Genomic DNA, 72,089 nt, shown 5'->3' on the forward strand with positions numbered 1-72,089 from the left:
GACATCTTGGTAAAAGTAGATCGGTTCATCTTTTCGGCTGATTTTGTGATTCTAGATTGTGAGATCGATGCTGAAATCTCCATTATTTTGGGAAGACCATTCTTAGCAACTGAGAGGGCATTGGTGAATGTCGAAAGTGGGAAATTAAAGTTTCGGGTAAACAATGATGAGGTAACCTTCAATATTTGCAAATCCATGAAATAGCCAAGCGATATCCATGTGGTGTCAAATGAAGATGCTATAGATGAAGCGGTGGAAAGTGTGAGCCATTTGATACGAATAAATGAGCCCCTTGAATCTGTGCTTGCTAATTATGATGAATTTGAAGTTCAGGGCGATGATGAAGTGGTAGTTGCTTTATCGGGATTAGGAGTATATTCAAGGAACCCAATCAAGTTGGATATCGACCTGAAAAACAAAGAAAGTCCTCCTGAAAAGCCATCAACCGATGAACCGCCAAATCTAGAGTTAAAAGCACTATCCTCTCATCTCAAATATGTCTTCTTGGGAACCAATAATAAATTACCCGTGATTATTGCAGCTGAAGTTGCTCATTGAAGTACTGTAGAAACATATAAAAGCTATAGGATGGACCATAGCTGATATAGTGGGCATTCCTCCTGGTATCTGTACGCACAAGATTCGGCTTGATAATGAATGTAAACCTATTGTCGAACATCAGCGGAGATTGAACCCACCAATGCAAGAGGTAGTGAAAAATGAGATTATCAAGTGGTTAGATGCGGGAGTAATCTACTCGATTGCAGATAGTAAATGGGTAAGCCCAGTATAATGTGTACCAAAAAAGGAGGTATCACTGTAGTCCCAAATGCAAATGGTGAACTCGTGCCGACTAGACCAGTGAATGGGTGGAGAGTATGCATGGATTATCGAAAGCTTAACTCATGGACCGAAAAGGACCACTTCCCAATGCCTTTTATGGACCAGATGCTTGATCGATTATCGAAAAGGGGGTGGTATTGTTTTTTAGATGGATACTCCGGCTACAATCAAATCTCTATTGCGCTTGAAGACCAAGAGAAAAGCACTTTTACTTTCCCTTATGGAACATTTGCATTCAAAAGGATGTCATTCGGGTTATGTAATACCCCAGCGACATTTCAGCGTTGCATATTGTCTATTTTCGTGGATATGGTCGAAGACTCTATGGAGGTATTCATAGATGACTTCTCAGTCACAAGGTATACGTTTGAAGAATTCTTGACACACTTAGTGCAAGTGCTCCAAAGATGCATGGAAATGAATCTGGTTCTGAATTGGGAGAACTGTCACTTTATGGTGAATGAAGGGATTGTTCTCGGTCACAAGGTTAACGCAAAAGGGGCTGGAAGTTGACAAGGCAAAAATTGAGGTTATTGAAAAACTACCTCCGCTGATTTTAGTGAAGGGTGTTCACAGTTTCTTGGGGCATCAGGGTTCTACCGAAGGTTCATTAAAGACTTCTCAAAGGTTGCACACCCACTATGCAAACTCTTGGAGAAGGAAGCGGAGTTCTATTTGATAACGCTTGTATGGCTATATTTCAGTGTCTGAAAGAGAAATTAGTATCCACCCCTATTATCATCAGCCCCAATTGGTTCGAATCTTTTGAAGTAATGTGTGATTCTAGTGGTATGGCATTGGGGGTAGTGTTGGGGAAAAAGCGCAACAAATTATTTCACCCAATTTATTACACAAGCAAGACTCTAAATAGTGCCCAACAAAATTTTATGGTCACTGAACAGAGTTTCTTGCGGTAGTCTATGCATTTGAAACTTTCTGAGCATACTTGCTAGTCACTAAAGTAATCGTACATACTGATCATGCTGCACTCTATTACTTTATGGCAAAGAAAGATGCAAAACCAAGATTTGATAAGGTGGGTGCTACTATTACAAGAATTTGATTTTGAGGTAAAAGATCGAAAAGGCTGCGAAAATCAAGTGGTTGATCACTTATCGAGGTTGGAAGGAAAAGAAGATGTTGAGCATGAGGTTGACATAGACGACTCCTTCCCCAATGAACAGGTGTTTGCAATATCTCTCAAACATACACCATGGTATGCAGATTTGGCAAATTACATTGTGAGTGGACTGATGTCGGATAAGTTGACCTTTTACCAACAAAAGAGGTTCATGTTCGATGTAAAAAAATACTTTTGGGATGAACCATACCTATTTCGAGAGTGTGCTGACCATGTCATTAGAAGGTGTGTTCCTACAGAAGAAGTGGTAGAAATTCTATATGCTTATCATACATCTCTAGTGGGAGGTCACCATAGTGGTATTCGCATCGCTGCTAAAGTTCTCCAAATTGGATATTACTGCCCGTCCCTCTACAAGGATGCACATGAATTTGCGAAGAAATTCTCCCAATTTCAACAACAAGGCGGAGTGTCTAGAAGACACGAACTACCTCTCACTCCTATTTTTGAGGTTGAGCTATTCGATGTATGGGGGATCGATTTCAAGGGCCCATTTGTGAGTTCATTTGGAAATAAATATATCTTGGTGGCTGTAGATTATGTTTCCAAATGGGTGGAAGCCATTGCTCTCCCAAACAACGAAGGAAGAAGCGATGTTCAATTCTTGAAACGTTACATCATTGCAAGATTTGGCACTCCTAGGGCAACTATTAGTGATGGGGGATCCCACTTTTGCAATAAGTGGTTTTCAATGGAACTAAGCAAATATGGGGTGAAACACAAGGTAGCAACCCCATATCATCCCTAAACAAGTGGCCAGGTCGAGGTATGAAATCGGGAGATCAAAAGCATCTTGGCAAAGACAGTGAATGCCAACAGAACTGACTGGTCTAGGAAGCTCGATGATGCACTATGGGCATATCGGACTGCTTACAAAACACCTATTGGTTTGTCCCCATATCAATTGGTTTTTGGTAAGGCTTGTCATTTGCCCGTCGAGTTGGAACACAAAGCATTGTGGGAACTGAAAGCTCTAAATTTGAAACTTCAAGGGGAAGGGTAGAGCAGTTGAATGAACTGGATGAATTTTGACTCAGATCTTACGAAAGTTCTGCCATTTACAAAGAGAAGATGAAGAAATGGCATGATGCTCGAATACTCCAGCGGGACTTCAAGGTGGGATTTTGGGTGTTGCTATACAAGTCTCGACTTAGATTCTTTCCCAGAAAACTCAAATCCAAATTGTCTGGACCTTTTATAGTAACACGAGTGTTCACCAATGGTGCCATATAAATTGAAGATCAAGAAGGACTCCCATTTAAAGTGAACGGTCAACGTTTGAAATTTTATTTTGGGGAATGTCAAGAGATTTCTTTGGTTGAAGTGGTGTATCTGGAGGATGCTTGAAGGAACTTCCATGTCATGCCACAACGTTAAATAAGGCGCTTCTTGGGAGGCAACCCAAGTACTAGAATTTTTTAAATAAAATGTTTGTGATTTTTGTAGGAGGAAGAACTGTTGAAAATCGCCAAACCTGCTTGGCGTGTTTGATGTGATTTGCCATGGGGAAATTAAAACTGAAGATAAGGCTTTGTAACATTTAGCAAGATGCATGTGTTAGTCGGCGGATCGCTAATACAATTCGGCGACACGACCTATCTCGCCCATTAGTGAAGATTCCTCATCACTTCCTCCACCTGTTCACACTTTACATATTTTTCTTGAATGTTTTTATGTTTTAATTTATTTATTTTATGTCAATGTCTTTTTGCGGTTTTGCTGGCTCATTAAGGGTAATGTCAAGTCTTTTGGTGGGGAGTGGAAATTGGGTAGCACTGATATAACTTCCCCCTCTTCTTACCATTTCCCTATATGCTAAGTATGATTGCCTTCTTGTAAATTAAAGTTTTGGTTAAATCAATACTGAAGACTTGAATAGTGCTCTCAATCGAATGAACATGAATGCGCGGCTACGATGAGGCCAAATGAAGTTGCATCTCGTTATGACTAGCCTAGTATCGAATTGAGTTTCTTGTGATGATCATTGCACACTAGCGAAAGTGTGGAGTCTTGTTTGACTTATAATGTCAATGCCTAGTGTGATGAGCTTACCTGTGAACTATGCATGATGGATCCTATAATTTGCCATGTTGGTCTGGTCGACTAAGTGATGCTATCTCTTGATATGATATTAGGCAACTTCTAAGAGTGTGAGCCAATTTGACATATACCTCTTTTGTGGCCTACCTTATGAGTGTGTGAACCTCTTTTGAACATCCCTTGAGCCTTACCTTTCTTTGGAAGAGACTTGATGAAAACAATGACCTTTCTTTATCCATTACCCATAATCCTCATGAAGTTGTGATTTGTTTGAATAGCCAACTTAGGCCAAAAGCCTAAGTTGGGGGTGTGGTGAAAAGAAAATGGAAAGTCAAGAAATGCAAGGAAAGTCTCTTTTAACCCATGGTGTTAAGAAATATGTGTAAATTAAAAATAAAGTTGTGGAATAAAGTACAAAAGAAATGGGGTTTCCAAACAATTCATGGAAAGTGAATAATAGGATGACTTATGAGCACTAAAGAAAATGATGAAGGAAGAGGAAATGAGAGTACCATATTTCATGAGGATAAAACTCACTGAGCCTAAATGATGACACATATGCACTCAGCCCCATTACATGCCTTGAAAAGACCTTCTTGATCTTGAGTGAGCTGAAGCAAATGTTGATTGGAAAATACGGGCAAAGCTATGGGTGAAATTATGCATTGTGTTCTTCTTTGTGAGTGTGAGGTTACATATGATTTTGAAACCTTAAAGTGTGAACCATTATGTGAATATGGAATCATTCCTTGTGTGAGGGAAATTGAACACTTTGGTTGAGCTTGAACTTGCATTTGAAGCATATATTCTGAGCATGAGATTCTTTGGTATTGGTGAATCACAACTTGAATCTTTAAGTCACCATTTGATCTATGCATAAGTAAATTGAGTCTTGTGTAGCACTGTTCTAGATACCCTTTTTGAAGGGCTGGACTTGAGTTTGCTTGAGGACAAGCACAAGTTTAAGTTGAGGTGTTGATGAGTCCACAAATTGGACTCATTTAAGGCTATATTTTGATAGAATTAGTGTCCTCAAATGCATATTTTATCTCAGTATCTCATGAAAACACTTAAGTTTCAGGTATTTGGAGTTTGAGGGAAAGTATGGACACTACTTAGCCAACAAGGAACTAGCAGCTGAAAGAGCGAGGAAAAGATAACCTGATACTCACCTAACCTGTTTGGTGATACGCCAATGTGACCATCGGCTTGCCTAGATGTTCCAAAAGTGCCAATACAAAAGAGTAAGGAGAATGAAAATCTGAAGATCGCCGAAATCATTCAGCGACACGCTGAATAGGCTACCAAACCGCCGAAAGCTACCAAGCCACAACTCTCACTGTGAGAGTGTCAATGGATTCTTATAGAGGAGTCAGTGCAACTAGGATAGCACTCTCGATCATCCATGGTACCGCAACCTCCAATCGAGTAGCCCTCACATCAACAGAATGGGCTAAGTGTCCTATCTTCAGGAGCATGGTCTGACTGATCTTGGTCGGCTGGGGAGCAGTAGAAATACTAGGATATGGGAGGAAGTGAAAGTACCTGAAGGCACGGAGGCCAGAGAAGGCAAAGGTGCCTCTGCAGGTATAAAGTAAATGTCCACCTCTGGGGATGCATCTACTGGGGCTGCTCTCCTCCTGTCAGCCTCCTCCCAAGTGTAATCGGCTTCTATACGCCAGATATCTATGGAGGATGTGGGAGTGAACTCAATATCTCTCGTCTCATCAAGAGGGACTCCAGCACGCCGGCACAGCTCTATAATCAACACCGGGAATGGAAGGGATGTCTGACTCTGCTTGGCCCTCATGGTCATCTCCTCCTCTCTATAAGGAGTCCCATGTTGATGCTCCTCCTATATATGATCGACCAAAGCCAGGCCGCCTTGGGATGCCGAAGGATGGACTCATTCTAGGAGTGCAAGATGGAGCAGTTGATGAATCTGAACCACTACCAACCAACAACGTTCAGGTCCTTCTTCTGGGGGCTCTTGCCTCGATCCACCTCGGGTGGTATCAGAAATAAAAGGTGCAAGCCAACCCTTTAAATGATCTAGGGACTGAGTAATAGGCAAGCCCTCATATGCAAATGTAGCACCTAGAGCCCTGTTGAGTACAGTATTAATGTACTCACTGCTACACCCTACTTCCTTTCCTCGAACCATGATAGACTTCACTAGTCTCAAAGCACTGGCTTTTTTCTTTCCCTTGGGTACCAAGTCACTATATGTTGTGTAGAACTCCCAGACCCGTGAAGGAATATATGGGCCTCGGGGACTGGTGAACAGCTCGAATCGGTGGAACTGGAGAGTGTCCCTCACCGCGGAGTATCTACCCACTAAACCCTCTGTGGATAGCAGTTTTTCATCTAAAATAGTCCTCAAACCGTCGGCTTTCAATCTGTTGAGTAGCCGGGGAGGCGGAACCACTGGTGGCCTTGGGATCATAGGCGGTGCCGGAGCTGGCACTGTGTCTGTTGTAGGAGAAGTAGTTGTTGGAGCCCTCGATGAGTCTGAGTGAGGTCTAGCATGAATCTCTGCCCACCGGGACTGATAGCATCCAAGGAAAGCTCTACTCCATTGAAGGACAAGGATGAAGCTTTAGAAACTCCAAAGAGGCCCATAACAAGATCTCAAACCAAGGAGTTCAATGATAAGCTCAATAGGCTTCAATCGATGATCCAAAGGTGTCTTATTGGGGAAGAAGAGCTCAAGCCCAAGGGAGAGGAATTGTCCAAATGCTACAATTATTTGGTGGCCCAAATTCAAGCCCAAGATGAGGAATTTTAAGGGCAATTTTCGTGCAAATAAGGTCAAGAAGAGTCCAAGAATCAGCCACAACAAGAGTTGCTTTCTGCCCAAGTTTTGAGAGAAGACTAGTCAAACTTTCCAAGATTGTCAAGATTCTTTTCCTAGTTGGGATTTACCTTATTTATTTATTTATAGGTTATTAATATTTTCCTTAGTCTATTTATGGTCTCCTAAGTACCATTTAATGCTTTCCTAGAAGTACTAAATTTGTTCCTAGTTAGGTTACTTTATTTCCTTTCTAGAGTAGGATTCCTTGCAATTGTCTTTCTAGGGTCCTTGGACGTTTTTTTCCCCTTCTCCTATATATAGGAGTCCTTTTCATTCATTAAAGACAATTTACATTGATATTAATAATATTTGAGAGAGTTCTTTGAACCTTTGTGACTTGTTCTTTGAGAATTTATCTTTAAACCTTTACTATTCATAGTTTAAGGTATAAAGTAACTTCTTCTTGTCATAAAGCGGTCAAGATCCGAATCTATCGTTTTGATTCGTTTTCTCAAGTAAAGGCGTTAGATTTCTTCCATAAATCTATACGTTGTTACTTGGATCTTTTCAAGGCCTTAGAACATCTAATCCTTGGAAATTCGTGGATCTTTCCTTTGAATTTCTCATATCTTTAGTTAGTTTTTTTGTTTCTTTTCTTTATGCTTCCGCATTCTAATATTCAATTCTCTATTTGTGATCTCCCTTAACCTTGCTGTTATCGGGGACTGTAGTGGCTGGTCATTCTCCGGCTCAGATAATGCAGCCTGGCAGTCAGCAGACTCTCTCTTTCCCTGTCGGAGTTGTGCTCTAGGGTCTCAGATACAGGCCTTTCTCCTTTGCCCTTGCCTCCCTTTAGATGTTCTGTCCTTCCCTTCTTAGGAGGATTGGCTCCCCCTTCATTTATCACTATACCCTGTGCTCTTTTACGGGGTGGCATGTCGAGATTGGTTCTAGCTATATCTGCAATATCATCAAAATAAGTTAGATTCATTCCATGAAAAGTTGTAGAAAAACAGTTTCAGACAGACTCGTCGAACTGATCGGCGAGTCACCGAATCGCTTTGGCGAGCCGGATCAGGCTCGGTAAAAGGATTGGCTAAAAGTTTCACAGAAAAATTGGCATGTCGGCGATGGGAAGGGCCTTTCGACGAATTGATGAAAGCAATCAGTGAGCAAGGACAATCCCGCCGAAAGTTACAGTGCATTTTAAGGGTTAGGGGCGTAGAAAAAGCGATCAAGAAGGACTTTCGACGAGTCGTCAAGTGCACTCGGCGAACTCAGACATCTCACCGAAAGTTACAGAATGCAAACTCAATTTAAGCATGAAATTAAAGGTGATATACGGGGATTCGGTGAACCATTGAGAGGTTCGGTGATGAGTCCATAAATTGGACTCATTTAGGGTTATATTTTGATAGAATTAGTGTCCTCAAATGCATATTTAATCTCAATATCTGATGAAAACCCTTAAGTTTCAGGTATTTGGAGTTTGAGGGAAAGCATGGATACTACTTAGCAAACATGGAACTAGCAGCTGAAAGAGTGAGGAAAAGATAACCTGATACTCGCCTAACCTATTTGGTGATACGCCAATGTGACCATCGGCTCGCCAAGATGTTCCAAAAGTGTCAATACAAAAGAGTAAGGAGAATAAAAATCTGAAGATAGCCGAAATCATTCGGTGACACGCTGAATAGGCTACCAAACCGCCGAAAGTTACAGAAAGTTGGAGCGAAAAATGATAAAAATGACAGCGAGTAGCAATCTCGTTCGGCATGTCACCGCTTCAATCGGCATCAGATGACCTAGTCGCCGAAGGTGCTAATAAAGGTTGTAAGCCAGTGCTGATGGGCGAAGCAACAAGGAAGAGGGCTATTCGCGGAATCAATCGGCGACCCACGATCAAGCTCGCCGGAAGTTACAGTGATTTAAATCAAGAACTGATGACGAATAGAAGGCGAGATAAAGAAACATCGGCAGATCACCGAATTGATCGGCGATCTCGACTAGCGACGCCGAATGATCCGCTGTAGCACAGATTTTTTAAAATTATAAATACTCGTTGAGAGTTTACCTTATTTATCAGATTTTGTATATCAGATATTTTAATATAGAATTTCTAGTTCTAAGTTTGGAGAGGGCTTTGAAGAACTTGAAGATTCAAAGGGTTTCAACTCCAAGAATTTGGACTTGGGTCTTGTGGATTCTTCATTCTTTGCTTGTTTTGAGACTTAAATCTTCGTACCCATTTGAATGCAAATTCATTTTGGTATAAATTTGTATCTCTTATACATGTCTAGCTAATACCCCAATTCTTGGAGTGTGATTTTGTGAATATGGGTTAAATTAGTTGTTGGGTCTTACTTGCTGATAGTTTAATCGTAGTTTAAATGTGATTTTGTTTAGTAGTTGTGGATGAACTTAATGAAATTGTAGTTGCGAATACGATTTCATATAAGTGTTTTCGGCTTGCGAGAGAGAGAGGTCGTAAAATTAAGACTACTAAATTGATGGTAGGTGGGATTGGGTTGACACGAGGTTCAGCTCGAGAGAGTGAATCCTAGTCTCATTCCCACACACTCAGCTTGAGAGAGTGAGTGAGCTAAGGCGGAGGCAGTTCTCGATGCGGCAAGTGGGTGTTCAAGAGAAACCCATTTGAAACGGGGTAAGTTGCTCGAGAGAGAGCTTATCCCCATTAAAGTCTATCCTAGTCACAAATATTCTATGAATTCTCTATCAAAAGCTTATACCCAATAATCTCGTTTATCCCATATTCCTATCACATCCCAAGAATCCCATCTCCTTGATTAGTACCCTTTGCATTTTTGTTGTTTTTGCTTACTTGTGACAAACCCCCATTGATAATTGATGTCGTCAGCCCTTAGATTTAACATGTTTATATTCGATAATGTTTTTAGATATGACTAATTAGAACTAAATTTTATTTTTCTATTAATTCTCAAAACCACTCCCTTGGGACACGATCCCAACCCTTAGTTGGGTTACTTTAGTATTGTACGATCGTAGACACTTCCATTGGAAGTTGTGTCTTGATTACGCAAACATCATTCGGCGAGCTCGACCCAGCCGCCAAATTGCCCAACGTGCCTACTTTCAAACCCATCTTCCAAATTCAACCCTGCAGCCCCCGAAAACAAAATCAAAACATACACTATTTTTAATTTGGCTTAGACCTATTACACCCATTCCCCCGGGATACTCAAATTTCTCCCGGTTTGGCCAAATTTGGCCATTTGACGACTTAAGCCCTTAAGAATGTCGTCAATCGCTCCATCATTGGGCAAAGCATGTCATTTAGCACAAATGTGGGTTACTTAGACTTCACCCGACTAGACCCAACAACAACAAAACACAACCCAACAATTTTGATCAATTTTAAGCATGAAATTTCGGGAAATCAACCATATAGGCAATATAGGTATGATATTCAAATTAAAACAGGCATACAAATAAACAATTACGATTCAGAGAGGCCCAGCACACATCACTAAGATAAGAACAATTGCAAATGAGTAAAACTTGCTAAGTATGAGTTCGGGGTTCGAAAACCCAACCCTTTATGCCAAATAAATAAGTTGAAATGCTAGGCGGAAAATATATCCAACTCCAAACACACAATTGATGACAAGAAAGTGGAAATAATGCAAAAATATGGAAAATTATAGTGCGGGTGTGAGTTTGGGAAGTTAAAAAGTGAGGGAATGTGAAAGAGTTTGAAAGTTTAAACCTTTGGCCTTTAAAACCGTCCAGTTCTCGCCCATTCGGCAACATTAGTTTTGCTCGCAAAACCACTCGGAGACACACCGAGTGGGCACTTACCTCGCCGAGTTTTACAGGACCTCCACTTAATGTAGGGGTCCAAACGACGGACAAAGTCGTGATCGCTGACCTATTCGACGACACGCCGATTTTCTTCTGAGCTCGCCGAGTTTTACGGACTCCAACCTAAGAATTTCTTGAGTCCAACGGTGGTCTAAGTCAGACTCGCCGACTGGAAATTTAGCTCACCAATTTGCACTTTTCAAACACATTCCACACTTTAACCTGCACAATCAACACACCATTATTTCAAAATAAAAAATAAAGCAAATAAAACATGGGTTGCTTCTCAAGCAGCGCCTTAGTTAACGTCGTGGCACGACGCAAGTCCTCACTCAAACTTCATTCTTGGGGTTGGCCATAGTTTCACTAGGCAACCCCCCCCCCCCCTTGTTGTCTCGGGTTTAAATGAGACAAAATATGACCCATTTGGGTCTCCAACTGTTTGATAGAGACGTAATGAGAGGTAACCGTCTGGCTAAGGGTCGACACATCTTCTTTCATCTCTTTCAAAATCTTGTCTGACCCCTCAACCTTGTTGAGAATACAGACAGCATATCCTTAGACCGGCCACCCTCGGAATCCTTTTGCTTTTGACGCTCGTGGGGAGGAATGTACTTGTCCTTATCCCCATCCCTTTCCTTCCAAGTAGGGTTACGATCCCTCCACTCTCTATCACGATCTCTCCCACCTTCATCCTTGTTCCAACCTTGGTTCCCACCCTGCCTTGGGTAGTTTGCACGATAACCACCTCCTTGGTTGGCTAGGAAATTCACCTCCTCGTTGTACAATGCTTCAAACTTGGCCTCTTCAGGGTTTACACACCCGACACACAGCATTGACACTTTTAGCACCAACTCCCATGACATTTTTGGACAAAATGTCAAGTTGTGTCATGATCTTTGCCATGTTCTGGTCCTTCTCCTGATCTTTCTCAAGCTGATGCTTGGTCAATTTAAATGTGAGAGGGGAGTCCTGATCTTAGTGGGTGTACCATGCCCGATTAATTGTGGTCATACCATCCAAAAGTCAGGCTGCTATAATGTAAGGTTGTTACATCAAACCTCCCGGAGAAAGTTGGTTAGCTACACCCTTGTTCACCGAATCAAGGCTTCGGTAAAAATATTGCAGCAAAACGTTGTGGGGTAAACCATGAGTTGGGCATTGCAGCACCAACTTCTTGAATTGTAGCCAAGTCTCATGAATTGGCTCACCCTTCAAACGCTTGAAGATTTGGATGTTGTCCCGAAGGGTCATCATCTTTGAAGGAGGGAAAAATTGCACTTGAAATGCGGTGATAATCTCTTCCCACGAAGTGATTGATTCTCTTGGCAATTCAGCCAACCATTTACATACTTCTCCCATTAAAGAGAATGGGAACAACCTCAACCGGACCGACTCTTGGGATATGTTCTTGAAGGAGAATGGCCCCTAAACATCAACAAAGTTTCTTATGTGCTCATGGGGATCCTATGAGCCAGCCCACCAAACAACCCTTTCAATTGCAAGAGCTGCAACATGGTACTTGTAATATGGAACACAACGTTCCCTTCCGCCGGAGGCAAGCGAATTGCACCAATTCCACCCATTAGATAAGGGTCATTAACATTAGGCTCATTGACATCGTTGAGGTTTCTGATGTCATCTTGGTGGCCCACTTGACCAATGGGTAATTGCAACTGTTAGAAAATAGCTGTAAATTATTGACTAAGCTAGACTATAGAGGAGGTAAATTTTCTCTCGAACAATTTACCCCGAATCAAGTTGATTTCTCTCAAACATCAACAAGCATGCAAAATAAGAACATCCTACGCTTTAGTCCATTCACTCTCTCGAGCTGAATGTGTAGGTTTAGGATTCACTCTCTCGAGCTGAACCCATGACAACCCAATACCCATAGACCATCATTCAATAATCTTAGTTTTAAAACCTCTCTCTCAAGCAAGCAAAAAATACGAAGGTAGAACTGCATTTGCAACTACAATTCTTTAAATTAAACCACAATTAATGATTAAAATCACTTCTAAACAGTATTTATGTAACGACCTGAGAGCACCCCCTAGCTGTTACATGGGTATTCGACCTCTCGGAGGTTTCATACAAGCCTTAGCATTCATTCATCGCATAGATCATAAAAATCACTAAGAATTTAAAAACTTTCCTTACAAAGAAGACATTTCATTAAAAATAGCAAGCGAAAGACTTTCTAGACTTTATACATGATGTCTCAAAACCATCTAATACTTGAATACAATAATGGGACTAAGCCCATACAAGACTTAAACACAATACTAGAAATACATCAAAAGGAACATGTAGGGTATTGTCCTCGAATCTATGAGGACTCACCAAGTCTTCATCGTCAACACTTAGAAACCTATCAAGTAGCCATGACATGTCACCATCTCCCAATCCCTACACTTTAGTCAAAAAGGGAAAGAAAGGGGTTAGCACAATTAAGTACTAAGTATGGAGACCATGCAAAAACATGCTTCAATAGACATTTACCGGGAATATATGCTTTCATATCATTTTTTGATAAAACCTTCACTTCACAAGTATAAGAGATATAATACAAGTCAACATTCGCATATAAGACCATAGCCAACCATACACATACTCAACATATCCATATCCAACCCATGCTTAACTTTAGAAGAACACATGCCATTTCATTACCATAGGACCTCTACCTAATATAACCTTAAGACACGTTTGAGTGAGACAAGAAGTGACCGCCCATACAACCTCTTCAACCACACTTAAGTGTTCCTCAAGATTACCTTAGATAAAGGCATTTCCTTTACAACATAACATCAATAGACCAACATTCTTTAAGAAACCACTTAGGAGACCTTCAAGCACATAAGGGGACTTTCACATAATAGTCGTTAGACTTCGGGAACTCACTTTAGTATCGTCAAAGCCTACTCGTGCCATGTGTAGATAGCATCCCATACTACTACCTACACGTTGTAGAAACTATCCAATAACTATAGTGCACATCCCATATGATGGGAATAGGCACAACCGACATAGACCATACTAGCTAGGCATGGAATCCGGAGTCTATCCTACTCCGTGGAGGTTGTTCTACTTGCCAAGGGTAGAACTAGTAAGCAACCCATGTAGGCACATGGTTTGGGGGATGTCCAAGGAAGTTCATTGTGCCTAATCTCATACTCAACTAGGCCACCTTCCTAACCACATCCACTCGGTGCTAGCCTTGTTTCCCATAGAATATTCAATCACATATGTACTAGAGAGGGTTCCTTTTCTAGTTCAACCAACTCATAGTACCTCTTCCCAAGAAAGGCCCCATTTCTTAGTCATATCCAATCAAGGTTCATAAGGACAGCTCATTTAACTTTCTTAGATAAGGATTCTCATGCCTTTCCGGCTCCATCCATCTCTAAGTCTATCATTTCATTCAAGAAGGGAACATCGCCCTAAGGCCCATCCTTCAAGGTTATACATTTACTTAGGAAAGCTAGACTTATAAAAGGGCACCATTTCTTAGTTCTGTCGATTCAAGTCTTGGCCTAGAGTTTCTCTTTTAGAATTTATAGAAAGGGAACATTTCTTAGTTCTAGCCCACTTCACACATTCATGCATTCAATACTTTAAGTAACAAGAAGAGACAATTTATTCTACTAATCAAGTCACAACATTATCATTTGAGGACACTTCATAATCCAACATCATCACATATATACATCATGAGAAATCATATTTTAAATCACAATGCTCACAAGATCACATAAACTCATTCACATCATATCTTCACATATAGATTCACATGAAACTTTACATATAGCTTCATATAGAACTTTACCTATTAGCTTCATATAGAACTTTACATATAGCTTCATTTATAAATGAACACAACAATATAACAATACTCATATAATGCCCTTCATGGCCACAATCATAATTCAAAAGCAACAAACAACACTTCCACCAAAGGTGGATCCAACCTAAGAAGCAATTATAGCAATATTAAGAGATCAAGTCATCTTACCACCTTTCAAATGCCATAAGGCACAATACTCAATTCCATGCCACTTATACAATATTCATCAAGTTAGGTCAACTTACCCTCTTTCCATGGCTATCTTCATCATCCTCATATTCCAACAATTAACAATACAATTATAATGATGATAACAACTTTCAACTATACAAGTTAAGCTAAACAATATCCAATAACTAACATAAAGGCTAAGTCCCAATTTATGACCATTCAAGGCTACTACCTCACATTATACAATTCAATAACAATTTCCAACAATTCAACATAGCTAAGATCATATAAGAAAGGCCCACATCAAACCACTCAAAAATCCTTCATCAATTACTCAAAATCAATAGACCCACTTTAGACCAAATTTAGAGAATTTGAAAAGACATGGGTTCATGAAGATTTCTTTCTTAAAACCATCAATAATCATTAATAACAACATAAAACATCATATAAAAGGTTTCCATGCAAGAACCCATGCTAGAATTGAAATTAGGGTATTTGGGAGAACTTTGAAAACACTTTGATTTGGCTCCTTGAATGGAAGAGGAATCAAGGATAAAGGGTCCCCATACCTTAACCTTCATGAATCCCAAAAAATTTGAGAAGAAAACACTTGAAACCTTCAACCCTAGCTTTAACTTGACCTAGCCTACAATAGAGTTCTAGAGAGAACTTTTGGGGAGTGAAGGGATTTGATTTGGAAGAATGAATTCTAAAATACAACATACAAGTTTAACTACCTTTAAAATACTTTAAAAAACACTTAAAACAATAACCCACATATTACCCAAACTACCTCTCACTTAGTTGGACCTTTTTAAACAAGTCTAACTTGAGTTTTATTTTCGCAGATTTCGTCGGAAAACAAGTCCGCGACGCGGAGGTGTTCCCACAAGTTTCTGAAAATTAAATTTCGAGACAGAAGAATCTGCAACACGTCTGCGACACGGACCAAACATTTGGCCCTTGGTGGAGCTAGTCCGCGATGCGGACATGCTCCCTCCAAGCACAACTTCAAGCTGCCTTGGCAGCTTGCTTGGCCAAGGTTGGGCTCCTCCTCGGGGACCCTTAGGGTGGCCCCCGAGTCATCGTATCCGAGCGTTTTGACCCTAAAAATATTTATTGAGAGACTAGGGTCACCTCCACTGATTTTAGACTCCAAACAACACATAAAAACATGAACAACATACTAGAACACACCAACACGTAAAAGACTAGTTTTCGAACGTCTTGGTCGTCCCTTGACGTTTGACTTCCAAACTCTTTAAACTGACTAAAAAGCCTATTCTTCATTATTTTAACAAGTTATTAATGCATAAAACCCATGGAGGCTCTACTTTATCCTACTTCATTTTGAGGGGTGTAACAATTTAAACTAACAATTAGCAATACCCATAAGCTAAATCAGCCCATAATCACATAATCACACCCCAAGAATTGGAGTTTTAGCTAGAGATCATAAAAAGATAAAAATCATTACCAAATTGTGTTTCCATCAACTAGGTAAGATTAATTTTGTCTTTACAAAGGTCCAAATTGAAGAATCTCAAAAACCCACTTCTAATTTTTCAAAAGTGAAAAACTTCAATTCTTAAAAGCTAAGGAAAAAGTTGCCTCAATACTCAGAATTTGAAATATTCAAAAATATGATACTTGATAATGATAAAAGCTCTACACTAAATGTTCAAAAACGTATTTTTAGTCCCTAAAAATATGTTGCGAAGAGCCATTCGGTGCAGTACGTCGGGCTCGCTGATCCACTCGGCAATGCGCCCTTTAGCCAATTCCATCGCCTTTCTGTCTTGGCCTTCAGCATCCTCCAGGTCTGTAACTTTGGGTGAACTAACACTATATCGCGAAACCTACTCGGTGATCCACCGACTGCTCCTTTCTCTCACCGACTTGATTTTCCCTTTCAAAGCTCGGCACACTGGAACTTTAGGCGGTCAAGAAACCCTTCGGCGACTCGCCAAGTAGACTTGGCAATTAACAGGCTTCTTTTTCTTCCTTCTTTCAGCTCGCTTCGTTCCTTTTTGCAAATTAGTGTCCTTGCTTTGTTCGTCAATCCAAATACCTGGAAATCAAGGACTTTACATCAGTTATTGGCACAAAATAAGAATTTGAGGACACTAAATCTATACAAAAAAAGCCCTAAATGAGTCCAAATCTTGGTCTCATCAACACCCTGGGTAATTTCTCCTAAGCTATTATATAATCAGAATTTAGTGCATGTTATGTCTGGGTATGAAGCCAATAATGTTAGATTTGTTGATGTTTGCGAAGAGTTCACAAAGAATTTAGGGTTCACTAAAGTAAATCAACTTTTAGTAACTAGACCTTCTAGAAGGTATTATTTGGTGACAAACGATGATGGTATGAGAACTTTGCAATACTTATTCAGTAAGAAATTTAGTGTGATAAATTTATTTGCTGTAAATTCTTTCGATTTGAGTATTTTTTCTCAGAACATCACATATCGTACTGAGACATATACCGTGGATGATGATGTATCTGACCAAGAAAGTAGTTCTAGTGAATTCGACGAATCAGATTCTAATGATTATAATGAGGAAGAACTTGAGGTCTTTAGCCAAGAAAAAAGAAGGGATGTGACGGATACTTTGGAGAATTATAAAGTTTTGGAGAAAGGGCAAAGATTTAAGGATATCCTGGAAGCTAAAAAGATAATAAGCTTATGTGCAATGGCCAATCGTTATGGACTAAGGGTGAAGAAAATTGATACAACTAGGGTCAGGTATAAATGTGTTGAAGGCTGCCCCTTCACAGTTTTAGTATTAAAGGATAAGAAAAGTAGTACTTGTTCAAGTAAAACGTTGAATTCAGTACATACATGTGATTACTTATAAAAATTTGAGGGCTAATGCTAACACACTAGCATATTTATTCAAGAGAAAAGTTCAGTATAATCCTCAATTGAAGGTAAAAGACATGCGTTAAGAGTTAGATACTATTTTTAACATGAATGTGTCTACATCTAAGGTTAAAAGGGCTAAGAGGCTGGCTCTTGAAAAGCTAGAAGGGAGTTTTCTTAATGACTATAACAAACTTGAAGCATATGGACAAGAACTTAGAACTTCTAATCCGAGAAGTGATGTTTTTATTAATATATCAAAAGAAGCTCTTATACAAGGAAAGAGGAAGTTCTTAAGGATGTACATTTGTTTCAAAGCATTGAAAGATGGATGGAAAAGTGGTTTGAGATCACTTATTGGGCTGGATGGTACTTTTTTGAAGGGAAGATATAAGGGGTAACTATTACTTGCTATGGGTCAAGATTGTATGAACCATTTTTATCCTATTGCATAGGAAGTGGTAGATAAGGAGACAGGCAGGACATGGGAATGGTTTTTGGAGCTTTTGAAGTGTTCTTTGAATCTTAAAGATGGACATGGAGTGACATTCATCTCAAATATGCAAAAGGTAAAACTTGCGCTTTTCCTTATGCTTTTTTCCTTTCATTTCTTTGAAATGAATTATTTATAGCATTTGATTTATACATGATAAAGTTGAAGTTAAACCGCTTTAAGTGATTGATAACTAAAATAATACCTAAGAACACATTTCCTTTCAAGTTTTTAATTCTTTTTTTAGTTTTTCAGTTTGCAAGTTCTTTTTTTTTTTTGTAGTTAAGTATATTAATTGATATTTAAAATTGTCATCCTTGAGCTAAACAAATATACTGTTGTTTGCTTTCAATTTTAAAACTAATAATGATGTTGACTGTTTTTTTATTTCATAGGGGTTAATTGATGCTAAGAAGAGTATGTTTCCTGAAGCTAAGTACATATATCGTGTAAGGCATAGTGAGGCTAATTGGTGTAAAAAGAGGAGGAGTGGACAAGCCAAGAAACTTATGTGGTGGTGTGCATAGGCCACATATGTTGAGGACTTTGAAGATCAATTGAGAAAATTAGGAGGCATAGATGAAGAAGTTGCTAAAGACCTCGTGAAATATAAACCTCAAACTTGGTGTCGGGCGTACTTTGATACTCAATGTAAAAATATCATGGTTTACAATAATTTCACAGAGTCATTTAATGCATGGATTTTGGAAGCAAGGCATATGTCTATGCTCCATTTGTGCATCCGGTGTTTTATGTCTATGCTATGGAAGTATGTGCCGGATAAGTTTCATATGCTTTCACTCGATTTCGTGGTGTAGGGTCCAGACTTATCATTCGAGGAGGAGCCTATAGCTATATTTGATAGGTATGCTGAAAGCTTAGGCCCAAGGAGATTGTTTTAGTAAAGGTGCAAAGAAAGCACCATTCTATGGGGGAGGCGACTTGGGAGACGGAGTCCAACATGTGTACTAGATATCCTAAGATTTTTGAAGTTTTAGGTACTTTCTTTCACCATATGTTCGAGGACGAACAAGAATTTTAGTGGTGGATAATGTAATAACTCTGAAGGTCATTTTTGAAATTTTTTTGTAGAAATTCCCGTATTACCCCTCCTGATAGTAGCCCCAAGTCATGTTCGATCAGTCCGTGAAGTTGATTTGGAAATTTTAAACTATTCGATGACTATGATTATTTAATTAATGGGTATTAATGAAATAATTAATTAATTAAATTAATGGTTGATGGACTAAATTATTATTTTATTTAATACCCTATATCTTTTGGCTCATATATATTAAAATAAGTGGTGGGGAATGTCACTATTTATACTGAATTATTATATTATGATTCAAGTTTGATAAATTGGGATGTGTAATTAATTATTTGGCGCATTGTATTATATGAATACCATTAAATTATGATTTTGAAAGAATTAAGACTCAACTCTAGGCATGAAATTTAGAAAATTTGAGGGTTGACTTGTTAATTGGTACCAAGATTAGGAACTTGATTATAGGTTTGAGTGAGTTTTTGAGTCTAGGCTAGACATATAGTAATGTGGGAGTTGTTAGTTTCAAAATCTTATTATGATTATTTATGTGAATAGATTGAATTGATTTGGAAGCCCAAGGAAAGGGGAAGACTCAAGTTCCGAAGTAATTGTTCTATTGTTTGAGGCAAATGGATATCTTGACCCCTTGTTAAGTGTATTTTATCGTGCATATTTTTGTTTTATGTGTTGGAAATAATGGGATTTGGTGATGAGTTGACTTGTTCATATTGGATAATCCTAATGAGGAAAAGGGGGTACTAAAATGCAACTTGATTATACATTGATGTGTCATGTGTTGAGAATGATTGGAAAGATTTATTGATTCATTATTGATGTTGTACTACGATTGTGTTGTTGTGAATTATGCATTGATATATAAATGGTCATCTCCTCATTAGTTGTGTGAACATGTCATTTGCATTGGTTTTGAGGCATGGTTGTATCAAGTGTTATGTGAATTGAGGAAGAATAACAAATTAAAGAAGATGGGCCATTTTGATGGACGTGTCACGCGTCGCGAAAGATATTATAATCAAGGGATGTGTCATACGCCGTGACAGATTCTATTATCAACATTGTATCGCACGCTGTGATGGATCATGGACTGATAAGTTCCCTATGGGTCCCAGATTAAGAGACAATGGGTGTGTATCATTAGGTCAGACATGCATCACTATACTTGACATTACATTTCGTTACATTGCATATCTTTATCATTTGTGAACTTGCATGTACTTTTCTATGGAACTTGTGAGTAATTGTTGAAGTGATATTGTTGAACTATGTGCTATGTAAACAGTAAATTGTTTAATATTAAGTTGGACTGGTTTTTATGCAGGTTGTAGTTGTGGAGGTTCGGTTGGCGTGTAAGGAGTACCTATATTCTATTAACTTTGTGTTTAGGAGTTTGCTTGTTGAGTATCGTGTGGTTTGGTACACACCCCTTGATACTCTCTCTTCTCTTCTTTTTCCGAGGCTTTTTGTGGAGATTTGTGAGGTAGTTGCTTGTCATCTTAACGGACCCTCTTAGTCCTATTTATGATTTTGTTCTACTTCAGAGAAATCATTTGAGACTTACTATACTTTCTTTCAATTCTATTGTAATACATTAGAGACTTGTACACGTGACAACCATGTTTTGGAGATTTAGTTAAGTTGACTTGTTATTCGCATTATTAATTGTTATTAAACTTTTATTTTTATTTTATTTCCACACTTTATCGTTACGGTTGAGTTTTAGGCCGACTTGTCTTGGTGGGATAAGACGAGTATCATCACCTCTATTTTTGGGGTCGTGACAGGAGGCTCTGAACCGTGAATGAGGAGCAGAAGCTACTAGTTGGAGGAGGTTAACGCGAAAACCACTTGGAGGTGGCTAGAAGGTGGAAGCCACTGGCTTATGCAGAAGCCGACGACTCGAGCGGAAGTCATTTCGTGGCTCGCTTTTCATGAGTCATTTTTGTTACATTGGTAGGAACAAATTTATTCCAAGCTCTGATATCAAATAATACAATATAAAAATATGGAAAACGACACTCTAACACTAAAAACAAGAAATAAGATAAAGAATAGGAGATTAACATAAGTAAAGGAATCAATTGACAATAATAGTTATATCAAAGCTTAAACCTCCAATTAAGAAACCAAACAAGCACCAAATCTATAACCACATAAGATAAATGAGTTCGAGCCTATTCATTACTATTGGGAGGCCCAAAACACTAATTTTCAGGAAAAAAAAACACCTTTTAAAGAAAATTAAGGTGTTTGACTAATTAGCAAAATTGCTTTTAAATGAAAGTAGAAACATTTTTTTCCTGCAGTTTGAAGCAACTAAAAATTCTTGCTTCTTGAAAAAGACAAAAGCAGAAACAAAAGCAAAAGCAAGAAGTTATTTATTTCAACACTAACATATTTTTGTCATATATACATATTTACCAATATATTTCTTATATTTATTTATCTTTGTGGTGAATTTTTCGTATCTAGTGCTTTAATTTGTAGAATAATTTTCAAATTTACTATGCTTGTAATTATATTTAAATTATCATGTTAATATTATATCAATATTTAATTTATTTTTTTATTCATCTATTTATAATATTGATTGAAAATTTAAATTTGTACGTTTTAATTTAATAAAAATAAAAGTTAATTAATTTTCTTATAATAAATATTTAAAATGATTTATCTCTATAAAATAATCTTAATATAAAAAGTGCAGTATACTTATCCTCTTTCATAATTTGACTCTCAAAAGTATTTTTTTTAAAAAGATTAACTAAACACAATTTGCTTATCCAAACACTTTTTCATATGAATAGTACATGGAGATGCGAACACGAAATACTTTCATGCACAAATGAAGCTGAAAAGTAGCAAAAATACCATTACTTCAATTCATGATGCAAATTGAAACAGGCTCCAAGACCCTAACTTGATGGAGAAGGAGTTTATATCTTTTCTTACTAAGCTTATGGGAACAACAACAGAACAACTGCCATGCCCATATATAGAGCTTATTAGAAAAGTCCCATGTTTAACCTATGACCAGAAATGCAGTCTAATTGCTCCAATGACTGAGCAAGAAATAGGTGATGCACTAAGGGGAATGACTAAGGATAAAACACCCAGAATAGATGGGTATCCAATGGAGTTTTTTGTGAAGCATTGGGAGATTGTCAAAGAGGATGTAGCAGGTGATGTGATGGAGTTCATTAACACTAGCAAGTTGCATAAGGAAGTTAGTAGTACAACTATTACTTTAGTCCCTAAAGTAACTACACCTAACAAGATAAATGATTATAGACTTATTGCATGTTGTTTGACCATCTATAAACTCATTACAAAGGTTCTCACCAACAGGATAAAACTAGTGATTGGCACACTAGTAAACCCTGCTTAGTCTGCCTTTATAGAAGGAAGGAGTATTATTGATAATATTTTGTTTAGTCATGAACTTTTGAAGTGGTACAATAGGAAAGGTTTATCTAAATGCACCATGAAAGTAGACTTAAGAAAGGCTTATGATTCCATTGGGTAGGAATTTTTAAGAAAGTTGTTTACAGGCCTGGGCTTCCCTTTCAAGTTTGTGAATTGGGTAATGGAGTGCATATCCACAGTTTCATACTCATTAATCATTAATGAAGGGTTAACACCATTGTTCCAAGGAAAAAGGGAAATCAGGAAAGGAGATCCAATGTTACCCTACTTATTTTCCTAGAAATGGAGTATCTTCAAAGAGATTTGAGTATGCTGAAGGAGATACCTCATTTAAAGTTCCATCCTAGGTGTAAGCAGTTTGGAGAAATGCATATTTGCTTTGTAGATGATCTCTTGAAGTTTTGCAAGACTGATATTGATTCTATACGATTGATGCAAAATGTTTTTCATAGATTTTTTGTAGGTTTTGGATTACATGCAAATACTGAGAAAAGCTCCATATATGTTGGTGGAGCGAAACCTGATATGAAGAAAACAATTTTAGCTACTTTGGGCTATGTTGAAGGTGAGATGTCGTTAAAATATCTAGGGGTGCCTATATCCTCTAAGAGATTCACTATAGCTCAATGTATGCCTTTGGTGGAGAAGATAACTGAAAGAATAAGATGCTGGACAACTAGATTACTCTCTTATGTACGAAGGATCCAGATATTGAAGTCACTAGTGCTTGGGATGTAAACTTATTGGGCACAAATCTTCATATTACCAAAAAACATATTGAAATTGATTGGAGGGGTTTGCAAAGATTGTCTATGGACAAGTTCAACTTTGAGTTCTAGGGAAGCACTGGTTTCATGGGAGAAACTTTGCCTCCCAAAGTCAACTGGGGGTCAAAATATAATCAACCTTAGAGTTTGGAATAATGTTGCCATCTTGAAGTTGTTTTGGGCAGTGCATGAGAAAAATGATTGTCTTTGGATCAAATGGACACATACTTACTATATAAAACGTGAGGAGGTGGAGCACTGCTCTATTTCATCAAATGCCACTTGAGTGATACAGAAGATTCTGGAGACCAGAAAGGTCCTTAGGCAAATATTGGGACCAAGTTAGGATCATAGTTGAATGGAGTGGTGGTAGTTAGTAAATTCTCTATCCATCAAATGTACATCAATCTAACACCACAACATCCTAAAGTAAGTTGGAAGAGCATTGTCCATCTTAGACATTAAGTTATTCTCTGGTTAGCAGCTTGGAGAAGATTGGCTACAACAGAAAGACTACAAAAGTTTGGCATAAATGTGCCCCTGGAATGTAGCTATTATGCAGATGCCATATAAACTTTTGATCATCTCTATTTCGAGTGTCCTGCAACTAGAGCCTTTTGGGCTAGATTAGTGAAATGGTTGGGCATAAACAAACAAATATGAAGCTGGAAGCATGAGCTTGCATGGGAAAATGGATGGGCAACAAAGAGTAATGTTAATGGAGCAATAATCAATTGTGTATTTGCAATGGTGGTCTATGTTATATGGAGAGAAAGAAATACTACCACGTTTCAGGATACATCATACCAATGCGATAGTGTATGCAAGGAGATTAGCTTATACATTCATATTAGAGGAAGAAACCTAAAGAAGTGGAATGAGGCATTGAAGAAGATATATCATCTGCCATGAGGCCTGCGTCTGTTTGTTTATCTTTTGATTAGAAGTCTTCTCCTGTCTGGTTTAAGTGAATCTTTAGTTATGATAGTAGTCTTTAATCCTGGCTACAATGGTTTGTTGTAGAATTTTAATTATGCTTTTTTGGTTTTGATAAAGTTGACAATTCAACCAAAAAAATGAATTAATCAAACACAAATTGTTATTTTTTTAAAAATACTTTTCTGAATACCAATTTTAAAAATACAGGAAATTCCAAGTTGGCTACGTCACGTCTATGCTTACTATTTTTTCAGTTTGGGAACTCTGGAAGGAAGGCAAAATCAAGTAATTTTTAGTAGGAATGCTCGAAATCTCGAACACAAAATCAATCAATAAATAACCCTCAAAGTAATATTATTCATATTAGGGATGTCAATGGGGAGGGCGGATGTGGGGGGTGGGGGTGGGTTTAAGGCTATGCGGGACAGTGCAGGTTTAAGGTTGTGCGGGGCAGAAGTGATGCGGGGTGGGTCAAAGTTGGTTTTTTTAAAAACTAATGCGGGTTGTAGGTATATGTCATTCTATGCGGGTTCAAATTTATTTTAACTTTTTACATGTTATAAGAGTGATAGAATATTATTTATTAATATAATTTCTTTAAACCTAATAAAATATTCAAGATAGTAAATGAAAATAATTTAATAAAAAATAATATAATTTCTTACTTGTTTCCCAATTGACCTCTGAAAAATATTTTTTTTATATCATTATCTATTAAATAAACACAACTTAATGAAAAAATAAATTTATTTTTATTAATTTTATTTTTAATATCAAACTTAATTAGAAAAAAAAATTAAAAAAATCATGCGAGGCGGTTCATGCAGGCGTGTCTATGTGGGGTGGGGGGTTGAGAATGAGAAAAAATGTTATGCGGAATGGGGCGGGTTAAACTCAACCCGCCCCCACACCAACCCATTACCATCACTAAGAGCCCGTTTGGATTGACTTAAAAGTCGGTAAAACCTATTTTTAAGTCAGTTTTTGACTTCTGAAAATGTTTGACAAATATAAAAAATGACTTTAAATAAGTCAGAAATCAAAAGTAGGTCTCCCCTACTTTTTAATTTTTAACTTAAAAATCGTTTCAATTTGATTTTTTATTTTTAACTTAAAAATTATTTTTTTAAGCCCATCCAAACGGACTCTAACTCATATATGTGTGGGCATAACAAAGTGAATTGGAAAGAGCATATACGATACTAATTATATTTGTTATCATATCGCCTTCCCCACTACTCCCTCGTTCTCCTGTCCAATGGCTGAAATGAGTGTTACCAATACCACCGCTTCACTTCAATCCTTTCCTAAATCACCTCTCTGCTCTCTCTCAACCACAAAATTTAACTCTTCTTACCATCCTTTACCTATTGTATCTCCCATTGCCAGGTTTTGCTTAATATCTAAATACAATTCGTTTCGTTTCTCTGCTGCTGTTGTGAAGGCTGCTTCTTCTCCACACGCAAATACAAAGGACCCAATGCTTCCTCCTTACAATGTCTTAATTATAGGTGGTTCCAAAGGTTAGTTCAATATTTTTCAATGTACAAATGGGTTATCATAATTTTGTCTTGATTGCGGATCCCTGTCTTAGTGTACTTAGGTCTTTGTTTAGGGTTCTGTTGATGTTAAACATGTTCATTTTATCTCTAACTTCTCTTTTTGCAACTTATCTTTGTGAAAAGCTACTGACGAACTTGAAAATGTATGGCCAGAAGGGTCAATACCATTGCCAAAAGTCAAACAAGATTGAATATGGTGTACAATCAGATATAATGACCTTATTGCCAACATTTTTATGTTCTGAGTTGAAGTTGATTATTAAAGGCTCGGTTTGAACTACATTTCACTAGGACAATGGTGATGTCTTATATATATTCTGACTAGTCATATGAAGTATACAACAACATGAAAAAGTTTAATGTTAGAAGGTGTTAGTTTTTTAATGTTTGAAACAACATGACTAGTCTTAATGTTTGACGTACTCCTTGGTCTCCCTTTTGCAACTTCATATTGGTTCATTGTCACTTGTGTTTTTGAAGATGTTCCCAAGGGTCGTGCAATTTCTTCCGCTGAAACAAAAGAATATGAGGGATCACCTAAATGGCAGGGGAAATATAGTTTGCATAGTAGTGAAGACCTTTTTTTTTTTTTTGATGACAAGGGAAACCCGTAGCCGCTACCCTTTGGGTGCGCACAAGGTAAAACCCCCGCTCCTATGCAATAGCTCGCAAACCACATAGGAGAGGTAAATTGCACTAGGCAAGCCCGGTGCGACAAGCTCGACCCTGAAGGCAAACTCCTTGCTTTTGCTGGCAACTCGGCAAGGTGTTTCGACCTTGAGACCTTCAACATAGAAGTCCCAAGCCCAAACCACTGGGCCAAACCTTATTTATCATGGTGGAATGATGAAGCTTAATTGTTGATGGTGTGAATTAAGTAAACTTTATAGCTTTATATTGAAGAAGGCCAAGTTTCTTTAGCTGGAGTGCTATAACATGCATCTGGATTTGTAGTTCCTTTGAGGGCCTTTAATGTCTCCTTTTCCCTAATAATTCAAAAAATGCAACGGTTTGGTTATTAAAATGTTTAATTTCTTGGTTCATGGTTGAAACAGCCACCAACGCCTATTTATATCATAGGTGGTCACGTGAACCTTTTTGTAACTCGATTTTATTGTTCTTTTAATGTATTATGACTCTCTTCACATCCTTTTTTTCATTTTGATCATTTGTGTAGTGACTGGGTGTTTGTATGCTGAAACTCAACCATGTTTTTTGTGTAATCACTGGAAGATATGACTTTGTATTAGATAGGGATATAATACGTTCAATCTCCTGTTACTTGGCAACTTTAATAGAATTCTTTACCTTCTAGCAAAACCATTATATTTGTAGCTAACAACATGTGCTCGTGGATTATATTTCAATCTGCTTACTTTGTTTCACAAAGTGGTTACATGGACACAAAACAAGTCGCTCTAAAATATGCAACTGGTTCTATTTTTGTTTATACTTAACTGCAGATGTCTAGAATTGACGTTATTTTATTATTTCAGGAATAGGCTATGCATTAGCTAAAGAATTTCTCAAGGCAGGTGATAATGTCCTCATTTGCTCCAGATCAGGTGATTTCATATCATAAGTGACAATACCTTTTGACTTCAATGATGTCATTAACCAATAGACTTATTGGTTTTCTCATTGTTCAGTTCCTCTATATTTTTGCTTTATTTTATAGTTTGTGAAAAAGGTAGTCAATTGTGTAAAAATGAAATATGCAGAATATATGGTGGGATCACGGCAATAGATGTGCCATTAGTGGTGTACCATAGTTCAAGAGTCATGATTATATAGGAGGAGTTTGGATACATCATAGGTGACGAATTGTCCCAAAATGCAAGGCTGAGATTCAAACTCTGCCACTGAGGGGGAGGGGGATGTTGAGATTTTGCCAAGTCATCACTGAACATTAGTTTAAATGTCTGGGGTTCTTTCCCTTGCTAAACCGAAAGAAAGTGTAGTTTTTGCCAAGATTTCCTATTAGAAAGATGTCGTGCCCAAACTTATCTTGGACTCCAGAAATGTTTTTGATATTTTTTCTAGAAAACATAAAGCCATCCCTAGATCTTGACAATGAAGACAAATATTTGTTCTATTAGGATTAAATATGAATAATGAACTTTTATTGACCTATCAATTTTTAAAAAAAAGAATAAACGGAATACGACATGCAAAGCTCTCCAAAAACCGATCGCAATGTGAGACTGTCTGACAACCACTCTTGATTATTCATTTCGAATAGAAAAGAAATTCAAAGCTTTGACCCAATGAAGATTGAAGACTGAGAAAATTGTATTGCTGATTTTATTTTGAGCTCTGTGTTACAATTTGTTTTATAATTAAGAATTTATGCGACTACTTAAGTGCATATTTTTATGTTCACTAGTCTCTTGGAACACCCTTACTCCGTGTCAACAACAACAACAACAACATACCCAGTGTAATCCCACAACTGGGTTTGGAGAGGGAATGATGTAGGCAAACCTTACCCTACCTTTGTTGGGGTAGAGAGGCCGTTTTCGATAGACCCTTGACTCAAAGTCTGTAGAGTGATGTAATTATTGATAAAGGAAATAAAGTTAAAGAAAATGTAAGTTCCTAAAAATGATAAATGGTGAACCTTTTTAATCAACTCGATACAGAAAAAGCATCGAGCTTCACAAAAGTCCTCGAATGTCTTATTGTAATTCAATATATGGGTTGTGTTAACTTGAGTAATATAATGAGTTAACCGATACTTACATTGCTCCCCACAATGTTTTTGACCTTCTATTGTTTTTATACTTCATTGAGGAAACTGTGAAAAATATAGGAAAAAAATATTATTGAATTATGTTCTAATTATTACATAGAGAACCCTATTTATAGACACTATAATACAATTCCTTACCAAATAGGAGATTATAAACTATTCCTATTATGTGTAGGATTGTGTATACCTATTCTATTCTAATACTCCCCCTCAAGCTGGTGCATACACATTATATGTACCTAGCTTGTTACAAATGTAATTAACGAGTACCGGTGAGGGACATGGTGAAGATATCTGCAAGTCAATCGTTTGACTTCACAAATTTGGTAACAATATCTCCTGAGAGTATCTTTTCTCTGACAAAGTGACAATCAATCTCAATGTGCTTAGTCCTCTCATGAAACACTTGATTTGATGCGATATGAAGGGCTGCTTGATTATCATACACAAGTTCCATATGACTGGTTTCTCCAAACTTGAGTTCTCCCAGCAACTGTTTGATCCAAACTAGCTCATAAGTTGCTACAACCATTGCTCGATATTCTGCTTCTACACTGGATCGAGCAACCACACTTTGTTTCTTGCTCTTCCATGACACTAGATTACCTCCTACTAAAACACAATATCCTGATGTAGAACGTCTATCAAAGGGTGATCATGCCCAATCAACATTTGTATATATGGTGTTATGCTCATGACCTTGATCCTCGAAGAGTAGTCCTTTACCAGAAGCTGACTTTATATAGAATACCAACATCTGAATCTATCACAAGGAGAAGTCATACACGGACTTACTACACTTATAGGAAAAGAGATGTCCGGTCTAGTCAACGTGAGATAATTCAACTTTCCAACCAACCGTCTATACCTTTCAGGATTACTGAGTTTCTCCCTCTGTCCTGGAAGGAGTTTAACATTCGGATTCATAGGAGTGTCCATGGATTTACATCCCATCATATTGTCTCCTCAAGAATGTCTAAAGCATACTTGCATTGAAAAATAGCAATACCTGATCTAGCATGAGCAATGTCAATACTTAGAAAATTCTTCAATCCGTCGAGGTCTTTAGCTTGGAAATGCTGAAAGAGATACTGCTTCATATTAGCAGTACCAAATTGATCATTGGCGGTGATAACGATATCATCAACGTAAACAACCAAGTAAATACACATATTTGGTGCTAAATACCGATAAAACACAGAGTGATCAGCTCCACTTCGAGTCATGCCAAACTCCTAAATTATTGTGCTGAACTTTCCAAACCAAGCTCGGGGAGACTGTTTTAGACCATAGAGTGACCAACGCAATCGACATACAAGGCTACTAGACTCCCCCTGAGTAACAAAACTAGGTGGTTGCTCTATATAGACTTCTTCCTCAAGATCACCATGCAGAAAAACATTCTTAATGTCCAACTGATGAAGAGGTCTATGACGAACGACAACCATAGATAGAGAAAGACAAACATATGCTATTTTGGCCACAAGAGCGAAAAAGTCACTATAGTCTAGTCCAAATATTTGAGTATACCCTTTGGCAACAAGGCGAGCCTTAAGCCAATCGACTTGACCATCCGGACCAATTTTAACCGCATAAACCCAACGACATCCAACAGTAGGTTTACTTGTAGGAAGGGAGACAAGCTCCAAGTACCACTCAAATGTAAGCAGACATCTCATCAATCATAGTCTGCTTCCATCCAGAATGAGAAAGTGTTTGACCTGTAGTCTTAGGAATGGAAATAGAGGACAAAGATGATACAAATGCATAATGGGGTGAAGATAAACGATTATAACTTAAGAAAGTATAATGTGGGTTAGTATTTCGAATAGATCGTATACTTTTTTGAAGAGTAACCGATTGGCTAGCAGGAGGCAAGGCCGCAGTGGGAGCAGGGTTTGGCGCATGACATGAGTCATTTGGGACTATTACTCGACGTGGATGACGATGATAAGTCAGGAGTGGTGGCACTACAATAGGAGATGGAGAAGTAACCGTAGGTTCCTCAAAAGTCGGTACAGGCAAAACTTGAGGTATGGGTAAGACCTTATAGACATTAGGATGATTAGAATATGTGTAGTAAGGTTGAGATTCAAAGAATATTACATCGGTAGAGACTATGTGAATAGCAACGATACAATTTTTGAACCCGAGAGCAACTAAGAAAGACACATTTAAGAGCACGAGGGGCTAATATATCTTTTCCTGGGATAAGTGATGAACAAAGCATGTGCTCCCAAAGACAAGAGGAGGGATAAAATATAGATGTGACTGATGGTACAATATGGAATGTGGAACCCGATTCTGAATAGAACATGAGGGCATTATATTAATTATATAACAAGATGAAAGCACTACATTGCCCCAAAAACGCAGCGGAACATGGGATTCAATGAGGAGAGTGCGAGTAGTCTCAATAAGATGCCTATTTTTTGCTGAGGAGTGTATGGACAAGATGTTTGGTGAATAATTCCTTGCTTAGACATAAACTCCTGAAACTGGGATGATAAGTATTCTAAGGCATTATCACTACGAAAAGTACAAATAGAAACACCAAACAAATTCTGTATTTCAGCAAAGAAACTTTTGAATATAGAAAATAACTCATAACAATCTTTCATTAAGAAAACCCTAGTGCATCTCAAATAATCTTCAATGAAACTAACAAAATAATGAAATCCTAAGGTGGAATTTACTTTACTAGGACCCCAAATGTCATAATGAACTAATGAAAAAATAGACTTTGAATGACCCTTAGTACCATGTGAAAATGTGGCACGACTGTGTTTCCCAAGTTGACACGACTCACAATCTAATCTGAATAAACTAGATAAACTAGGCACCATCTGCTAGAGTTTGCATAGACTCGGATGTCCCAAATGTTTGTGAATGAGGTCCAGATGATATGTAACGGAGCATGCTGTGAAGGAATTTGAAGAGTTAAGATAGTAAAGGCCATGTGATTCATGTCATGTGCCAATCATCTATCCCGTACTGCGGTCCTACAAGAGAAAAATATCATCAAAGAAGGTTATGTCACAACGTAGGGAACGTGTCAAACAACTAACATATGCTTGATTAAAGGGAGAACCAGGGGAATAAAGAACAGAGTCTAGAATGATAGAAGATAGGGGTTTTTCCAACCCCTTTTGGTTTTGTTTGGATCCCATTGGCTAAAGTAATAACAGGAAGATATTGTGAATAAACAATATCCGACATAAGTGATTTGTTACCAGAAATATGATCAGAAGCGATTGAGTCCATGACTCATGATCCATGACTCATGATCCATGAGTATTAGACGTGAAACACAAGTAAAAGAATTACCCTCAACAACAACATCATGTTGAACAACCGAAGCTACTTGTGGAGACGTTTGCTTACTTGCTCGATATTGAAGGAACTCATCATATTTTGTTTGAGCAATATGAGCATTATGGGATGGTCGATCAAGCAGAGCAATGAATACTTCTTGTCGAGATGTCTTCTTACTTGCACGATTACGAAGGAGCTCATTATATTCCTTTAGAGCAACAAGATCATAATAAGGTGGTGGACCATGCAAAATATGACATATGTCACGAGTGTGTCTAGACTTATGACAATAACTACACTTGGATCGAGGTTTTCCAAAACGACCTCCTCCTCTTCGATTCTCCATAGATTGATAGGCTCGTTTGTCTATGGTTTGAGAGGCGAGAGCAGAGGAGTAATGGTCGGTGATGAAACTACTTTGTGGCTGGGAGGCGCAGTAAGACGAAGTAGACGAGAGAATAATTCATCAATCGTAGGAATTGTAGGACTAGCTAAAGTATAATCACGCACTGAATAATGGTCAATTGGAAGTCCAACAAGTGTAAGAACTAGAAACAACGTTTGCCTGTGCTCTTGTTGTTTTTGCACATTCGTAGTGTCTGGCATCAATGTTTCAAATTCCTCCATGACTACCTGTACTTGTCCCAAATAAATGGACATACCTAATTTTGTTTCTTTAGGTTGGGCATATGAGATATCACATCATAGAGTCGAGATATGTCATTAGTGTATAAGGCACGAGCCTTTTCCCAAACTGAATAACATGTTTGGAATGGACGAAACAAGGGCATCAACTTGGAATCAATAGATCGCCATAGGAGGCTACATAATTGAGCATAAACCTTCTCCCATTGTGCTTTGGCTTTTGCATCTTCCACACTAGCCTTTGCCTTTTCATCTACCACAGAAGCAATGTTCGTTAAGTGATCTTGGACACCTTGACCCTTGCACCACAACTCAACCATGGAAGCCCAAGCTAAATAGTTTGAGCTTCCCATTAACGGTTCTAAAGTGATCATAGGGCTTGAACTTCCAATTCTTATATTCTGGGAGCCAAAAGTATCAATCCTGAAAGACATGTTGTGAAATTAGAATAAGCAGCCGAAAAAAATAAAAAATAATCTGTAATGAGTTGCCAGAATCTGGATTTTTTTATTTTATATTTTTTGTTCGAAATCTGGAAAAGAAAAGGTTGTTGCTGAAAAAGTGAATCAAATCGCCAAATATTGGTCGGAATCAGGAAAAAAATATATGGGCAGCCTCAGAATGAAGAGGCGACCCAGGTAGAAAATTTTTTTTCAAAAAAACCGGCCGGAATAGGGAGCATGCGCTGGCGCGTGGATTTGACAACTTGCTGGAGAAATTCTTCCAGCGGCGCGTGTGGCACTTGTTTTTGGTGAGTATGACTGGGGTTTGCTCGCTGGGAAGTTCCGCACCTAGTGGTGGTGTTGATTTTTGAAAATTTGGGACGGAAAATATTAATTACCCAGACAGCCATTTAGGTTACTGGAAAAAACTGCACAGATAGCTGATTTTGCAGCGATATATTTTTTTTTCTCACAATTGCTATGAACCATGTGAGAAATATATGAAAATAATATTATTGAATTGCATTCTGATTATTACATAGAGAACCCTGTTTATAGACGCTATAAACCATTCTTATTTTGTGTAGGATTGTGTATACCTATTCTATTCTAACAGAAACAACTTCAAAATTCAAGCTTAAATGTTCACAGTTATAGGAAGATGGAACAATATCTAGCACCTTCTTAAAATGGCTTGTGTGAACTCCTTTTTTAGATTTTTACCGAAATAATTGTGTTACAATATGTCCTCTCAAATTTATAATTGTCTATTTAATCCCTATTTGGGGAAAAAACTCACTTATACTCAAAATTATATTATTCTCAAAATACTAGTCAATTTAATCTGAATTCACGTTTTAGACGTGGAGAATGATTTTTCTTTAAGTTTGAGTTTAAGGAACTTGTCTATTCCTAATGTTTGAGGTATTCTTTTTAAAATTATTGTTTCATAAAGAAATATAATGTAGTTCATCAGAAAACATTATTTATGCTTGAGATTTTTGAGAAGTATAATAGATGTAGATTTTAGATACATGCATCATTATTTGTCCTTTTGAGAATTTCCATGTAACCTTTAGAATTCCTACAGAAATCTCTTGGTCTTATTCCTTTTTACATTAATATTGTTGGATAATTTGATTTTTGAAGGGGTATAAAGTCCATCAACTTTAGAGGGATGTTTCGATCTCTTTACATTTTGGTTTGAGGTTTCCATTTCTGTATTAGTATAGATTGATCGTCAATGTATTACTCAATTAAATACTGATATATCTCCATAATCTGGTAGATCATTGTTAAACCTACAATGGCCTCTAATGGCGCCATCATAATCAAGGAAATCATTTTGCACTCAAGAGTATGACCTAATGGTCAATGAGGCAGATAGAAACCTCAGAGAATAGGGTTTAAATCCAACAGAGACAAAAACATTGCTCCTTATGTATCTGTGTCCTTTTTTCTCAATTTTTTATTATGTATCCTACTTTTTGTTTTAGTTTTTTTTTTTTTTTAAGAGAAGCCACATTCTATGTTTAGTACTCTCTTTAATTATAACATCCCTACCACAAGATTCAAAGAGCATTTTGGTACAATATACATGTTTAGTTTAAGACCACAAAATTTAAAAGTCTCCCTTATTTTTCTGAACTTTGTGCTTAGTCAAATTAAGACACATAACTTGAAAAGGAGGGTAAAGGTAATTACTTCCCATCTGCATAAGCCTTGATGGACAGAATTACCGAATAGCTATACTGATTGGAGGTAGCAAGTACTCAGTGGAATAGTCAAGGCACATTAAACTGATTCATACATCACCGTATTGTAAAAAAAATCAAGGAAATCATATGATGTAGGCGTGTGATGTCCAATTGCTACAGTGATCCAACTCGAGTGTACTATGCAATCAAAGATATTTCATTGTTCTCCATATTCACAAAGCAAGAGATATGATGGGAACAGATGAACACTAACTACTTTATAGTTAGTTCCTTTTGGTTGCCACAATACTATAAGAAAGAAAATGAAATTGTAAAAGGCTCAGTAGTCAGTATAACTTGGATGTTGGGATCATTTTGTTGACAGTTTGCACTGCTCTATGGTTATTATTGGAATCAGCTTGTTGTAGTTTTCCTTCCCATCAAATAGAAGAAGAAGATCGGAAACCAATATGTGTATATGGCCTTAGTGAATTTGTACCTGCACGCTAGCGTAAGGGGTAAACAGAGTAGTTGGAGAAATTTTACTTTTGAGTAGCTAAATATGAATGTTTAATCCCATATTTTTATCCACTTCTGTTAAGGATGACAATGGTCACTTTCGGAATGTTACACTAAGAAGCTACAGCTTGTGGAAAGAAAAAAAAAGTTGCAGGCATTGGGTCAGTGATCTCTAGAGACTTTAAGTGCCACACATGCAAATTAAGGAAATAGTGAAAAGCAATGGATGCAATTTTATTAAAATAGAGCAAATGGGAATCTGGCTACTTAATTGGAGATAATATGGGTTGAAAGGAACAGAGCTTGCTGAAGTTAGAAAACAAAGGAAGGAGGAGAATCTGCTGAAGTTTGAATTGAAAATTGGGAGGGATGGCATATTCATGATCCAGTTTGATCTTTATGGAGTCATATATCAATAATTGCTGCTCCCGTACCTTGATGAATCTTATCCGAGTCCTGAACTTACCATAATTGCAATAACATAAGACTGATGATTTTGCATGATACCTTGATACAGTGATATTTTCTCTTTTCCATTTGTTATCTTGTAAATCATGGGGATGTGTTCTCATTCTCTTTTTTATTTTACTGCTTTAAAGCTCACACTATCTTTATGTTAGCTCTTCATCTCCCTACCCTTGAATGGAAAAGAAACAAGTTTCTATGGAATATGTAGTTTAGAATTAAGTGTAATTATATCTTTAGTGTTGACCATTTTTTTTTTTGACAGATGAAAGAGTTGTATCTGCTCTCGACAGGTTAAGAGTTGAAACAGGGAAGCAGCATGTGTGGGTACCTCCATGTTCAGTTCATTTCTTATAGACCTTTAGTCATTCTTTGATTCTTTCTGTGTACTCATCACTAGTTTCGTCTTCAATCTGTTGGTTCTATGATGATTGATGAGTACTTTATTTCGCTAATGACTAACATACCTTAGGGCTTCATGCCCACCAATTGACTTGAACTTTTGATTTCCTGAATCATGTTCTGTTGAAAGGAAGGTTGTAAAGTAAACAACAACAACAATAACAACAAACTCAGTGAAATCCCACAAAGTGGGGTCTGGGAGGGTAGAATGTATGCAGGCCTTACCACTAACTCTCCGAGGTAGAGAGACTGTTTCTGTAAGACCTTTGGCTCAAGCAAATAAAACACTAATTATAATAAAATTGAGAGTTAATAGCAAAGCAGTGCGGAGCATATATGCAAGGAGCCATAATAATAACAAGTTGCGGTTACATAAACATAGTAAACCACAGATGATCTCGGATACCAAAAACCGAAGACTTTATGAATATGCTAATACTACGACCGGCACGGAGCTCTACACTTCCACCCAGAAAAATACATGAATGGGCTAGTAATAAGACAACTCCCAACTATACCTACTTACCTTCTATCCATGACCTCCATACCCTCCTATCTAAGGTCATGTCCTTGCCTCCTCGGTAAGCTGAAGATGTGCCATATTCTGTCTAATATGTAGTTTAGAATTATATGTTATTATGTCTTTAAAGTAAACGAAAGGTCTGTAAATATACTTACTGGTCCTTTCAGGTGTTATGGCCTTTCTTTTACATGATTAGCTTAAGTATTATTTTAGTCTTCACATGCTTGATTCAGATCCCTATGCAGGGAACCAAGTGTGATGTTAGAGAGGGAGATGACGTGAAGAACTTAGTTGCCTTTGCGAAGGAAAAGCTTAAATACATCGACATATGGGTATTTAATCTGGACCCTCAATTTGCTTAAGATGATAAGGCCACGAACACTCTCAATGTTCTTTGTATCAGATGTCCAATTCCCTTTCTTATTTGATTGTAAATGTTTTCTTTTATCCTTTCATTTCACAATTTGTTCAAGAATTGGTGTTGGTACTTAATCCATAAATTTAGTTGTTTGAACTGCTGCAAAGCCTTGATAAATATTAGAGTTAATTCCTCACCCAACTTATGGATATGACCTACCAAAGTCACTTATTATTTTGGGACAACAAAGTCATTCAATTATCAAGTCTCCTCTTAGATAAGGGGTGTTGTTTGAGGTTAATGCTTTCCAGAGCAACATCTTTGGCATGCCATTGAGGTGGTAGGCTTTTGAGTACCTTCCTTGTGTGATCGATAGTAGTGTTAAAGAATGACAAAAGTTTCACATTGGTGCTTAATGAGACGGGTGTACTCTTGATAAGGTTTGGGTAATCCTCCTCCGTTTGAGCTAGCTTTTGGGGTGTGAGTTAGGGTCCAAGACCTAATTTAACTTGGTATCAGAGCGGACCCATCTCACCCACTGTTGAGCCCCTAAAATTAAAAGTTGCCCAGGCACCAGATGTTAAGCACTGGGCATGAGGTGGGGTGTTAAAGAATGACAAAAGTTTCACATGGTGGTTAATGAGATGGGTGTACTCCTTATAAGGCTTGGGAAATCCTCCTCCTCCCTTTGAGCTAGCTTTTGAGGTGAGAGTTAGGCCGAAGACCTAATACCTAATTTAACAAGTAGGATAGGTTTTCCAGAGTCTTTTAGTTCCCCAATGAATTTACTCAGCCGGGAGAACATTCCCTCAATAGTCTCTCCTTCATTTATTTGGAATAATACTCATAAACTAGAAGGCTGACTATAGTCTGCTTGATTTGCCATTTCCTTCATAGGTTACTTCTAGGTTATCCCATATTTCTTTAGCAGTTTCACCTCTTGAGATCTTTTCATATTCTTCACCACTGATTGCATTATATAGTAAATATTTCTTAAGAGTTTACCTGAATAACTTCCAGTTGTGCTGTTTGTCAGCCAATTTTGATAGATCAATTGCTCCTTCAATTTCTGTTGTTTTTTCCTTGCTTCCAAATTCCTTATCATCACTCTTAGTTGTAGGTATGGGAATGTCTCCCAATTTGATCACCCTCCAGACCATTACATCATATGACTTGATGTAGGTTTCCATTCTGACCTTCTAGTGTGAGAAGTGCTTCCCATTGAAGTAGGGAGGCCTTGTCTGAGAGGTTCCCTCTTGAAATAAAGCTTCAACTGTAACGACTGTGCAATTAAATGATGACGCAAGTTATAAAACAATAAGTAAATGACACCGGGTATTTTTATACCAGTTGGGATCCAATGTGGATTTTAATCCAGTCCCCTTGGGTTGCAAGGGATTTTCTATGCAAGTACTTTGAATAGTCGATGAGTACAAGTCACCTCAAGGTGTAGTTCCTAGTCTACACTTGATCTTTTTCTCTCTTGATACAATGCCTCACCAACTATATTTTTCCTCTCTTCTCTGTTTTGATTACACAGTAAACCATTCAAGAATTACAATGCTTGTTATGAGTAGAAGTGTAGAACAAGGGACTTTGAGGAGGCTTTAGACAAATGTATGTTAGTCTTTGGTCTTCAATGATTGATTATATAGAAGACTTTGATGAGGACTGTTGGTTCCTTAGCAGAGAGGGCAACCCTAAGGATTTGATCCTTGGAAAGGGAAATTGATTTCCTTTCCAAGAATAAGGGACAACTCATTCCAAGAGGCTGTTGTTGTAGTATTTTTACTAATCTTCCAAATATCCCTTTTGGTACTGCTTCTATAATTTCACTGGGTCTTGATTAGTACTTGATACTGCTTCCATGTGTTCTACGCGAGTCTTGGTTCTTTCCTTGGAAGTCATCCAAGATCTGCCTTTGATTAATGCCTTGGAAATCTTGAGTAATTAATAGCTTAGACTTTCCATAATATTCCTGCATACATTAAATCATCATTAAAACCTGACCCTAACAAATGGGTCTGCTTAAATGACACGAAAATGATCTTCTAAACCCAGAACATCAATCAACACCCATAAACTTGAGTTCAAGTAAATTTCACTCAACTAAATCATTCCACATTACTGTACACATGCAAAGAGAATTTGACAGCCCTGTTAAATTTTCTTTATAACAGGTCCCTTTGTAGTGGTGGAGTCATGAGCACCATCTAGTTCTTTGCCAAAAATCATAATGGCTTTGTCTTTTATTGGTGCTGGACGAATGAAGAAAATTTAGGAGAAGGATTCCATGTTCATGAAATCCTGCATTTCTCTAGCATACATGTCCATCAATTTTGTGTTGTTTTTTGAAGAGTAGGGAAGATTTAGGAGAATAGACTGAAGGCTAAAGGAATGGAGATGAGGGTTTGGAACAAAAGAGAATGGTTAAGTAGAAGCAAGGGAGTATGTTGTCTTATATTTTCTGCATTGAAGTTATATATATACACACAACATTCTGAATTTTTAACATTATGTTATCAGTGTAATATGTAACTTATTGTAACATGTTTGCTACCATTTTAATTACTACTTATCAATTAGTGCCTATAATTATAAAGGTCCATAATATTTAATTTTGACATATTATACTTTGTGTTGAATCTGTAGTAGTTACTTTGTGTATTTAGGTGAAGTTACTTGAGCCCAAGTTTGTGGGTGTTGAGTGATGTTCTGGGTTTAGATCATTCTCATGTCATTTAAGTAGACTCATTTTCTTATCGGGTGGATTAAATGTGTATAAGGTACATGTGTTAAATAGACTTTATTTTTAAAATAACAACATACCCAGTGAAATTTCACAAGTGAGGTCTGGGGAGGGTAGAATGTATGCAGACCTTACCACTACCTCCCGGAGGTTGGAGGTAGAGAGGCTGTTTACGGCTTTATTTTTTAAAATGGGGTTATATTATGACATGGCATGCCAAATGGGTGTTTGTTTTTTTCTGAATGTGAAAAAAGGGAAAGTGAATTTGGTAAGTTATTTCCGTAAGTTGGGTGACCATTTAAGCTATTAACTCCAAATATTAGCATGTTGATAGTTCAAATGATTTCCATCTGGATAGTCTAACACATCAATTATCTGGCAAAAATGAGATGGGAAAACTTTGTGCATGTATTTTAAAGTGTGATATAAGTGTTGTTTTATCACTCCACCACAAGGTGGTAATTCTTGTATTTTTGTTTCAGTCATTGAGAAACTATAATGTTGAAATGTTGATATTCTAATTTTTGTTGGTTTCTCACAAATTCTTGAGAATGAAGCAGATCAATAATGCAGGATCGAATGCGTATAGCTTCAAACCCCTGGCAGAAGCTTCTGATGAAGATTTAATGTGAGCTCTTTTGCATTTGACTTAGGTCCTGTCTTTGTTTATTGATGTTTTTCATGAATTCGATTTGTGTGCAGTCAAGTTGTCACTACAAATACTCTTGGTTTGATGATATGTTGTCGTGAGGTAAAAGCATTGCTAGGTTGTTCATTCCTCTTTGTTGGTTGCCTCTGTTTGCTAACATTTATTATTGTAGGCTATAAACTTGATGCAGAATCAGCCTCGAGGAGGTCATATTTTTAATATTGATGGGGCTGGCTCAGATGGAAGACCAACCCCCAGGTATCTTTAGTCCTTTATCAGTGGCACTCAACTTCTGCATATTGTATTAGAAGAGGTGGGGCCAAGTGCAAGAACATTTTCATGAGGGAGATTTGAGAAGTGAATAACTTATCAAGAAAAGTATCTCATTTTGCTCTATTATCTTTGTGAGAAATATATACAAAAAATATTATTGAATTGTGTATCTAAATAGTTACATTGAGACCCTATTTATAGACACTACATTGGAATCCTTTTCCAACTAGGATTCCTATTCTTATTCCTATTCCTATTCCTATTCCTATTTCTATTCTAACACTCCCCCTCAAGCTGGTGCATACAAATCATATGTACCTAGCTTGTTACAGATGTAATTAATACGAGGACATGTGAGGGACTTGGTGAAGATATCTGCAAGCTGATCATTTGACTTCACAAATTTCGTAACTATATCTCCCGAGAGTATCTTTTCTCTGACAAAGTGCAGTCAATTTCAATGTGCTTAGTCTTTTAATGAAACACTGGATTTGATGCGATATGAAGAGCCGCTTGATTATCACACACAAGTTCCATCTGATCAACTTTGCCAATTTTAGTTCTCCCAGCAACTGTTTGATCCAAACTAGCTCACAAGTTGCTGTCGCCATTGCTCGATACTGTGATTTTGCACTAGATCGAGCAACCACATTATGTTTCTTACTCTTCCAAGACACCAAATTACCTCCTACTAAAACACAATATCCGGATGTCGAACGTCTGTCAGAGGGTGATCCTGCCCAATCAGCGTCCGTATATCCAATGATATGCTCATGGCCTTGATCCTCAAAGAGTAGTCCTTTACCGGGAGCTGACTTTATATATCGTAGAATACGAACAACTGCTTCCCAATGACTATCACAAGGGGAAGTCATAAACTGACTTACAACACTCACAGGAAAAGAGATGTCAGGTCTAGTCACTGTGAGATAATTCAACTTTCCAACAAGCCGTTTATACCTTTCAGGATTACTAAGTGGCTCCCCCTGTCCTGGAAGGATTTTAACATTCGGATCCATAGGAGTGTCAATAGGTCTACATCCTATCATTCCTGTCTCCTCAAGAATGTCTAAGGCATACTTGCGTTGAGAAATAACAACACCTGATCTAGACTGAGCAACCTAATACCTAGAAAATACTTCAATCTGCCAAGGTCTTTAGTTTGGAAGTGCTTAAAGAGATGTTGCTTCAAATCGGTGATACCATCTTGATCATTACCGGTGATAACAATATCATCAACGTAAACAACCAAATAGATACATCGACTTGGTGCAGAATGCCGATAAAACACAGAGTGATCATCTCCACTACGAGTCATGCCAAACTCCTAAATTACTGTGCTGAACTTCTCGAACCAAGCTCGAGGAGACTGTTTTAGACCATAGAGTGACCTGCGCAATCGACATACAAGGCTACTAGACTCCCCCTGAGCAACAAAACCAGGTGGTTGCTCCATATAGACTTCTTCCTCAAGATCACCATGCAGAAAAGCATTCTTAATGTCCAACTGATAAAGAGGCCAATGACGAACCGCAGCCATAAATAGAAAAAGACTAACAGATGCAATTTTAGCCACAGGAGCGAAAGTGTCACTATAATTTAGCCCAAATATCTGAGTATACCCTTTGGCAACAAGGCGAGCCTTAAGTCGATCAACCTGACTGTCTGGACCAATTTTGACTGCATAAACCCAACGACAACCAACAGTAGATTTACCTGCAGGAAGGGAGACAAGCTCCCAAGTACCACTCTTATGTAAAGCAGACATCTCATCAACCATAGTCTTCCTCCATCTAGAATGAGAAATTGCTTCACCTGTAGTCTTAGGAATGGAAATAGAGGACAAAGACGACACAAATGCATAATGGGGTGATGATAGACGATGATAACTTAAGAAGGTATAATGTGGGTTAGTATTTCGAGTGGATCGTATACCTTTTTGATGTGCAAGCGGTTGGCTAGGAGGAGGCAAGTCCGCAGTAGGAGCAGGGTCCGACGCATGACATGAATCATCTGGGACTAGGGTTGGACGTGGACGGCGATGATAAGTTAGTAGTGGTGGCACTACAACTGGAGATGTAGAAGTAACCGTAGATTCCTTAAAGGTTGGCACAGGTAAAACCTGAGGTATGGGTAAGACCATAGAGATATCAGGATGATCAGAAGATGTATAGTAAGGCTGAGACTCAAAAAATGTAACATCAGCGGACATAAGGTATCGATGAAGATCATGTGAATAACAACGATACCCTTTTGGACTCGAGAGTAACCAAGAAAGACACATTTGAGGGCACGAGGAGCTAATTTATCTTTTCCTGGGGCTAAGTTATGAACAAAGCATGATCTCCCAAAGACACGAGGAGGGATAGGATAGAGATGTGACTGAGGAAACAGTATGGAATGTGGAACCTGATTCTGAATAGAAGAAGAGGGCATTCTATTTATCAAATAACAAGACGTAAGAACTGCATCTCCCCAAAAACGCAGTGGAACATTGGATTCAAGGAGAAGAGTACGAGCGGTCCCAATAAGATGCCGATTTTTTCTTTCAGCTACACCATTTTGTTGAGGGGTGTATGGACAAGTAGTCTGGTGAATAATGCCTTGGTAAGTCATAAACTCCTGAAATTGGGAGGATAAGTATTCTAAGGCATTATCACTACGAAAAGTACGAATAGAAACACCAAACTGATTTTGTATTTCAGCAAAGTAACTTTTGAAAATAGAAAATAACTCAGAACGATCTTTCATTAAGAAAACCCAAGTACATTTTGAATAATCATCAATGAAACTAACAAAATAATGAAATCCTAAGGTGGAACTGACTCTACTAGGACCCCAAATATCAGAATGAACTAATGAAAAAATAGACTCTGAACGACCCTCAGTACTACGAGAAAAGGTAGCACGAGTGTGTTTCCCAAGTTGACACGACTCACAATCTAATGTGGATAAACTAGACAAACTAGGCACCATCTTTTGCAGTTTGGATAGACTCGGATGTCCCAAATGTTTGTGAATTAGATCTGGGGAATCTGTAACGGAGCATGCTGCTAAGGAATTTGAAGAGGTAAGATAGTAAAGGCCTTGTGATTCATGTCCTGTTCCAATCATCTGTCCCGTACTGCGGTCTTGCATGAGAAAAAAATCATCAAAAAAAGTTATGCTACAATGTAGGGCTTTCATCAAACGACTAACAGATGCTAGATTAAAAGGAGAACCAGGGACATAAAGAACAGAGTCTAGGGTGACAGAAGATAGGGGTTTGGCTTTTCCAACCCCTTTTGGTTTTGTTTGGATCCCATTGGCTAAAGTAATAGTTGGAAGAGATTGTGAATAAACAATATCGGAATGGGCGAAACAAGGGCATCAACTTAGAATCAATAGAACGCCATAGGAGACTACATAATTGAGCATCTACTTTCTCCCATTGTGCTTCGGCTGTTGCATGTTCCTCACTAGTATTTGCCTTTACATCTACCACATAAGCCTTGTTCGTTAAGTGATCTTGGACACCTTGACCCTTGCACCACAACTCAACCGAGGAAGCCCAAGATAAATAGTTTGAACTTCCCAATAAAAGTTCTGAAGTGATTATAGGGCTAGAACTTCCAATCCCCATATTTTTAGAACCAAAAACATCACACCCAAAAGACATTATGCTAAATTAGTCTTGGAAACAATAAAAAAAATTGATTATTGAGATCTGATTGTCGGAAAATTCAAATCTCGAAGAAAAGTCGTCGAAAACTGCCTGGAAATAGCCGGAACCCTAATTCCGGCGATCGGATCTGGTAAAAAACAGTATGGGCCTGGTCGGAATGGCTGGACGACCCCAACTGTCAAAAAAATTCTCAAAAAAATATGATCAGAAAAGCCCTCACGCGCCGGCGTGTGAGCCAGATATCGCCGGAAACTACCACCTCCGATCGGCGCGTGGGGTGATGTTTTCTGGTGGTTTTGGCTGGGGTTTGGTCACGGGAGCTTTTCGAGCCTCGTGGTGGTGTTGGTTTTCGCACAACACCCACAGAAAGAAAAAAGAATAACAAAATCAGACCCAACAGTCACCGAAAATTGACATAGACATATGGTGACTTGTTTGTTCTCACCAATGCTCTGATACCATGTGAGAAATATATACAAAAAGTATTATTGAATTGTGTATCTAAATAGTTACATTGAGAACCTATTTATAGACACTACATTGGAATCCTTTTCCAACTAGGATTCCTATTCTTATTCCTATTACTATTCCTATTCCTATTTCTATTCTAAGTAGGAAATACTTATTTCTATTCTAACAATCTTGAAATGTCACTTGGATATCTCAGGTGATGCGCAAATTGCTTCCTGTTGACAGTGGTTCATCATCAACTAAGAACTTCCTCTCGAACTTAAAACAGTCCGCTGTAGCACTGGCAATTTCCTTATCAAAAAAAAAAGAATTTCCTCTCAAACTGCAGGAGTTCTTTGTTAACTTTACCAACCTCTTGGTGGAAACATCAAGTTTGTCAGTTAATAACTGGACCTTAAACTCATTAAGTTCAACCATAATGCAGGTTATAAATCAGTTGATAAGAAAGTTCTGGAAAATCTGTAGAAGAAGAGTATTTCTCAGAACCATTAGATGTGGTTGGTAAAATTGAACCATAAGCCGTAACTAAATGTTGAAGCTTGAAAGTTGCTCCAAATAATTAAACAATTCACAAAAAGAACTTGACAACACTTAAATAATTAGCAAATTTGGAGAGAAAGAATGAGAGAATTGTCGGAAAATGAAGAAGAATGGAGGGGTATTTATAGTTTAGAAATAGGGTCAAGATGTAATTTAATAAACATGGGAGTTTAAATAAAAGTTTGGGGAAGGGGGAGGGGCTGTTTTGGGAGAGGGGAGGGCTGAAATAGTGGTTTTTGGGTCAATGTAGCTGTTGGGCAATGACTCCCAACGGTTACCTTTTCTTAAAAAAAAAAACAAACTGGACGGGAAGGACCAACCGTCCAACCTGCCTCGTCCCCTATCCCCCTTACAGTACCCGGGACCGGGCTGTCCTGTCTCCTCTGACACCCATAGTGTTATGATTTGCTAGGAATTTGACCTGCTTCTGTGCATCTCATTAGAATTTTTTAGCAGCTTTATTTTCATGATCTGTAGGGAAGAGAGAAACAGAGAAAGGCAAGACTACTAACAGAGTTTCTAGAAAGGGACTGCAGAAGAAATTGGAATCATAAGTTATATTTTTGTTTCACTTCAGAAATTGGGTGAGAGTGCAATGGAAATTGGGAAAAAAAATAAAAGCGTATGTTTCATGTTTTCAGCTCCCTCACCCTAGCATCACTAAGTTAAACTGTTAAATTCATGGGAGACGAACTTCAAGTTTGTTTCAGTTCCATCTTTGGCTATAAGACAAGAAAGATAAAACGATAATCATCTATGCAATTTAATATTCTTTACTAATTGCACGCATTTGGTTGTTTGCTCGAGCAAACTTAGACTTTTGTATCCTGCTGCTCAAAGTATCTTAGCTGCTCCAATTCCATGATCATCCTCGTACTGCTACACAAACATCCTCTGACCAATTGTAAAACGTTGCGACTGCAAATGATTACTGGTGGCTATAATGTTTACCAGTATATTACAGCAGTATCTAACAGCAAGGTGATGTCATCTAGAGAATCCTAGTCTATCATGCTTCTTTGTTTATTACATGATGTTGTGTCGTTAACATATCAAGGAACACACTTTGAAACTAAATTGGTAGTGTGTCATGCTAGAGTATTAAACTATTATCGACATGCCCCTGATCGTTTCTTCATTTGTTCTCTGTTTTGGTTGCTCCAGTTTTCTGTTTTTCCTTTTCAAATGTGCCCCTTCTGTTTGTTTCAGATTTGATCCTTCTGAGTTTGAAATCTCTTGTAGATCTTTAAATTTTGGGGAGTGCATTTCTATCAAGTTCATACAGGAGGTCACTAGTGAGGTTAATGCCACCTAGTCTCACTTGTTGCCCCTCTCGCAGTCTTTCTCAGTGATGTGTCTTGTTTCCTTTTCGATCTTCAGGTTTGCAGCATACGGAGCAACTAAGCGCAGTGTGGTGCACTTAACAAAATCATTGTAGGCATGTACTCTGGTTGCAGACCTAAAATATATAAATAAAAATGTTTTCTCTCTAATGGTTTGTGCTTTTATTAGGAGCTCACACAATTCAATTTTGTTTTAGAATAGACAGACATCATGAATTCGAGTCTCACCACTACCTACCAGCAAAATATATCCATGTGCTTGGGCAAAAAATAAAATAAAATTTGGCCCGTTCATAAGAGGACGTGTTACAGAACTAAAAATAAAGAAATTTCTCCTCTCGCATCTCCAACCCTATTCTCTATTTTACACTCCAAATATAGAGTTCTCTATTTTTTTCAAACAACCAACTCCAATCCAATTCTCTGTTATACTATCTAAAAAGAATCTTCTTCTCTCTCCTCCATATTATATTATTATTTCTATTTCATTCTTATTTTCTTATTTCATAATATAAATCCTTCCTTTCTTCTTTCCAAATAATCACTTTATATAATTTTCATGTGATATAAAATTTTATTTTTTCAAATTCTTTATTTAATATAAAATTATAATTTAATCTAAACTTCTAAATAACATAAATTCCAAGCAAATATTATATAATATACAAATTAATGGACAATTCAAATAAAAGTGAAATCATTAATGAAATACAATTATGAAAACATTACATAAATACTCAACTTTCAAGATTATTACGTTTCTCCCATAAATAATCTATTACTGCATTACGGAGTTCAAAATGAGCACTTTTGTCCATAATTTCTTGTTAAATCTAGAAACGACCTACTCGATTACTAAATTATTGTTGTGATAAAATTATTATGTTATGCATTATATCGTTATCTTGTATTTAAATTATTAAGTTATGTATTGTATTTTTAAATTAAAAGTTTCATTTTATCATTTTAATTTTGTGCATTCTTTATAGTGAAAATTAATAATAGAATCAAATTATATTAAAGTGATGAAAATTAAAAACAAATTGAAGTATTATTAATTCGGGATGAAAGTAGTATACATTAAATAATATATTTTTTTAAATATTATATTACATTTAAAAAGAATTACGAATATTAGATATTTAATTAATGACCTGATATAAAAAATAATATGTTAATTACAAAATAATAATAATAATGAAAAAGTGAAATAGAAAGTGTGAATAAATTTGGAGAACTACTATTCACCTCTCTATAAATGGATGATAGAGAGTGAATTAAAGAGGGGTTGGAGAACTCATTCTCTATTTTACTCTCTAAAAATAGAGAATAGAAAAATAGAGGTGGGTTGGAGATGGTCTAACAATTAAAACATACTCCCTCCCCCTTCTCCCTTGGTGTTTGTTGAACTCTATGCTGAATCATTTACACGAGGCACACAATTCAACGTACTCCGTCCAACATTTCCCCCTGTTGGTTGTTGAACACCATGCGTTGTTGTGCCGAGGGCCAGTGACGGATGTAGAGTGTGTCCAGGGGGTCATCCGACCCCCCTCGGAAAAAAAATTACACTATATATATAAGATCAATTTTTTTGTGTACGTGTATATAGTTAAAATTGAACCCCCTGAGCATATGTCAAAAGAGTAGCTCAATGGTTTATGGGGTTCAGGATTTCGCCTATGTTTTATTTGAACCCCCTTGATAGAATTCCTGCCTCCGCCACTGCCGAGGGCTATCAGAAACAACTTCTCTACCCCACAAAGGTAGGGGTAAGGTCTGCGTACTTCCTACCCTCCGTAAACCCCACTTGTGGGATTACCCTGGGTTATGTTGTTGGTTGTCGACCACTGGAATCATTCAACGTTTGTTTGATATTAAGAGACATTGATTTTTCTAATTCTGAAGTCCCAGTATGATCTAGTTTTCCTGTAATCTGAAAGTTTTCATTACATGCTTGGACATGGCGCCCTAATGTTGAATGATTGGAAGGATATCGATAACTCATGACTAGTTAAGGACAACAAAAATCACAGACTAGAACAGATACATATAACATCTTAATATTATTTTCCTTTACAGCTGCACTTCTATAGAGAAGTGGGATTCCATTAATCTAGAAATCATAAGATACAACTTTGTTATATAAGAATTTTGTCCACATTTCACGAAGCGTTAAATCTGCAATTGGAAGAGTTGCATGCTGAGATAGCCTTCATTCTCCTAAAATGTGTCTTAATTTCTTGATGAATCATTACAACATAGATTTTCTTGCTTTCTCTGCAGGCAGAATTGGAAATGCAGGATGTTAAAAATGTTTTAGTGCATAATCTGTCGGTATGCCCTGCTTAATTTATCTTGTGATCTTAGTGTCTGGGATTATTGAGAAGATTGCTTGTCTTTTTTATTTGAATTAGTTACGATTACTTTGTTACCCTGTTATTCTGAAATGGGTGTAATTTACATTTCTTTTGCTGAATATTGAACACGTTCTTTTTGTGTGATTTGATTCTGGTATGCATTTTAAATTCCTAATAATGATGAAGATAAATCATCCCTTAGGTTGTCACATTTGAGATAGAAAATCCAAAAAAATATTCCATCTTACATGTTATGAATCTACTTTTAAATATAATAATCATGACTAGTTCATGATTTATGAACACACTTGTACAGGTCCCTTTCACTACCACGGAAAGCATCCCTATTAATCAGGTAAACCTAGGTTAACACTGCTTCAAACCATAAAGACTTCTTTAGATATTTTAAGATAAACAGTAGTAAGACGAGAGAAAGAATCCAGGAATTAGGCCTAACACGATTCCAAATAGAAAAACTTCAACCACTTTTCTTTGTTTGAAAGGAGAAAAAAAAAAGAGGTCGAGCCTCCTTTTCAGTCACCCTCTCCCCGTCCCTTACTCGTCTTTTGAAAGCCATCATCCTGGATTTTCTTTCCGTATGCCGAGGAAAGTACCTCACCCCCACCTTTCTTGAAGCCTGAATCTTGTTTGTCCTTGGGCCAATTGTGCAATTTCACTTGGGGATTGTTTGGTTCGGAACAAGTTATCCCAGGATTATTAATTCGGGGATAAGCTATTCCACTATATATATGGGATAACAAATAACTTATCTATCACTAAGGTATAAATGGTGGGATAAATAATCCCACGACTGCCTAATACCTCCAACCAAATGTTGTATAAAATAAACCTGCATTTTGTCCATGAGATTATTATATAGTCCACCCTAAATTGTTAGCATACTACTTTGGGACCTCCTTGAACTTGATATTGTTATTCAAGTGCACACTTAAAGCAACTTTTGTTCGTAATTATAACTTCTTATATTTGACCATTTGGTAGCTTCCACCCCCTGAACAACCTCAGACAAGAAGGTGTGATGCACTCTCTGCCACATGAATTAGTTTTGTCCATATTTGTAATAAATAAAATATATTTCTTAACCTTTTTAAATTCATTGACTTTTTAGGGTCATATTTTCAGGCCAACTTGTAAAAACATATTTGGAACTCCATTATTTAGTCTAAATTTTTTTATTTGGCTACACAAAAGTTTTATCTAGTTTTTATTTTTACTTATTTGGCCCCAAAAGAAGAAATACATGGTTGAACAACTTGTCATTGCATCTAAATATGATATAAAAAGAAATGCACTGTTAAAAATTCATTATATTTACTAAAAAAGTTTATTAGTATAAAAGTAATGGAGCTCTAGTAAACTTGTTTTACAAATTTTGCTAGAAAAAGAGAAGGCATACAATTGAATAAATAGTCATCTCATTTTAAGAAGAAATAAAAAAATGCAAAGATGGGGTAAAATATGTGGTATATTAAAAAGAAATACACACTTGGAACAAACGAACCATTATATATGATTATGATTTATGTGACAATTAACATTTGAAAAATACTTCACTTGGATGCTAATTTATCAATACCTTTTATCAACCTTACTAGCCAAAAAGAGCTTGCTTCCGGAGTCTTGTGATAAAAAGGTACCACCTAAACTTAAAGGTAAGTTCTATGCAGTGGTGGTTAGATCGTCTTTGTTGCATGGGGTGGAGTGTTGGCCAATCAAGAATTCTCATATTTAGAAGATGAAAGTTGTGGAAATGAGCATTTCAAGATGGATATGTGGGCATACTAGGAGCAACAAAATTAGAAATGAAGATATTGAGGACAAGGTCGGAGTGATGTCCATGGCGCACAAAATGAGGGAAGCGAGACTGAGATAGTTTGGGCATGTGAAGAGGAAATGTGCAGAGGTCGTTGTGTGGAGGTGCGAGAGGTTGAGTCTAGGGGGTTCGAGGAGAAGTAGTGGTAGGAAGAAACAGTATTGGGGAGACGTGATTATATAAGACATGACACAACTTCATATTATCATGGACATGACTTTAGGTGTGGAGGTTGCTTGTTTGGGTAGAAATTTAGTAGGTAGTGGAGTGTTGACTTGCTTTTAGAAGGTTTAGGATTGTTGGTGTCTATCGAAGTACTAGTCGTATTCTTGTACTTTTTTGCTTTTGATATCTATCATCATATGTTATTTATTGTGTTTCATTATCCCATTATTTTTTATATTGTTCCTTTCTTGTAGGCTCTGCATTGCTTTCTTAAGTAATTGTTATGCTTTCTTCGATGTTTTTTTTTCTTTTACTTGGATTTGTTGCACTTGAGTCTAGGGTCTTTTGGAGTTTCTCCACCTTCGCGAGGTATTTATAAGGTCTGTATGCACTCTACCTCCCCAGACTCCACTTATGGAATTTCACTAGTTATATTTGTGAGAAATATAGGAGAAATATATTATTGAAATGGTGTATCTACATTATTACATTGAGACCCTATTTATAAACACTACATTGGACTCCTTTTCAAATTAGGATTCCTATTCCTATGGCTCCTTTTCCAATTCGGATTCCTATTCCTATTCCTATTCGTATTCCTATTCTAAGTAGGATTTATATATTTATTCCTATTCTAACACTCCCCCTCAAGTTGGTGCATTCAAATCATATGTACTTAGGTTGTTAAGATTTAATTAATACGAGGTCCGGTGATGGACTTGGTGAAGATATCTGCAAGTTGATCATTTGACTTCACAAATTTTGTAACAATATCTCCTGAGAGTATCTTTTCTCTAACAAAAAGTGACAGTCAATCTCAACGTGCGTAGTCCTTTCATTAAACACTGGATTTGATGCGATATGAAGGGTCGCTTGATTATCACACACAAGTTCCATCGGACCGATTTCGCCAAATTTTAGCTATCAACAACTGTTTGATCCAAACTAGCTCACAAGTTGTTGCATCCATTGCTCTACATTTTAATTTTGCACTAGATCGAGCAACCACACTCTGTTTCTTACTCTTCCAGGACACCAAATTACCTCATACTAAAACACAATATCTCGATTTCGAACATCTATTAGAGGGTGATCCTGCCAATCAACATATGTAAATCCAGTGATATGCTCATGGCCTTGATCCTCGAAGAGTAGTCTTTTACCAGGAGCAGACTTTATATATTGCAGAATACGAATAATTTTTTCCCAATGACTATCAAAAAGGGAAGTCATAAACTAACTTACAACACTCACAGAAAAAGAGATGTCAGGTCTAGTCACTGTAAGATAATTCAACTTTCCAACCAACCGTCTATACATTTCAAGATTACGGAGTGGCTCCCCCTATCCTGGAATCGGAGTGTCAATGGGTCTGCATCCCATCATTCTTGTCTCCTCAAGAATGTCTAAGACATACTTGTGCTGAGAAATAACAATAATTAATCTAGACCGAGCAACCTCGGTACCTAGAAAATACTTCAGTGTGCCAAGGTCATTAGTCTGAAAATGCTTAAAGAGATGTTGCTTCAAATTAGTGATACCATCTTGATCGTTTCTAGTGATAACAATATCATCAACATAAACAACCAAATAAATACACCAATTTGGTCTAAAATGTCGGTAAAACACAGAGTGATCAGCTTCATTACGAGTAATGCCTAAACTCTCGAATTACTGTGCTAAACTTTCCAAACCAAGCTCGGGGAGACTGTTTTAGACCATAGAGTGACCAACGCAATCGACATACAAGGCTACTAGACTCCCCCTGAGTAACAAAACTAGGTGGTTGCTCTATATAGACTTCTTCCTCAAGATCACCATGCAGAAAAACATTCTTAATGTCCAACTGATGAAGAGGTCTATGACGAACGACAACCATAGATAGAGAAAGACAAACATATGCTATTTTGGCCACAAGAGCGAAAAAGTCACTATAGTCTAGCCCAAATATTTGAGTATACCCTTTGGCAACAAGGCGAGCCTTAAGCCAATTGACTTGACCATCCGGACCAATTTTGACCGCATAAACCCAACGACATCCAACAGTAGATTTACTTGTAGGAAGGGAGACAAGCTCCAAGTACCACTCAAATGTAAGCAGACATCTCATCAATCATAGTCTGCCTCCATCCAGAATGAGAAAGTGTTTGACCTGTAGTCTTAGGAATGGAAATAGAGGACAAAGATGATACAAAGGTATAATAGGGTGATGAGAGACGATGATAACTCAAGAAAGTATAATGTGGGTTAGAATTTCTAGTGGATCGTATATCTTTTTGAAGTGCAATCGGTTGACTAGAAGGAGGCAAGTCTGCAGTAGGAGCAGGGTCCGGCGCATGACATAAATCATCTAGGACTAGTGTTGGGCGTGGACGATGATGATAAGTCAGAAGTTGTGGCACTACCACGGGAGATGAAGAAGTAACTGTAGATTCCTTAAAAGTTTGTACAGGTAAGACCTGAGGTATGGGTAAGACCTCAAAGACATCAAAATGATCAGAAGAGGTATAATAAGGTTGAGACTGAAAGAATGTGACATCGGTGGACATAAGGTATTGACGAAGATCAAGTGATTAGCAACGGTACCCTTTTTGAACTCGAGAGTAACCAAGAAAGACACGTTTAAGAACACGAGGTGCTAATTTATCTTTACTCGGGGCTAAGTTATGAACAAAGCATGTGCTCCCAAAGACACGAGGGGGGATAGAGTATAGATGTAAGTGAGGAAACAATATGGAATGTGGAACTTGATTCTGAATAGAAGATGAGGGCATTCTAATCAAATAACAAGATGCAAGGATTGCATCACCCCAAAAACATAGCAGAACATGGGATTCAATGAAGAGAGTGCGAGCAATCTCAATGAGATGTCTATTCTTCCTTTCTGCCACACCATTCTGTTGAGGGGTGTACGGACAAGATGTTTGATGAATAATTTCTTGGTGAGTCATAAATTCGTGAAACTGAGAGGATATGTATTCTAAGGCATTATCACTATTCGAATAGAAACACCAAACTGATTTAGTATTTCGACAAAGAAACTTTTGAATATAGAAAATAACTCAGAATAATCTTTCATTAAGAAAGCCCAAGTGCATCTTGAATAATCATCAATGAAACTAACAAAATAATGAAAACCTAAGGGTGAACTGACTCTACTAGGACCCCAAATGTCAGAATGAACTAACGAAAAAATAGATTTTGAATGACTCTCAGTACTACAGGAAAATGTAGCACGAATATGTTTCCCAAGTTGACATGACTCACAATCTAATGTGGATAAACTAGACAAACTAGGCACCATCTTCTGTATCTTGGATAGACTCGGATGTCCCAAACGTTTGTGAATTAGAGCTGGAGGATCTGTAACGGAGCATGAGGTGAAGGAATTTGAAGAGCTAAGATAGTAAAGGCCTTGTGATTCATGTCCTCTGCCAATCATTTGTCCCGTACTACAGTCCTGCATGAGAAAAGAATCATCAAAAAAGGTTATGCGACAATGTAGGGCACGCATCAAACGACTATCAGATGCTAGATTAAAAAGAGAACCAGGAACATAAATAATAGAGTCTAGAGGGACAAAAGTGAGTGGTTTGGCATTTCCAACCCCTTTTGATTTTGTTTGGATTCCATTGGCCAGAGTAATAGCGGGAAGAGATTGTGAATAAACAAATCAATCACAAATATATGATCAGAAGTGCTTTAGTCCATGACAAATGATCCAAGAGTACTAGACTGTGACACACAAGCATAAGAATTACCCTCAACATGAACATTAGGCTGAGTAACCAGGCTACTTGTGGAGTTGTTTGCTCTCTTGCTCGATATTGAAGGAACTCATCATATTCTGCCTGAGCAATATGAGCATTATTGGGTGGTCGATCAGGCTAAGCAACAGATGCTACTTGTGGAGATGTTTGCTTACTTGCGCGATTTTGAAGGGACTCATTATATTCCTTTATAGCTGTAGGATCATTAATGTTTGGGTGGTGGACCATACAAAATATGACATATGTCATGAGTGTGTCCAAGCTTATGACAATAACTACACGTGAATCGAGATCTTCCAAAACGACCTCTTCGCCGATTCTCCATAGGCGGATACATTCGTTTGTCTATGGTTTGAGATGCCAAAATAGAGGAGTCAATGGTGGATGATGAAACTACTTTGTTGCTGGGAGGTACGGCTAGACGAGAAAATAATTCATCCTTCATAGGTACGGCAGGACTAGCTAAAATCTGATCATGCACTGAATCATGATCAGGAGGAAGTCCAACAAGTGTAAGAACTAGAAACAACGTTTGTATGTGCTCTTGTTGTTTTTTTTCACATTTGTAGTGACTGGCATTAACGTTTCACATTCCTTTATAACTGCTTGTACCTGTCCTAAGTAAGTAGACATACCAGATTTGTGTTTCTTTAAATTGGTCATTCTAGATATCACATCATAAAATCAAGATATATCATCAGTACATAAAGCACGAGCCTTTTCCCAAACTGAATAACATGTTTGGGATGGGTGAAACAAGGTGATTAACTTTGAATCGATAGATCGTGATAGGGGACTACATAATTGAGCATCAACCATCTCCCATAGTGCTTTGGCTTTATTATCTGCCTCACTAGCCTTTGCATTTTCATCTACAACACAAGCAGTGTTGGTTAAGTGATCTTCGACGCCTTGGCCCTTGCACCACAACTCAACCGAAGAAGCCCATGCTAAATAGTTTGAGCTTCCCATTAATGGGTTATGTAGTGATCATAGCACTTGAACTTCCAATATTCTTGGAGCCAAAAATATCAATCCCGAACGACATATTGTGAAATTAGAATATTCTCACCAAAAAAATAAAATAAGAAGAATTTTGGGGACGGAATCTGATTGCTGGAACGGCTGACTGCCGGAACTGGAACTTTTGTAAATAGATCTGACTGCTGGAAAAAGAGATCTGATCACCAAAAACCGATCTTGGAATAGATCTAACTGCCGGATAAAGAGATCTAATCACCAAAAACTGATCAGAATCAGGAAAAAATTATATGGTCGGCCTTGGAATTAGGAGGTGACTCCACTGGAAAAAGAAAATTGTTGAAAAACACTGCCAGAAAATTTATCTTCTCGAGTAGCAATTTAGGTCACCAGAAAACTGCACAGTGATGGCTGATTTAATTTTCTCACCATTGCTCTGATACCATGTGTGAGAAATTTAGGAGAAATATATTATTGAAATTGTGTATCGACATTATTACATTGAGACCCTATTTATAAACACTACATTGAATTCCTTGTCAAATTAGGATTCCTATTCCTATTCCTATTCTAATTTCGATTCTAAGTAGGATTTATATATTTATTCTTATTCTAACAATGTTGTTGTACTAGCCAAAAGGAGCTACCAAATAGCCAAGGGGAGAAATTAAGACCAAAAATAATTTAGTAGATGTGCACTAATTAAAGGTGTAAAGTTTAGAAGGATCTCGAGATATTATGGCTGAATTGTTTATTGATGGTGCTCAAGCAATAGATTTATGCATTTAGGGGCCATTGGGTAGAGTGTATTAGAAGAAATAATGCATGCATAACTTTGTGTATTAATAATACCTTGTTTGGTACATTTTTTCAACCTATGTATAACTAATACACTCTATTTTGTATTGAAGAGTATTACTAAATACATAGAAATTCACAGTATTAGTAATGAAAGGTGATTTAATGCATGCATTAACATGGTTAAAGACTCGATTGCCTCCCAAAACTTTTTTTACATCTTTTCTACCCTATTTGTGGAGGATATCTTGGTAAGCAAATATTTTTAAAAATAATTATGTAATGCATGCTATTCTACCAAACAGCCCCTTACTGTCTTGCCACCTTGATAACTTCCTTGAATGGTTTGCATGTTAATGAAAGGTGATAAATTGTAGATTCTTGATTGTCTCAATGGTGGTGCAAATTAAAGCTTTTGTGTTGAGAACATGAAAGATTGTTGTCGGCGGCTGATTTTTCATAATGGATAGATTGCAAGATCCACTGACCTAATTTCTTATTTTGTTTTAGAACTTAAATGTGGTAGATAAAAGTTATATTGCAAAAATGTATATATTTCCTATATGAGGTAGTTGGACTGAGGACCTATGTTAACTTCAGTTGAGATTCAAAAATTATTTACATTGAGAGCACAAATACATCAAATACGTTGTTGCTTTTGTAATGGGGCTTTTTTCCTTCATTTTTGAATAATCTCAAATGATATCAGTTCCTGTTAGTAGACAAAATAATGCAATGCAGGGAATATTCCTAGATTGATGGAGATCTAGAACAAGAAGCTGTCATGCTTGAATATTAGTCATTCTGCTATATATTCTAGAATATATATATACTATTTTTGTTTGTTTTTTTTTGGCAAATTAAGGCCTGTTTTTATATAATGTCTTTGTTTGGACTGTCAATGTGACTGCTTGACATCTCTTTATTTCTCTATCATTTGTCTCCATTATCTAAACCCACACTCCACTCACTTGCAGCCTGGAATGGTCACAACTGATCTTTTAATGTCCGGTGCCAACACGAAGCAGGTAGAATGCTGATTAACTATTCCTTATGTTCTTTCATTTGGGGTCTGCCGGTTCTGAAAAAGAAAATTTTAAAACAACTTTATGCTTAATGCAGGCCAAGTTCTTCATTAACGTTTTGGCAGAGCCAACAGATGTGGTGAGAATTCCAATATCTTAAGTAGTAGTTGATTCTCTATTTGTTGCCTCAAAATGAAATATTTGCTTGATCATAGGCAGGTGAAAAGTTTCACCAGGAACAGATTAAATGAATATGAAATTTGTCGCGTCCTCACTCGTACCACAGTTGTCTTATTTCCCGTGGCTTCATCTATGCTTCTATTTTTACAGGTTGCAGAGTATTTAGTCCCAAATATAAGATCAATACCGACCAATGGATCAACGAAGGCTACTTACATACGTTTCCTCACAGGATTAAAAGCCTATTCCCAAATATTTTCAGTTAAGTGGAGCACTTTTGCTCCTCTAATTTCGTTCGCCTCTTTCCTTTGGGTCTCTGACACAGTGACTCCTGATTTCTATATAATGATATCATGATTTTGTATTGACCTACAAAGGATCGCGTTTGGTGCTAGACGGAATCGATATGTTCTTGAAGATTGATGCAATGGGTCCAAATGGATGGATTCTACATTTATTTCTCATTTAGCTGATCACAACTTGTGTATATCAAAGGAAACCTTGCCATTTTTCTTCTTATTGGCGTGGATAGATAAATAAACAAGGGAATTTTCTTTTCACCAAATGTCCAGTTAGAAGCTCTAAATTCAATTTAGTACCGAAATTAGTGAGTCTTATGATGTATTTTAATACAATCTTGCTTTTCCATCAGAGTTGTCATCCGTACATCCGCTATTTCATGTTTTTATATTACGGAAATCATGCATGATCCAGTGCATGCCATCCTCCTCCCAGCTAAAATACTAAGTTCTCCTTCAAAGAAGTTGTTTGCCAGTATGAACAAGAAAATTCGCAGATAACACAGGTATATTCACTTGCGTGTGACGTACTCAAATATCTTGGCCACAACTTGCATGACTTGTTTTACATACTATTCTGGAGGAAAATATAACGCACATTACTTTTTGGAGCTCTTTTGAATGTCTTTAGTTCTCACAATGCTTAGTGTGGGTGTTTTTGAGTTGTAAGGCTATAAATGTGTGTGTTTGACGTGGTGATACAATGCATGTGCGTGGTGTTGTTCTATGATCACAAAAAAGGTGTTGTGCTCGCTGCACAACACTAAGGAGGTAGACAAAGCCAAAAAACACAGCTAAGAAGGATACTGAGGCAGCAAGTGTTGAGATTTGGGCATAGTAGATCTACAATCTCAGCACACTTGATGCGATCATAGCCAAACATGGAGTCCAAGACCCTCCCTTACCTCACAAGTGCTAAGATTACAACTACGTGTGTTCTCCTAGCAGTATCTACTGGAATCCAAGCCTAACAAGGTTGCAATCACTGCCATAATACTATGATTGCAACATACTTGTCCTAAGTCTAACCCTTATGTACTACAATTGCAACTCAACTTTCGTGGTGTAATATCTCCCAAATTCTTCAGTTGTGATCAGATCTATACATGGCAGGCGTAGACAAACTACAAATAACCCTTTTGTGAAATTTTTACACTTTCCATGTTTCCATACTAGGGCTTCTACCAAGAGGGGGTTAAAATATCTCCAAATTTCGTCCTACTGCAATGGTGAGTTAATTTGGACCATGTTATGTTATTCTAAACATAATAAGACTCACTTTTGAGATCGAAGTCATGAATCATTTCTTATTTACCTTAATGGTCAAATCACCCAAACCTTTCATCACTCTTGCGTTGATCACAGCCAAAAAATGAATTCTAAAATTATAGGGAAAATTGCATCAGCTAACATCCCATAACATTTCTTTACCACTTTTCTAGACCAACATTGCAAAATTACCTAAAGTGGCCCAATAATAACGCTCAAACTACTATTCAAAACCAATTAAAAGAGTAAGTGGTCGTCGTCAATAAAAGTACCCAACTAAGAGTCGGGTTCAAATCCCATAGTGTAAATTCATTCAATTGCAGCAGTAAAAACAAGTGGATGGATGATTCCACCAAATTTAATAAAAGGATTTAGTTATCAAAATTCACAATTAAGCCAAGATTCAATAATAAATTCAAATAAGTAACAAGTAATCTAGGGGTGCGGGGATTGGAAATCAATGCCACGTAGGGCTAATTATGTTTCTCAATAGTGATGAACATTCATGGATAGGCTTGGTCATCTTCAATGATATTAATCTTCTTTCGATCTCATAACATCATTTCATAGAATCTCCTTTCTATCTCATCTATGTGCTATATTGAACAACCCAATACCTTAAACTATTCTCTCTTTTGATGCAGTAATAGGACAAATAGATTTGACCCATAACCTCTATTTTCAAACAAGTTACAGACATCAAACCTAAGTTGCAAGTATCAGACTAATTACCTATTCCAATCAATCTCTTTTGAGCATAAATCAAAGAACAAGAGTAGGAATTAAGCTTTACGCATAAGTTAACCCCATGCTAATTAACCCAAATCCATGTATGAACAACAACAAAATAGAGCATAACACAATATCCACTACATTAAATCAACACCCAACCCCTAGATTTTGGGGTTTTAGCCACCCATCACGAAGAGTAAAGAAATTATACCTTCCATGAAAGAAGTCATGGGTAACATGAAATTAGCAATTACAAGCGATACCCACTTTGAATTTCAACTTCAAATTGTCACTTTTAAGAGCAAAAGTTGAAAAACCCCAAAGACTAAAAGTATGCTTCACAAAGCAAGTCTTTCTCTCTCTAAGATAAGAATCAGAATTCTCTAAATATTTTTAGGACATCGAAACTCTAAACTCTCCACTTTCTCTCTCTTTTAGGTTATTTATAATTTCCCCAAAATTTGACCCAAAAATCAATACGTGACCTATTGGGCGACGTTAGTCGGGATCGCCGATCATACTAGGCAAATCGCCAACAACTCTTCAGGTCGCCTTTCTATTGCTCTAGGCTTCAGGTGTTTGAACCTCAATCGGCGAGCTCGTTTGAGTTTGTCTTCACATTTGGTGTATCAACAAGTACCATCTGTGTTCACCTTTCAAGCCTTCAATTTTTCTTCATGTACTGTTCCTTTTGACGAGGGTCAACATGTTTGCCTTTCTCATTCGGCGAATCGCCTTTCCTTTTTTGGTTCGTCGACCTGCCTCAATTAATTCAAGTGTTGTGCATTGTCTCTTTGAGTGAGGTCATACCCATTGGGCGATCTGCCCTTCTTTCTAGGCGATCAACAATATGGAGTTTACACTTCTTTTCATATTTTTGGTCATTCTTTCAAACATTCATTTTTGCCTTGTCCTTTAGCCACATAGCTGAAATAATCAAAATATTATTAGAATATGACATAATTAGACATTGAGGAAACTAATTGTTGAGTTAAATAGGCCTCAAATGAGTATAAATCTACCACTCATCAACACTCCAAACTTAAACTTTTTCTTGTCCTCAAGTAAATCAAGAACACAATCAGCTCAACAAGGGTGTCTACGGCAGTTCTCAATGAGAGCTAATATGCAAGTGTCATTACAAGACGACTCTCAACAACATGCTACACTGATATAGAAGCTTCAAATGATCGACTAGCCGGTCTCAACACAAGCTCAAGCTCATTATAGCTTCTTTTCTAATGCAAGACCATATTATAACAAACCCTCACATCAAGAACAATTTCATGCTCTCACAAAGAAAATCAATAAAGAAGTAAGGAATCAATGTTACTCTCACTCTCTCAAAAGAGAAATACATGCAAGATTCATCTCATAGATTTGCCTATATTTTCCAATCATCACACAACCCAGTTCATGAAAGATCTCAAGGATCTTTTAGGCTTGTAATGAGGATGAGGGTTAAGGTATCGTCAATCTGGCTCAGTGGCTTCACCTTTTCAAAATATTGTTGCAATCATTTTCATCTCTACTCAAGTTCTTTTTATTTATTTTCATTTGAGAACTCAAACTTTGATACTTTGATTTGTCAATCACTTTATTTGGAATTCCCTATATAAATATATATATATATATATATATGTATATATACACTAGATAAAGAAAGGCCCCTTACTGTCACGCCCTGAGCTACCCCCGAGACGCGGACACGGGACCTAGGACCACAAGTGATCCCAAGCTAACCCTGCTGGCATGATCATGAGCATACTAAAGATAATAAATTGATGCGGAAGCTAAATCATAAATAACATGAAAGGATGGGGAATACCCATATACTATAACTGAGATAAATGAAAACTGATGAGTTTAATACAAAGAAGATATTAACTCAATACTAAGCTGAATCTAACTATGTCTGAAATAAGCCTCTAAACTAACTAGAAATGTTGGGACATGCCCCAACTAGATCTAGCAAAACAGAAACTAAAGACTAAAAGCGATAAAGATAAACATGTCACTAGTCCTCGAAGAATGAGGACTCATCACTGATGCTGCTGAACTGAAGATAGGAAATCGATCTAAGCGTGATCTGGATGCTGAGAACCTAAACCTATATCACGAGAAGATGTAGCGCACGTATGCGTCAGTACTTGAAAGGTACTGAGCATTCAGGATAGAGTAAAGTTGAAATAACATATAAATGAACAAACCAATAAAGCAATGAAATAATCTAAACATGATATAGATACTGAATACTGAGCTAACTGAATGCAATGACCAATTTATAACATGTTGAGACAGAATACTGGATGTACTGAAATATGGTCAATGCAATAGAGTTTGACTGAACTGTGGGAGCTACTAATAACCGACATAAAACCACATGAGCTAAATGTGGAGTCCGATGTATACGTCCCATCGATAGGACCCAATATACCCGACCAAAGGTATAGAGGCATGACCAGACTGGCCACACCCAAAACATCCTTTCTTGCCTGCAAGACACTCGCATGGATGGTTCTTACCACACTTTGGACAAGTTGGGTAGGTCCTATTTCCTGAAACACTTCCCTGAGGCTTAGAGCCTGGTGCCCTACTATTCTTATCTTGTCGAAACTGTGAGTGATTTCCACCACTCGATTTCTGCTGAGAGTACTCATAGTTCCCTGTTCTAGCTTTCTTGGTTACCTTAGCAATTTCCCTAAGCTTATCTCCCCAACCTGCTGATTGTTCTGATTATTCATACTATAAGCGAAAGGTTGAATAGTGTTTTGAAACTCTGCATTCGAAACTCTCTGATCTGGGACTAGAGGAACAGTGTTAGCATTCCTGGCATTCGCATTCCTAGTGTTAGCTCTACGGGGAAGCATGATCGCTGAAATGTAGAACGTCGAGTTAGAATAGAGTTAGATCATACCTTACGCACGATAAGAATATCAAGAAAGTAAAGTTTTTCTGAAACACTTCATTGCCTCCCTCTGATTAGATGTGGTGCACTTCACACCCATGAAAAGGAATCTACTTAGTGCGGCTTTTCAAACATCCTAGGACACTTAAACCTAATGCTCTGATAGCAAGTTTGTCATTCCCCGAGCTACCCCCGAGACGTGGATGCGGGACCTAGGACCACAAGTGATCCCAATCTAACCCTGCTGGCATGATCATGACCAAACTAAAGATAATAAATTCATGCGGAAGCTAAATCATAAATAACATGAAAGGATGGTGAACATCCATATACTATATCTGTGAGAAATGAAAATTGATGAGTTTAATACAAAGAAGATATTAAATCAATACTAAGCTGAATCTAACTATGTCTGAAATAAGCCTCTAAAATGGCTAGAAATGTGGGGACATGCCCCAACTAGATCTAGTAAAACTGAAACTAAAGATTAAAAGCGATAAAGATAAAATGTCACTAGTCCTCGAAGAATGATGACTCACCACTGATGCTACTGAACTGAAGATAGGGAATCGATCTAAGCGTGATCTGGATGCTGAGAACCTAAACCTACATCACGAGAAGATGTAGCGCACGTATGCGTCAGTACTTGAAAGGTACTGAGCATGCAGGATGGACTAAAGTTGAAATAACATATAACAGAACAAAGAAATAAAGCAATGAAATAATCTGAACATGATATAGATACTGAATACTGAGTTAACTGAATGCAATGACCAATTTATAACATGATGAGACTGAATATTGGATGTACTGAAATATGGTCAATGCAATAGAGTCTGACTGAACTGTGGGAGCTACTAATAACCGACATAAAACCACATGAGCTAAATGTGGAGTCTGATGTATACGCCCCATCAAGAGGACCCAATATACCCGGCCAAAGGTATAGAGGCATGACTGGCGTGATCACTAAACTGATGTTGCCCACAGAGGAGACTTACACCAACGTGGCTCGTAGTTCTGGGACTATATGGGTACGCTAAACCCTAGTCCAACTCGGTATTATGCTACTCCCAATGAATTAAGTAGTTAACTGGTTATGACTGAAATACGAAATAACTTAAAAATACTGACATGTAGATACTCATACTTGAAAACTCCTTTTTAGAAAACAATTCAACATCATATTATACTCTTATCATTGATGAATTGGGAAGTCATACTGCATAAAAATTGATGGTATATCTAGATACCATACTATTCATACATTGATGACCTACTCAATTGTCATACTAATCATGTTTTAGATGTTCTTTCTCAAAACTCATTTTTACTTTCTCAAAAACTCAGTTTAAAACTCAAGTATTGTCTTAAAGAAAAGCTTCTCAAGATTTATGACTCAAAATAGGGTTTATGCTGAAATATACTGATAATGTGGCATAAAACTGGAGCATGTATATCTGAATAACTGAAATATCTGACTTAGCATGTTTAATTCAAGAACTAATAAAATACATAGCTAGGGTTCTGAAATTTATGTAAGAAACTGAGCAATAACATGATAATCTGATTTGGAACATTTAAATAACTAATTCATGATGATCTGTTGAAATTCTGGAAACACTAGGTCTGTTCATAATCATGGAATCAAGAATCTGACTGAATTCTAGGGACCTAATGTGAGAAAGGAATCCACTAGTGAAATCCACAAACCTGGTGACGAATTCCACGGAGAAATCTTTCGATTTTGGGGCTGGAACTGATAGAACCTCGCTGCGTTCTTGAACTAGGGTTCTTGAACATTTTCTCCTCTCTTGATATTAATTTTCTAAGATTTTGATTAATGAATTGACTTGGATAAGTTCTAGTTATGTTTCTAGGCTTAAACTGATTAAAACCTCATGATTTAGGGTTTAAACGACGTATCTTAGGGGTTAAACGAAATAGGAAAATACCAAAAGACCCCAGACTTAACTGCTGTCGGAGTGACAGACGGACTGGACTGACGGGCCGTCATTCAATCGACAGTCCGTCGATTGGAACCGTCGGTCGAGTCTGCCCGACTGGGCTTCACTAAAATGGGCATAACTATTTACTCGAAGGTCAAAATTTAGCAAACTCGGTGGCGTTGGAGAGAGAATTCAATTATCTATCTTACCATAGGTCATGGGACACACAATTCCTTTTGTGCTAAGATTTATAACTATCTGAAGTTGACCCATCAATAATTTTCATCTAACTAGCTGCTAACCCTCATCTACGGTCAGACCTACGGACCGTGGATCGAATGACGGTCCATGCTGGTCGACTGTAGTTCATGTCAGAGGTTAGGTAAAGGTGATCTCGATCCACGGTCACATACCACGGATCGTGGTCTGATCCACAGACCGTGGGTCTGTCCGTGAGTCGGGACTTTGCTAATTTTTCTGAGCTGGTTTGGGGAGGGGTTGCGGTGGAGAACCACGGATCACGAGCACGGACCGTGGTCTGACCTACGATTCGTGGATGGTGACTGTAAGTTGTACTTGCAACTTCTCAAAATCTACATTTTTGGTCTGTTTTGGATACGTGGTGTTACATTATCTCCCCCTTGGGACCATTCGTCCTCGAATGAAGACTAAACTAGCTGGAATGGAGGGAGAGGGCTGCAATCCCTACCACGAAACACTGAGAACTGAATTTTTGACTGAATTGAGTTCCAAGAACATGCAAATACGCTGGAAATGCAAGTACAACTGAAGGAACCTGATTCTAAGACTGAATTTTCGCATGAATGACTAAAAGACTAAAGAGGAATTATTACCTCAAGCTGGAATGGAATCGGAAGGAAAGAGATGAGGATACCTAGACTTCATGGCTGCTTCTGCTTCCCAAGTAGCTCCCTCTACGGACTGACTCCTCCACAACACCTTGACTGAAGCGACTTCTTTGTTTCTCAACCTAACCTGACGATCGAGAATCTCAACTGGTACATCCTCATAAGAAAGGCTATCTTTTACAGCCAAAGTCTCTAATGGCACTATGGATGCTAGATCACCCACGCACTTCTTCAAAAGAGAAATGTGAAAGAATGGATGCATTGCTGCTAAATCTACTGGCAACTCTAAGTCATAAGCCACTTTACCAGTCCTTCTCAAGATCCGGTAAGTGCCTACATATCTGGGACTGAGCTTCCTTTTCTTGCCAAATCTCATCACCCCCTTCATAGGTGACACTTTCAAGAAAAACCAATCATCAACTTGGAACTCTAGTTCCCTTCTTCTCACATCTGCATAAGATTTCCGGCGACTCTGGGAAGTCTTAAGTCTATCTCTAATGAGTTGCACTTTCTCAATAGCATCAAGGACCGAATCTGGTCCTATCAAGGCTGCTTTACCTACTTCAAACCAACCAACTGGAGATCTACATCTACGCCCATACAATGCCTCATAAGGGGCCATCTGAATGCTGGAATAGTAACTATTATTGTAGGCGAACTCAATAAGAGGAAGGTGACCATCCCAACAACCCTTGAAGTCGATCACACAAGCTCTCAACATGTCCTCTAGGGTCTGAATGGTACGCTCTTCCTGACATCCGTCTGAGGATGAAATACTATGCTGAGATTAACTTGAGTACCAAGACCTTTCTGAAATGACTTCCAGAAATATGAGGTAAACTGAGGACCTCTATCTGAGATGATAGACAAAGGAACCCTATGCAACCTCACAATCTCATTAATGTAAAGCTTGGCGTAATCCTCTGCTTAATCTGTAGTCTTGACCGCCAAAAGCGATAAGACTTAGTAACCCTATCAACAATCACCCAAATGGAGTCATGATGTCTGCGAGTACGAGGTAAACCTGTGATGAAGTCTTTGTTGATCACTTCCCACTTCCAAGTAGGAATGTCAATCTCTTGAGTCATATCTCCTGATTTCTGATGTTCTACCTTGACTTGCTGGCAACTTGGGCACTTAGCCACAAAATTTACTATATCTCTTTTCATACCATTCCACCAATAGACTTCCCGTAAATCTCGGTACATCTTAGTGGCACCTGGATGGATAGAATATCTGGAGTTATGGGCCTTTGCAGGAATATGTTGTCTCAACTCGCCCACATTAGGAACACATAATCGACCTTGGTAGCGAAGCACACCATCTCCCCCTTGGGAGATAAACCTCAACTCGTTGTTGATGGACTACACCCTTGAGTTCAAGTAATATCGAATAGTTGTCTTGCTTTTCCTTAACCTTCACTATCTAAGAAGATTCTGATCTATTCTGGACTATCACACCACCACCTGATGTGTTAGTAAGACTAACTCCTAAGAGAGCAAGATGATGAACTTCTTTTTCTACTTCCTTCCTTTTTTCCTCAATATGTGCTACACCACCCTCTAGATTCACCACTTTCTGGCGTTAAGTTAAGATATAATCAACATATAGGTACTGAGCTACTACACTTCTATTCTAAGACTGGCTCGTTTGGAAATTGGAACTAAACAACCCGAATTCTACAATCGACTGAGGCTTGACAGAATTGAAACCAATCCATGTTTAGAATGTCATCGAAGTCTACCATTTCTAACTCTATAAGATCTGCTGAGGTGACTTTCTTAGAGATTGTGACAGGGCAATTTCTGTATACCCGTCTAGCTATAACTAGGTCACCAACTAGGGTAGAGACTAAGAAGGGTTCTGAAGGAGTTTCTAGACTTACTCCTAAGATTATTGCTATAAAGTTAGTTACAAAGGTTAGAGTAGCCCTTGGATCTAACACTACAAAATATGTAAAGAAAGTCTCAAAACGTACCAGTGATCACATCAAGAGAATCTTCCTGGTCCAGGGGAGCCTGAAGAGCATAGAGCCTGTTTTGGCGTTATCCGCCACTAGTACCAGAACAGTTACCCTGCTGAGTTGGGTGATCTTTCAGTACTTTTGGAGCTGTAGACTGAGCCCTAGTATTGTTACCTTCTTGCCCCTTCCTGGGAGAAGGGAAATTCTTCAACCTATGACCAGACTGGCCACACCCAAAACATCCTTCCTTTCCTACAAGACACTCGCCTGGATGGTTCTTACCACACTTTGGACAAGTTGGGTAGGTCCTATTTCCTGAAACACTTCCCTGAGGCTTAGAGCCTGGTGCCCTACTATTCTTATCTTGTCGAAACTGTGAGTGATTTCCACCACCCAATTTCTGCTGCGAGTACTCATAGTTCCCTGTTCTAGCTTTCTTGGTTACCTTAGCAATTTCCCTAAGCTTATCTCCCTCAACCTGCTGATTGTTCTGATTATTCATACTATGAGCGAAAGGTTTAATAGTGTTTTGAAACTCTGCATTCGAAACTCTCTGATCTGGGACTAGAGGAACAGTGTTAGCATTCCTGGCATTCGCATACCTAGTGTTAGCTCTACGGGGAGGCATGATCGCTAAAATGTAGAACGTCGAGTTAGAATAGAGTTAGATCATACCTTACGCACGATAAGAATATCAAGAAAGTAAAGTTTTTCTAAAACACTTCATTGCCTCCCTCTGATTAGATGTGGTGCACTTCACACCCATGAAAAAGAATCTACTTAGTGCGGCTTTTCAAACATCCTAGGACGCTTAAACCTAGTGCTCTGATAGCACGTTTGTCATGCCCCGAGCTACCCCTGAGACGCGGATGCGGGACCTAGGACCATAAGTGATCCCAATCTAACCCTGCTGGCATGATCATGACCAAACTAAATATAATAAATTCATGCGGAAGCTAAATCATAAATAACATGAAAGGATGGGGAACACCCATATACTATATCTGTGATAAATGAAAACTGATGAGTTTCATACAAAGAAGATATTAACTAAATACTAAGATGAATCTAACTATGTTTGAAATAAGCCTCTAAACTGGCTAGAAATGTTGGGACATGCCCCAACTAGATCTAGCAAAACTGAAACTAAAGATTAAAAGCGATAAAGATAAAATGTCACTAGTCCTCGAAGAATGATGACTCATCACTGATGCTGCTGAACTGAAGATAGGGAATCGATCTAAGTGTGATCTGGATGCTGAGAACCTAAACCTACATCACGAGAAGATGTAGCGCACGTATGCGTCAGTACTTGAAAGGTACTGAGCATGCAGGATGGACTAAAGTTGAAATAACATATAACAGAACAAAGAAATAAAGCAATGAAATAATCTGAACATGATATAGATACTGAATACTGAGTTAACTGAATGCAATGACCAATTTATAACATGATAAGACTGAATACTGGATGTACCGAAATATGGTCAATGCAATAGAGTCTGACTGAACTGTGGGAGCTACTAATAACCGACATAAAACCACATGAGCTAAATGTGGAGTCTGATGTATACGCCCCATCAAGAGGACCCAATATACCCGGCCAAAGGTATAGAGGCATGACTGGCGTGATCACTAAACTGATGCTGCCCACAGAGGGGACTTACACCTACGTGGCTCGTAGTTCTGGGACTATATAGGTACGCTGAACCCTAGTCCAACTCGGTATTATGCTACTCCCAATGAATTAAGTAGTTAACTGGTTATGACTGAAATACGAAATAACTTAAAAATACTGACATGTAGATACTCATACTTGAAAACTCCTTTTTAGAAAACAATTCAACATCATATTATACTCTGATCATTGATGACTTGGGAAGTCATACTGCATAAAAATTGATGGTATATCTAGATACCATACTATTCATACATTGATGACCTACTCAATTGTCATACTAAGCATGTTTTAGAAGCTCTTTCTCAAAACTCATCTTAACCTTCTCAAAAAGTCAGTTTAGAACTCAAGTGTTGTCTTAAAGAAAAGCTTCTCAAGATTTATAACTCAAAATAGGGTTTATGCTGAAATATACTGATAATGTGGCATAAAACTAGACCATGTATATCTGAATAACTGAAATATCTGACCTAGCATGTGTTATTCAAGAACTAATGAAATACATAGCTAGGGTTCTGAAATTTATGTAAGAAACTGAGCAATAACATGATAATCTGATTTGGAACATTTAGATAACTAATTCATGATGATCTATTGAAATTCTAGAAACCCTAAGTCTGTTCATAATCATGGAATCAAGAATCTGACTGAATTCTAGGGACCTAATGGGCGAAAGGAACCCACTTGTGAAATCCCACATACCTGGTGACAAATTCCACGGAGAAATCTTTCGATTTCAGGGCTGGAACTGATGGAACCTTGTTGCGTTCTTGAACTAGGGTTCTTGACCTTTTTATCCTCTCTTGATTCTAATTTTCTAAGATTTTGACTAATGAATTGACTTAGATAAGTTCTAGTTAGGTTTCTAGGCTTAAACTGATTAAAACCTCATGATTTAGGGTTTAAACGATGTATCTTAGGGGTTAAATGAAATAGGAAAATACCAAAAGACCCCTGACTTAACTGTTGTCGGAGTGACTGACGGACGGGACTGACGGGCCGTCATTCAATCGACTGTCCGTCGATTGGAACCGTCGGTCGAGTCTGTCCGACATGGCTTTACTAAAATGGGCATAACTCTTTACTCGGAGGTTAAAATTTAGCAAACTTGGTGGCGTTGGAAAGAGGATTCAATTATCTATCTTACTCTAGGTCATGAGACACACAATTCTTTTTGTGCTAAGAGGTATGGCCATTTGAAGTTTACCCATCAATAATTTTCATCTAACTAGCTTCTAACCCTCATCTACGGTCAGACCTACGGACCGTGGATCGAATGACGGTCCGTGCTGGTCGACCGTAGTTCATGTCAGAGGTTGGGTAAAGGAGATCTTGATCCACGGTCACAGACCACGGATCGTGGTCTGATTTACGGACCGTGGGTCTGTCCGTGAGTCGGGACTTAGCTAATTTTTCTGAGCTGGTTTGGGGAGGGGTTGCAGTGGTGAACCACGGACCACCAGCACGGGCCGTGGTATGACCTACGGTCTGTGGATGGTGACCGTAAGTTGCACCTGCAACTTCACAAAATCTGCATTTTTGGTCTGTTTCGGATATGAGGTGTTACACTTACGGGCCCAATATTACAATTTTATTTATGGTTATAATAGAAATTTGATTAGTTTTTTGAAAGAAAAATTATTATGATATTTTCAAATATACATGATAGGAAATTATAATAAAATGTAATAGGTGTTTAACAAACAAAAATAATGACCTACTTGATGAAAATTAGAACGAATCATCTCATTCTTTACAAAGTGATAAAATGATGAAAAAAAAGTTATGACTTTGTGTCTTGTCTTAATATTTATTAAAATTAGGAGAACAATTTAGAATAGTAAAGAAATAATGTTTTTAGAGTAATTAATATATATGATGAATACATGTTTTACCTCAAATAAATGAGAATTTAAAAATATTAACAAAAGTTGATATAATATATATGACAATAATTTAGCATGAGGTAGTTAATATAATAATTTATATAACTTTCTTAAAATGATATTAACTAATGATAAGCTAATAGTAATAAATAAATATATGATTTTCAATAAATTATATAATGACATATATGTTACGTAAAGTTTTTGGATTATACATAAAAAGAGAAATCAAGTAAATTAGATACTTCAAAAATTATCTTTACAATCCAAAAAAAAAAAAAAGCAACACCATGAAATTGAAAAGTCTGAAGAGAACCAAATGAAAGGACATAACATGCTCCGAAATTATTAAAAATTTTGTTCTTGAAGAGCTTGCTCAATGGTTGCATTCCTTTTGGATTAGGCATTTTGAGAAACACAATTGTGATTGATATTGGATTAAACATGCTAACTAATTCACTAGGATGTTTGAAAAGTGTGGAACAGTTGAATTTTGCTGAAAATAGGCTATATGGGCAAGTCCCAGAAGTGATATGTCAACTAAGAAATGTTGAATTTTACTTTTGTCTTATCTTTAATTTACAAAAGTAGGGTCATTATATAGAGAATTGATCAAAAATGAAGTTCTTAATGTTGGAAAAATTCTGCATTATTGGTCTTTCTAATAAATTAGGAAGACCAATTTGCATTATTGGTCTGCATTATTCCGGAGTGTATAATATTTAGGACACAAATTAGAAATAAAGGGCGAGAAATTTATTGGTATAAGACATGAAAGGGAGAGAATTGAGGAGTGAATGAA

General features: G+C 37.5%; 1 protein-coding gene across 1 annotated transcript; it reads left to right on the plus strand.

Moving 5' to 3' along the window:
• Positions 1-25,489: 25,489 nt before the first annotated feature.
• On the plus strand, positions 25,490-58,135 carry LOC125821654 (chlorophyll(ide) b reductase NOL, chloroplastic). Its single transcript, XM_049501058.1, has 13 exons — positions 25,490-25,774; positions 27,310-27,378; positions 35,915-35,976; positions 36,820-36,906; positions 40,242-40,309; positions 40,384-40,432; positions 40,503-40,588; positions 46,659-46,720; positions 48,912-48,958; positions 57,507-57,557; positions 57,652-57,693; positions 57,885-57,994; positions 58,109-58,135. The coding sequence occupies exons 1-8, from the start codon at positions 25,510-25,512 to the stop codon at positions 46,714-46,716; spliced, it is 744 nt and encodes a 247-aa protein (XP_049357015.1). The 5' UTR covers positions 25,490-25,509; the 3' UTR covers positions 46,717-46,720; positions 48,912-48,958; positions 57,507-57,557; positions 57,652-57,693; positions 57,885-57,994; positions 58,109-58,135.
• Positions 58,136-72,089: the final 13,954 nt, after the last annotated feature.

The sequence above is a fragment of the Solanum verrucosum genome, unplaced genomic scaffold, assembly GCF_900185275.1.
Source record: "Solanum verrucosum unplaced genomic scaffold, falcon-dt-bn FXZP01000212.1, whole genome shotgun sequence".
In the NCBI taxonomy this organism is placed as follows: Eukaryota; Viridiplantae; Streptophyta; class Magnoliopsida; order Solanales; family Solanaceae; genus Solanum; species Solanum verrucosum.

Bases quoted from the DNA above. Each gene is read 5' to 3' on its own strand.
- LOC125821654 (XM_049501058.1), top strand. From the start codon at position 25,510: ATGGCTGAAATGAGTGTTACCAATACCACCGCTTCACTTCAATCCTTT. The intron at 35,977-36,819 runs GTACCTCCATGT...ATCCCTATGCAG, and splicing joins CAGGGAAGCAGCATGTGTGG to GGAACCAAGTGTGATGTTAG. The intron at 36,907-40,241 runs GTATTTAATCTG...AGAATGAAGCAG, and splicing joins TTAAATACATCGACATATGG to ATCAATAATGCAGGATCGAA.